Below are 72,089 nucleotides of genomic sequence, written 5' to 3' on the forward strand. Positions count from 1 at the left end.
TTTCTCTTAGAAAAGTAATAGCACACCATTCCCGGCCGAGCCGCACGTTTTGATGTATATATTGCGGCGGTGGCGTAAATTGTGCGGCAGTTATTAGCGCACCAAATTTGCAAGGAACTTAATTAAGTATGGCGGATTACAATAAGTGTTTTGCCATTGCGTTGCATGGCAGGCACACTTAAAAATGTATTTATCTGTGATATTATACATCTTCTATTTATAAATCTGTAATTTAGCCAAATCTATGTGTGTCAATTATCTAATGTAATGGTGGGCTCTACTGTACACTCCCTCTGCCAACCTGGGGAGAGCTTATGCTTCCTTCTATGCATGAGAAGTCCAAGCCGCTTCTAATCACCTGACAAGGGGGGAGCTTCCACGGGCCGACGTACATAGCACGTGGAAGGACCACGTTATCCCAACCAGTTCCTTTCCCCCCGGCTGGCCAGGGGGAGGCAGTATAGAGACCAGGATTACTACACTAGGGGACACGGGGAGAACATGCAAACTCCACTCAGAAAGGGACTTTCGCCAACCCCACACACTGATGACGTGGAGGAGAGAACACGCTTCCCCCTGCGGGAATCGAACCCAGGACCTTCTAGCTGTGAGGCGACTCTGAACCCCTAATTGCAAGACTCTGAACCCCTAATTGCCTCCGGTGAGTAGGTTGGTGCCTTGCATGGCTTCCTCCGCCACCGGTGTATGAATGTGTGTGTGAATGGGTGAATGTAATGCACAATCTATGTAAAGCGCTTTGGATTAAAAGCGCTATATAAAATGCACCATTTAGGCGACAGCGCTACCAACTGCACCACCTTGCCCTCCTGTGTCTATGTTTATGCCCGTAGCCAAATCTATTTGTCTGCAACTCTGCATGTGTCTGTGTTTATGCCCGTAGCCAATCACGGACCATGGGCCATGGGTCCGAAGCTAGCCTGGGCGGGCTTCCAATTTCGGGCTTTTGATCCGGTCGGGAGCGGATGGCGTCCTATGTAATTCTGTACACTTTGGCAGGAAACACCAAACCGGAAACAGTTTTAACCCCTACTTGCGCATGCGCTAACTGGGTTGAAACGGTTTCCAGTTTTGTGTTTCCTGCCAAAGTGTAGTCTGTTTTGAATACAAAATGACGTAGATGCCATCCGGTCTAGACGGGATTGGTGAGCTTCAGATGACATTTCAGCCAACCAGACGATGGGCCAAATGATAGCCTCATTCAATACAATAGATTGAGCCGTGGTTCTCAAAGTGTGGTCCGGGGACCCCGAGAGGTCCCAGATAAATGAGTCACACTGCCCCCCACCTGTCTGTCTGTCTGTCTGTCTGTCTGTCTGTCTGCCTGCCTGCCTGCCTCCCTGCGTGCGTGCGTGCGTGCGTGTGTGTGTGTAGCCTCCAGCTAGCAGGTGAACATGAGGACATCACAGATTGCCGTTGACCCTGTTCCACCTACACACCTGCTCACACACACACACACACACACACACACACACACACAGTCATTTAGAGAGTTATAGTGTATAATGAACCACAATAGTCTCTCACTGGATTGGATTGCTTTGATGCTTTCCAGTACGCGTCCGTTTGCTTTATATTTGAATGGCAAAAACTGGACTGGATCCATAGATCCCAGTCTATTTGCTTTATATTTGCATAGTAAAAAAAATGGTCTGGAACTAGTTCAACAGGATGAGGAAAATGCCAAATATTGAAGAGGTGTGTTTGTTGCACAGGCTTACCATGTAGAATACTGCCCCCTGGTGCATTCCTCTGGTGGTGCAAGGGAAAATCCATTGTTGTGCTGAAATCAATGCCTCTGCTGCTGTAATCAGGCTCTTTGCAGTCAGCAGCCATGATGTAAAGAAATGTGGGCCTCTTCCTTACTTCCCTCACAGTTGAAGGTAGTAGGCTATATAGTTTAATCTCCATTAGCAACTAAATCATCTTATTGCAAAGGAATGAGAGTCAACAAAGCACGCCAGATCAGCTGGTCAGCCATGTGGCCAATGGGAGAGCTGCTGACATTGACAGTTCCGGCGTGGCGTCGACGTCGGTTGTAGTTCCTCCCCATGGCATGGCGGGAGTTGTAGTCCTAGTGTCGCCTTGGCGCCGTTCACAGCTACGCTGCAGCCTCGCCCTGAAAACTACAACATTCCTGTGCGTCGCTTTGTTGCGTCTTGTTGACGGAAGGCAGTGGTGTAAAGTAACTAAGTACATTTACTGAAGTACTGTAACAGTTTTGAGGTATTTGTACTTTATATGGAGTAGGCTATTTCCAATACTTTTACTTTTACTTCAATAGTAGACCCTACATCTCAGAGGCAAATATTGTACTTTAACTACACTCCAATAATTTTGTAAACTTTAGTTTAGTTACTTTGTAGATTTTTATTAGTCCTATTATCCCAAAACACACATTAACCACTTCAACCCATACACATACCCGTCCCATACATTTATTTTCGGCCATTTGAAAATAGCTGATCTACAAGCTCACAATGCGTCGCACGCCCACTTGAAAACTTGTGAAAATGGGACAACATTCTGCACAATACTTTTAAGTACATTTTGATACCAATACGTTTGTACTTGAGTAAAAACATGAGCGAGTAGGCTACTTTTTTTCCACCCACTGGCTGGAAGGAAGGAACGAGTTCCGTCCTGCTGGTTGTAGTTCCTCCCCGCGTGGCATGACGGGAGTTGTAGTCCCAGCGTCGCCTCGGCTCCGTTCACAGCGACGCTGAAGCCTCGCCCTGAAAACTACAAAACGTCTGTGCGTCGCTTTGTTGCGTCCTTGTTGGAAGGAACGATCCGTCCTGCCCTGCCTGAGCAATAACACACAGCCTCTCCTCTCCTCTGCTCTCCTCTCCGCGCGGTTCTATCCTGCTTTATTTACATATTTATACTTTATTATATTTATTTATTTATATTTATTATATTTACCTGGAGGTTTTAGAAGCAGGAGATCTGCTGTCAGGAGGTCTGTTTTTTGATTGAAAATGGAATAATGTATTATTAGAAGGTTATTGCATAGGGTGGGGAAAAAAAGTAGTTTCATGGCAGTACAGTTCACCGGTACAAGGTCAACTAAACGGAGATCCTAGTAAGCTTTTCGGCTTATTTACATACATGAACCACTTCATGTATCTCATATAACATTGAAAGACAGACGGATAGAACACAAAAAAACGAGGATGTCATGTAGAAGCTGAACATCTGTCAGGAGGTCTGTAGAAGGTGAACATCTGTTGTCAGGAGGAGGTCTGTAGAAGCTGAACATCTGGAGGTCTGTAGAAGCTGAACATCTGGAGGTCTGTAGAAGCTGAACATCTGGAGGTCTGTAGAAGCTGAACATCTGGAGGTCTGTAGAAGCTGAACATCTGTTGTCAGGAGGAGGTCTGTAGAATCTGGACATCTTGCCTGTCAGGATGCAGACAGAGTCAGGGATAGTTCCTGACTTCAACACAGGAGACGAAGAGTTCGAAGAGGAGCCGAAAACCTACTATGAGCTGAAGAGTCAACCTATAAGGTACCGTTTATTATAACTGTGTATTATATCCAGTATAACATACTATGAGCTGAAAAGTCAAAAGGTACTGTTTGTTATAGCTGTTATTATATTCTTACTATAACTGTTTATTACATATAAAACCTACTATGAGCTGAAGAGTCAACCTATAAGGTAGTGTTTATTATAACTGTTTATTACATACAGTATAAAACCTACTATGAGCTGAAGAGCCAACCTATAAGGTAATGTTTATTATAATGGTTTATATAACTGTTTATTATACATAAACTATACTGTTTATTGTAACTGTTATTATATTAGGCCTACTATTAACTGTTTATTATATACAGTATAAAACATACTATGAGCTGAAGACTCAACCTATATGATATTGTTTAGTATAATACATTATAATGTGTAATAAACCGTTATATTAATATGGAGACCCAAATGCAAAAAATCTAATTATTGTCTTAATGATTGAACCCAAGTCTCCATGCATGGGGTGAGTAATCAATAGAAAACTAATCCTTTTGGGGGTGGACTACTCCTTTATAACTGTATGTATAGCCTGTGTGTGTGTGTGTGTGTGTGTGTGTGTGTGTGTGTGTGTGTGTGTGTGTGTGTGTGTGTGTGTGTGTGTGTGTGTGCGTGCGTGCGTGCGTGCGTGCGTGCGTGCGTGCGTGCGTGCGTGCGTGCGTGCGTGCGTGCGTGCGAGTGTGTAATAAACAGTTATATTAATATTATTAACAGTTTATTATATAGGCTAAAAGTCCTGTGCCCGGGGGTTGTGTGATGAGGGGATTGAATGTATGAGTCTCAGAAGTAATGTTGGAGAACCCAGACCGGTGCCTGTTGGGCAGAATAGTCACCATCCATGTTCAGTTACCCGTTGTATCCGTCTGTCTGGCTGGCTGGCTGGCACTCTTTTATGACATTCGGTAAAGTAATAGTCAACCTCCTAGAAGGTTCTGTTTATAATCCATTTTAACTAGAAGTTCGAGCCGCTTAGCCCCTTTTCGACTGCAGCTTTAGCACCACACCACACCACACTGCACCACATAAAAATATCTACATTTTCCATTACCCCTATCGGTAAGAAACAAATTGACCCTTTTAACTGTGATTATAATACAATATAAATTTGTATTACAACTATCCTAAATTATAATACACTGTAATGGATTATAACTGTGATTATAATACACTATAAAGTATTAATGTATTACAAAAATAATTATAATTCACTATAATATATTATAATAGTGGTTATAACACAATATAATCTATTATCATGTATTACAACTATATCCTGGTGGTCTAAATTGAAAGTCAGTGAGTGATCAGTCATTATGAAGTGTTTGGCCCTGTTTGGCCTAGCTCAGACCTACTCTAGATTGGATACTTTTTAGTACCACGTTTAGTACCACTTTCACACCACTCTACCCAGGTCCTTGTAGTGGAAAACCTGGCACAAGTGGGCGGTGTGGTGTGGAGTGGTGTGGTGTTGGGCCTGTGGAAAAGGGGCCCTCACATCTAGCTCTACAGTAGTAGTAGATCAGCTAGTAGCTGTGTGCATGTAGTGGGTCAGGAAGGTGTTGGTATGAGCAATGAGTATGAATGCATGTGGACAATTGGGTATAAATGCATCTGGTTTTAATATAGGACAGTGTTTGTTGCAACATACCGGTATCCACAACTTTCCAACATCCCATCGTGCATTGCGCAGAAGGTGTGTGGCAGCTTCCGGTGCCGCAGCCGAGTGTGATCTACAAGCTCACAACGGTTGCATCTGCGATGCGACGTGAGCTTGTATGTCTGCTGTTCTCCAGAAGTGTCCCACAGATAATGCTACAGTAAATTCTCGTGGAAACAGGTGGATATACAAATAAGAAAGGAAATAGTACTAAAATGATATCCAGAATGGCAGTATTGTCAGTAGTATGCATGCAGTATAAACATTAACAGTGAAGCAGTAATTAGGAGCATTTGTGTGTAGTTTCAGGGGGGAAATGGCAAAGATCTGTTGGAGTTTAGAATGAAGGTCATTTGCCAGTATGCATCCAGATACTGTAGGAGAAAATGTAAAGTGTGAACATAAAACAATAATGATAGTCGGTGAAGTGTTTCTATGGCAGTAGTAGTAACAGCAGCAGTGTAACATTTTGAATGTAAAAAAGTCTGTTTGAATTATTCAGCCTCACAAAAACCCTAGATTTGGAGCTGGAAACTGCCAATGATCTGGTCTGTTGTTCAGTTATTCATACCCCAAGAGAGAGAATCACGTTTGTCATATTAGTACTATTCATTATTTAGTTTGTTGATAAAATTCATTAGCCCCTGCTCTAAAAAAGCCAGCTCCCCCATAGCCCCCCCCCCCCCCCCCAGTCACAATTCTCTGGAGCCGCCACTGCCTACTGCAATCTCACACTGCAACTAGAAAAATATTGTTCCTTCGAAACAATTGTGGGCTCGCTTCAAGCCAGAAAACAACGGCTATAAAAGTACAAAATGTCAAGATCGCAGGCAGTGCTCTCTTTGACGTTACTGACGTCAAAGATTGGTCCATTTTGTTCCAAAAATGTGTTGTGCAAAAGTTGACCCGCTGGTGGCGCTATAACAGGCCAATGTAAGAAGGGTGGTATCTGTTCCTTGACCTATTGGGAATGTGCTTGCAAGATTTCACGCACATTGCAGGCTGTGTTCATGATTTGAGGTGTTTTTGGCTTTGGCCACTTTATCGCTGCTTGCAGCTATATTCATTATTATTATTTTTTTGTGTGTGTGCACTTCATAGGCATATTAGATAAAGGTCCTTAGATTGTGTGTAGAATGTTTCATGCAAATTGCAAAAAAAAAAATCCTAACGGGTTTAAGCGTTTCACAAACTGCTCAAAATGATATAGCGCCCCCCTTTGGCCAATTGGGGTAAGATTGGTTTTAGTGATATTTGGACTAACACTCTACATCTTTGCCAAATGCCATGAACATGTTACTTTGCATGTATGATTTAGAGGCAGAAGAATAATTTGCATAAAACATGCAATATTCATTGAATTTATTTAAAAAAGCATGTTTCAATTTTAAAGAAATCCGATCTGACAGATCTTTAGATATCGGTCCAAAGTTCACGTAAAAAAAGTTTTGTGCACGTGGAGCGAAAATTCCAGAATAAAAGCGGGTTAACGCGTTTTACAAACTGCTCAATATGGCGGAAAATCGAAGGTTGGAGCTTACTTAACAACAACACAGATGTCTTCCGCTCGAGTCAAAGCACGCGTGTAACAAGTTGCATGTCTTCAAACGAAACGAGTCATGACTTATGCCCGTTTGAAGTTTGAATTTTCAAACGCTTCGTATAGCGCCCCCCTTTGGCCGATTGGAATAAAATTGGTTTCAGTGATACTTTGACTAACCCTCCACATCTTTGCCAAATGCCATGAACGTGTAACTTTGCATGTATGATTTAGAGGCCGAAGAATAATTTGCATAAAACCGCAATATTGATTGAATTATTAAAAAATTATATTTCACTTTAAAAAAAATCTGGTTGATCAATCTGACCGTATTGGTCCAAAGTTCATGTGAAAAAAGTTTTGTGCACTTGACGCGAAAATCCCAGGAGGAGATAGATTTTTACTGTTTTTCATATAATTCCGAATTGTGGGAGACCTAAAGGTCAGAGGTCAAAAGTTAGAGGGTAAAAGTTGTTCGGCATGAGGAGACGCATATGTGTCAGGGTTTTCCTGCAGCACTTTACTATACTATACTATACTATACTATATCAACTTCTCCTCAATACTTTGTCCGCTTTCAACTCCTACATACTTAGTGAGAAAATGAAAATATCGCCAGCGGTGATGCCAGCGGTGAGCGCAGCTCATGGCGCGCTCTGCTGGCGCACAGGTATAGGCCATACATGGCCTACTTGTGAACAAGGCGCAAGTTGGCACCTCAACAGAGTGCAGTTCTAGTTATTACTATAACCATGTTTATTATATAAAACCATTCCAGTTATAGATGTAATTATATAGATGTAATTAATGGTTTGATATGAATATTTATTATAGCTGTACGATCTCTTTCTCTTTCTCTCTCTCTCTCTCTCTCTCTCTCTTTAGCTTTATTATAGTAAACGCACTGGATCTGATGACACATTTAATATGCGCTTTACCAGTTTGTGGATTATTATTATGACACATTATATTATAACAGTAGCAACAGTAGAAATGTGATTTAGACCGATTCTGGGTTTGTTGTTTGTATCCAATAGTATAGTTGTATCCTATAGTTTATATAGTTAGACTGATGCCTGCTTTTTGAAAGAGAGAGAGAGAGAGAGAGAGAGAGAGAGTGTGTGTGTGTGTGTGTGTGTGTGTGTGTGTGTGTGTGTGTGTGCGTGTGCGTGTGCGCGTGCGCGTGCACGTGTGTGTGTGTGTGTGTGTGCTTGCGCGCGCGTGTGTGTATTGATTGATTGAGTATTTTATTATGCAAACATGAGAACAGTATAGAGAAAGTATAGTCAATACAATAACAACAATTAGTACATTACAAGTACAGTTTACATTACTTTTGATGCATTACTGCATCAAAAGTAATGAACAAACAATATACAAACTGGTAAAACATAAGCCAAATTGTAAAATAATATAAGAAAGAGGAAAACTTTTGAAAATAGCCACACACACCGTATATCTAGGTGTGCCCTTGGCCCTGGCTGAAAGAAGTTTGAGAAACACTGATCTAAACAACATGCTGTCTAATCTAAATGACATTTTAATCTTTGCATAAAACTGCATGGTCGTCAGACTTGTCATAATAGCTCTAGTCTAGTGCTACGGTCTGAGATGGAGTCTGAAGAGGTGATTCTTCAGATTAACCCTCAAAGACCTGGAGTCGCGTTCGATTTTAACCACTTTAACCATTTATGCATTAACTATTGAAAAATAGCAGATATACAAGCTCACAGCGCGGCACGAGTGCCGTGCTGCGAGCTTGTATATCTGCTATTTTTTTTAAATCGTGAAAATGTGTGCAAGTCTTTGAATATCCTTGACCTGATCTTTGATCCGACTTCTAAATCCTTCCTCTGAATCAGCGGTTCTCAAACATTTTCATGTCAAGGACCCCCAAAATTACATTTATTTGGCCTTGGACCCCCCATCTCAAAATATGTTGTTCCAGGGACCCCCCAGAAGCAGAGATTTGAGTTACAAAAGTTTGCTTTGAAAAATAGATGTAAAAAAAAGGATGTAAAATAAAATGTACACACATTTTCACTCTAGGCCTACTAAGGCAGAAACATTGGGAGTGAATGTGCAGTTGTGACTGCAACGGGGAGTTATAAATATAGAGGCCAGACAGGATGGATATAGAGGAGGCGAGACAGCTTGTCACTTATGGATGCAGTGTGAATGAGACGGATGAATATAGCACATGTGTTTTCACACAGCGTTGCCAGTTCTGCTTATCATAAGCGGCGTCGGGGCTTATTTTGCTTCTGTAAAGTCGCTTGTAAATATTGGTACATTAGTTTGTGGCGTAGTTCATTATTTGGGTCTGGTTTCTAAAGTGTAGTTCATTATTGTCTCCACCAGCCGAAGGCATGGGGGAGAGTATGCTTTCCCCTTCGTCCGTCCGTGTGTCCGTCCGTGCGTGCGTGCGTCCGTCCGTGTGTCCTCGCAGTTTGTGAGCACCTAATCTCAGTCGCCGTTGGCCCGGTCGCTGCCAAAGTGAGCACACACATTCCCTGGATGCCAATCTAGAACCTCTGCCCTAAATTTTTCAAATGGGCCTTTTCTAGCGCCACCTAGTGGCCGATGTTTGCAAAACACATTTCTGTGCACTACTCTTACAGATTTCTCGATAGTCATGTGATCGACACGGATCTGTCCGATTTTGCATATTCCATCCTGATTGGCTAAGATTGGCTTCCAAAGTTTGTAGGATTGAGCAGTTTTGAACAAAATGCCTCAAATCCCAAACGCAAATTGCAATTATCATGAAATCGCGCACACACGTTCCCACTAGGTCGAGGAAGAAATGCCACTTCAAATTTTTGAAATCAGCCTCATGGTGGCGCTATAACAGGCCGATTTGTGGTTTTACCTATAACTCCACCGATCAGTTTCAAACTTTGTAAGTGCACTCCCTAGAGGCCAAGGAAAAACCCTTTCCCTGCATTTTTCACACCAGCCTTTTATAGCGCCACCAGGAGGCCGACTTATGTAAGACACAATTTTTCCTATTATTCCTTGAGATTTTATCCAAAAATCATGCAAATCGGTACACAGTATCTCTATAGTCATGTGATCAAGTCCGAACCGTCTGATATTTCATATTCCATCCTAATTGGCTAATATTTGCTTCCAAAGTTTGCAGGATTGCTCAGTTTTTGAACAAAATGCTTCAAATCATCAACGCAGCTTGCGATTACCGTGAAATTTGCCACACATGTTCCCACTATGTCAAGGAACAAATGCTACCCTTTTCACGTTGGCCTGTTATAGCGCCACCAGCAGGTAGACTTTAGCAAAACACATTTTTGGAACACAATGCCTCAAATCATGCATGCAGTGTCCAATTGCCATGAAAGGTCTAAGGTGAAGAACATATGCCAGCCTTTTTACATTGGCCTATTATACAGTAGCACCACCGCCTGGCCTGGTGGAGACCTGTGCTCGTAAGAGCACTACTTCTAGTTTGGGTCTGGTTTCTAAAGTGTAGTTCATTATTTGGTCGTTTCCTAAATGTTGTGTAAAACAGTGGTTATCAATGTTTGTATCAGGGACTCTGATTTTGTACTTTAACCCATTTGATCTGGAACGGATTATTACTTTAACTTTATTTTATGCTTTATTTAAGCAATATTACACGAGAGGGTGTGCATTAACACGGTTATCCGGCACGACAGCCTTACCGCAGGAACGAGTCGACAGGCGAGTTCCGTAGGTAGGGCTGAAGTGCCGGATAACCGTGTTAATGCAGACCCTCGAGTGTAATATTGCGATTATACAACTGTTGCCCTTAAAAAAAACACGTCAACTTTCATTGTAATTAAGATATTCAATTGGAATTTGTAAATTTTTAATGGCACATTTAGCTACTATGTCCCTGAACGTCACATGAAAACCGCTAGCCTAGCCGCCTAGCATAGTGTGGGGAGAGAGGTCCGCTTGCTGTCTTTCGTGACCAACGAAGCTGATTTCTTTACTTGATGAGAGACAGTGCATCTGTGCTCGTTATATGCACGGTTGGAGAGCCTGGTTTCCATTGAGAGCCCGACTACCTGTTGTATAATGGTTCTCAAACGTTTTTTTTTTTTTTTTTTTTTTTGGCTGCAGTAACCCCTTAAGGCTCATTCCCACCGGCAGCGATAACGATGACGATAGCCATAAAATATCACAGCGATAATTATGCCTTCACATTTATGTCCGATAAAGTTATCGGACATAAATGTGAAGAGGCGTCAATTAACAGCAGCCGCTCGCTCAGTGCGCATCGCGAGCTGTTTGTCAGAGACCCAGTTCCATATCACTGTGATCTTAACCACATCGTTGTTGATCCTAACGATGTAGTTGTCGGCTATCGTTGTCTTTATCGGTGTTGGGTGGATGCTGCCGATCCACTTCAATTGAAAACCCACTTTTTTAAATCGTTATCGTCATCGTTATCGCTGCCGGTGGAAATGAGCCTTTACACTGATTTCTTAAGCCGAGTACCACTTCCCCTGACTACAGCATTTAAAAAATGTACATCAAAAGTTCAGTTACCATGACAATATGTTCATAATAAAACAGCAAAATGTTGTATAATCAAGGTATTGATGTAATTTGGTTTAACAATTTACAAATGAGCAGGTTCACACTAAGTCTGCCAATGATTTATCATCGACCATAACACTAAATACATATTCCTATTTTCTTTCTTTTCCCCCCCACATACCCCCTACGGTACCCCCGTGTACCCCCATTTGAGAAACACTGCTTTAACTATTAAAAAAATGCAGATCGCGAGCTTGTAGATCTGTTGTTTTTTCAATAGCTGAATTATAAAATAATTCCAGGTCTTGAGAGATCCTCCAGACTCTCCTACAGCTCATTGAGGGGCATATTTTATAGACGATCAATTCATAGTCAATAGAGAGATTATTATTGATTTCTAACCTCAAAACCTCTCTCACACACACGCACGCACGCACGCACGCACGCACGCACGCACGCACGCACACACACACACACACACACACACACACACACACACACACACACACACACACACACACACACACACACACACACACAGGCCCTCTTGTCCATGGGACATTCCAGACTTCTAGGCTTCAACGTCGCCCCCTTGTGTCTCAGTGTCAGCAGTGCATGAGCAGCAGCACCACTGCCTGTCCCAAGCCGGGAGAGTGTTTTCTGCTGGTGATTCAGTCCGAGTGTATCAAAGGGTGTGTTCGTAAATGCGCACCGTTTGTGGTTAGGGTTAGGGGTTATGGTTAGGTTTAGGCATAGTTTTACTGAGGTTAAGGTTAGGGTTAGGGTTAGGCATAGTTTTACTGAGGTTAGGGTTAGGATTAGGGTTAGGTTTAGGCACTCACTACACTGAGCACACACCCGGTGCGCATTTCCGAACGCACCCTTTGATACACTCGGACTGAAACCAGCAGAAAACACCATCCCGTCCCAAGCCAGGGTGGGTGGGACAGGCAAACACACTCACACAAATACTTGTGCCTTGCTGCTTGTAGATCGGCTATTTTCTGCAAAAAGGTGTGGTGTAGAGGGGAAAAGAGCAGACTAAGTACAGAGTGAAGTGAAGTTTATTAAGTTCAAGTGGTTAAATATCTGAAAACACAAATTGACATGACTACAAAATACACTGATGATTGTGCTGTCAAATCCCCAGCAGTCCGCCGTCAGACCAGCATGGCTCCTCCCCCGCCGCCAACAAGCCCCGCCCCTCCTCGTCGATGACATCATCATCGCGCGTCCTGCTGCGCCAGCAGCTGCAGCGGGAGCAGCTGGAGGAGCAGGAGAGGCGGGAGAGGCAGCGAGGCCACGCCCACGGACACGCCCCCTTCGCCCAGACGCCCGCCATCAACGCCACACTGCCCCCTGCTGGCCAGGTTCCCTTGGAGGTCCTAAAGGTCATTACACTGACACACTTTCAGATTAACATTTTGGTTGGACGGATCGATTGATTGATTGATTGATTGATTGATTCTATAGACTGTAAAAAAATATGGACTGTGGAAAGCCATTGGTTTCTATGCTGTGCAAATGAAGCTTTTTTTGGCCGTTGTATGGGTGACGCCATCATTGTAGAAATCAACGTTCATTGGTAGGAATGGTACCATATCGAATGCTATTGGCTGACAACGGTCACGTGCAACCGCAGGGATGCATGGGACATTGTCTTTAGCTTGCCGAAAATAAAGCACACGAAGAAGAATCATCACAAGTCTATGATCACAAGCCCCTCCTACAGCATACCTTGCTTTAACATCAAATATAACATAAATTGGACCATATTTTCACAAAACGCTTATCATGGTGATTGAAATGAGGCTTTAAACTAGCGACAGGAACCATAAAGTATTCATAACAATGTTTATTAAGGTAAGAAAATCTAATGTAAAAGTTCAGGGGAAATGAATGGAATCCTATGGAGAACATGTTGCTTCTGATGCCAGCGCAACTAGCGGCCAATCATAGGAACTTTCAGTTCCGTGTTTGCTTCATTTTGAATTGGGACAACTACACCCCTGATGGGGGACGCTAAATATTGCGTGCAGGTGAGCATAATTGCATGTAAACTTACAAGCAAAGGCTCTTCAAAGCACACGTGAGGAGGAAAAGGGCAGAGCAGATCTGTACACTTTGAGACACTCAGCCAAACTGATCAGAGTTTAAGGTGTGCTGGACATCAATTGAGCTGATCAGGTTTAATTAACACTGATTGCAGTGTGTGTGTGTGTGTGTGTGTGTGTGTGTGTGTGTGTGTGTGTGTGTGTGTGTGTGTGTGTGTTAGGCCTGTCCTCTAAAAATCGACGAATCGACGCGTCGTTTTAAGCCCCGCGAATCGACGCCAATTGTTTGAGTCGAGGCGAAAATATATATATTTTTTATATCACCAGTTAGCCTACTACTGGACTGGTGTCATGTACTTCCAATGAGAAGTAGCAATTGGCGAACAGTTATTTATTGTCTCGCACCAGCGTAGGGGTGAAAGTGAGACAGAACGGCCAGAACGGTTCAGAACCGCCGCTTCGTTAAAACATTCGGAGCCGGGATTAAGAGGAGGAAGCACGCTGTCAAAATCCCATATTAAATAACCTCCTGCCACAGCACAAACGCACGTCCACGAAGTAAACAATCTTCTTAAGTCAAATTAACATACACAAGTGTAGGCTACAAGTTACATTTTCTAATTAAAGTGCTTCTGAATTGTTCCAGTGTTGTAATCCATGATGAATGATTGTGTTTCGCTGTGTTTGCGTCCATGACATGTCCACACTACTGGCTCTAGCGGGAGCTGTGCCTCCACCTTTTTATGATCCGTTTCTGAAATGAATCCGTTCTCGACACTGACTCATTACTCTGTCAGTGCTCTGTGTCCCGCGACTGCGGACTGGATCCCATCGTTCATTTAAAAGAGCTGTTCAAGAGAGCGGAATGGTTCGCGAATGTCTCATCTACTGCACGCTGCCGAGAGACGGGGCAGAGTTGAAACAGCGGAGATGTTTTATTTGTTTTAACGGTGTGTTATAACTCTATGGTTGTACACTGCTATGCAGATAACATTTGTGCTCGCGCACCGATATCACCGAAAACACTGTGTATTCAATTCATCTCTTAATGTATTATTGTATTATGTTGACGTGGTTTAAAGCAACACTTTTTTTTAATTTTTTTATACAAAGTAGACTATAAAACGATTCGTCGACGCGTCGGATTAACCCCCGCGACTCGAATCGACTTCATAAATCCTGAGTCGAGGACAGCCCTAGTGTGTGTGTGTGTGTGTGTGCGCGCGTGCGTGTGCTTGTGCATGTGCGTGCATGCGTGTGCCATTACAGGCAAGAGTAACAGCATTACAGGCAAGAGTTAAGCCCTTTGCACACATGACAGTTGCGTTTTTTTCGTTTGCAGCATGAATAAAACGCATTGGATTTGGTGTGCAAGGCTGTGCGGAATCGGCACTGCGGATCCCAAAATGAGTCATAAAAGGAGTGATGAGTGTTTTACCGCATGCGACAAGACGCACAAATCGAACTGGGTTCGATCGAGAAAAAAACGCACGGCGGCAGCCACTCGTCGCACGGCTAATTCGGAGCCGGTGTGCATGAGGTCATAGAGAATCATTGTTTTCTTTTCAAAAAAATATATTGTCCGTTTTATCCGTGCGGTTAAACGCGCCTGTGTGCAAAGGGCTTTACAGCGTGACACAATTGCTGCAAGTTTTCACACTTAACTGCTCCCTGCGGTCGCAATAGTGTGTGCCAGCGGCTACGTCATTGTAGTCCTTAGCGGCCATTTCTTGTGACAAAACACAGGTGTTTCAATTGTTTGATTGCATAGAACTAATGCTATAGTCTAATCAGAACACCTGTGTAAGGCTGTGTTGTCACAAGAAATGGCCGCTCTTAGAACTACATTTGGCACACCCTATAAGTAAACTTTTTGATACCTTTTCCACCACTTGCAGAATACTGAGAGCATGCAGTAGCTTGGGCAGAATTATTTTCTTTTTTTCTCAATACATTTTAAATAGTATCCAAAAAAAGCCTCAAATTTAAAATGTGTTTAAAGGTAGCAGCTCTGTGTATATGTGCAGCAGGTCTAGATGTCACTCAATTGGTTTGTAGGTGGTTGTATTGGCTAGCCTTATTCCTTTTTCTTTTTTAAGATTAGTTTTTGGGCTTTTCTGCCTTTTATTTGATAGGACAGTAGACTGACAGGAAATGGGGGGAGAGATGGAGAGTGACATGTGGCAAAGGTTGTCCGGATCGGGATTCGAACCGGCGACGCCACCAGGCATCAATGCCTATATGGCAATGCCTATGTGGTATGTATGCGCCTGGACCCGTAAGCCAGCGGTCGTCCCAGCTAGCCTTCTTTTATCGCAACAGTTCATAGTACATACATGCTTATTAGAAATAGCAGATCTACAATCTCTCTCTCTCTCTGTGTGTGTGTGTGTGTGTGTGTGTGTGTGTGTGGGTGTGTGTGTGTGTGTGTGTGTGTGTGTGTGTGTGTGTGTGTGTGTGTGTGTGTGTGTGTGTGTGTGTGTGTGTGTGTGTGTGTGTGCGCACAGAGATGGGCAGTATTTGAAATACATGTATTTGAAATACGTATTTGAAATACTTTTTAGTATTTTGTAATTTGTATTTGGCTGGGATGAAAAATAATGGATGTAATTTGTATCAAAATACTTTCAGGTCTAGTATTTTCTGTAGTTGAAATACAAAATACTTTTTAATGTCATTTTATTCTCAAATGGACACATTTTAAACATTCACAAAGTTTTAAACTGTAGGGGGAAAGACACATTTTCTTTCAATCTAATTTGCTAGTGGTTTGTGTGTGTGTGTGTGTGTGTGTGTGATACAGCCATAGCACTTGACTTTGATATGCTTCAAAAGTAAAGTGCATTATGATTACAATTTCGAATTACTTGCGCGCAAGTACTGCGTTCATCTGCGTATGTATGTATGTAGGTTGGTAGGTAGGTAGCTGTGTGTGTTTAAGCACGTAGCACAATAAGGGACCAGCATTTCTGGCAATGTCATCATTAACAGCCAATGAGGGACCAGCATTCCTGGTGATGTCAGTGGTGATGTTGAGCGCACCTCATGGCACGCTCTGCTGGCACACAAGCAGGCCATACTACATACATGGCCTACTTGTGCACAAGGCGCAAGTTGGCACCTCGACAGAGTGCAGTTTTAGTTATTATTAGGCTGGCAGAGCGGTATCGTGTGGAAGGCACTTCTGGCCTGAGCTCTCACACACTGGCACAGTGGTAAACATTAAGGCTGCCTGCTCAAGACAAACACCAATTTAAGTGCCTTCCACACGATACGCGGTCACCGCTATGGCTGCCGCTTGGGTCAGCGGTTACCGCACTGCGGTGAGACACAAACACACTCGCTGTCTCGCTCAGTGATTAAACGCCACGCGGTATTTCACAAAGATGAACACACTCCATCTCTCGCCGCCCGCGTACGCATGCAAAAAAGAGCATGCTCGCGTGGATTTCACGGGGTCGCGCCCGCTCGCCTCACCACCCCCCAACACTTCTCCGAACGGCCAAAATAGCCGCCCGCCTCCCATTGAAAATTAATTACTAGTAGGCGGTGACCGAGTATCGTCTGGAAGGCACTTTATTCTTCGAAATTCTGACAGGCAATTAATTTAATACTTGGCAGTCAATCTATAAAATTACTAATCATTGCATACATTTTTATAAAAAGTATTTATGTATTTTCAAAATACAAAATACGTATTTGAATCTTAAATACATTTCTCTGGCCTGTATTTATATTTTGTATTTTGATACATTTTTTGACCCAGTATTTGTATTTTGTATCAAAATACTTTTCAATGTATTTTCGCCCATCTCTGTGTGCGCACATGCAATGAACATTTTCTTTTTTCTGAGCAGTGTTCATTTGGACAGTTTATTTGAGGTGATTATTTTAAGTTGTTTGTTTATTGTTTCTACATCAGATGTCAGACGAGGCCAGATCCTCATCTGACATCTGAAAAGTTCATCTGCAGTTTGTTCAATTCCCCTCAATCAGTTTATTCTCCAGGACCAAGAAAAGAAAATGAATGAAGCTCCACAAACTATATCATTTTCTTTTAGTGTATTTAGGATTCCTTTCCTAGTTTAGCGCATGATGCTGAGTTACAAATACCGCCACACAAAGCTACAAATTCATGATAGCCAGTAGTAGACGTTGTTAATCCGTCAAAAGTGACAGGGCCGAGCTCTGAGACAAAGTCTGCATTTATCTGGGCTTTCTGGCACCGAGAAGGAGTTTGCTAAACATAAGAGGCAAGAAAAAGCTGCAGACAATGGACAGTAACTATCCATTACATTTACTCAAGTTAGTCAAGTACTGTACTTAAAGGACAACTTTGTTTTGTTACAACAAGGGTTCATGTTTTAGATTGTAATAGAGAAAAGAGAAGATGAGTGTTTAAAAAAAAGAAAAAAATACTGCTTTTTATTGATTTAGCGATTTTAACAATTTTGATTTCATGGTGGTTGCATGGGGGCATGTGTACAAATGGCTAAATATGTCTTTTTGGACACAATAAGCTGTCGATTTATTACTATTTACAGTAACACTACTAGCCCCCATAAGTCACATCTGCCCATGAAAGATTGCAGTGCATCTTGGGAATGGGCTTGTGTATTGTGATACAAAAATACATATTTAGACACTTGTACGCATACCCCCAACCACTGAAATAATATCATTGAAATCGCTGAAACAATAGAAAGCAGTAAATGAAAACATTTTAATACTCCTCTTTTCTTTTCTCTAATTACAATCTAAAATATGAACCCTTCTTGGATTTTTTTCTCATTTAAGTACTGTTATACAATTGATCATGTACAATAATAGTCGTTTAACAGACACTTTTTATCCAGATTGACTTACAGTAAGCAAGGTAATGCAGAGAGACAGTGTAGTGTCTCAGTAAACTATAGGATCATAGAATGCAGAGAGACAGTGTAGTGTCTCAACTATAGGATCATAGAATGCAGAGAGACAGTGCAGTGTCTCAGTAAACTATAGGATCATAGAATGCAGAGAGACAGCGTAGCGTCTCAGTAAACTATAGGATCATAGAATGCAGAGAGACAGCGTTGTCTCAGTAAACTATAGGATCATAGAATGCAGAGAGACAGCGTTGTCTCAGTAAACTATAGGATCATAGAATGCAGAGAGACAGTGTAGGGTCTCAGTAAACTATAGGATCATAGAATGCAGAGAGACAGCGTTGTGTCTCAGTAAACTATATTTAAGAATGGTGGAATGGTGGAGTCTTCAGAATAGGTCTAAAAATGTCATCTGCAGTTCTAACTGCAATGGGGAGTTTGTTCCACAGTTTGGGAGTCAGAGGGGAGAAGAGTCTGGGATGCGTGGAGCGTTGTCCAGGGTGTTTTAGGGAAGGGAGAAGTGTCTGGGACGTGTGGAGCGTCGCCCAGTGTGTTTTAGGGAAGGGAGAAGAGTCTGGGACGTGTGGAGCGTTGTCCAGGGTGTTTTAGAGAAGGGAGACGAGTCTGGGACGCGTGGAGCGATGTCCAGGGCGTTTTAGGGAAGGGAGAAGAGTCTGGGACGCGTGGAGCGTTGTGAAGGGAGAAGAGTCTGGGACGCGTGGAGCGTTGTGAGGGGAGAAGAGTCTGGGACGCGTGGAGCGTTGTGAAGGGAGAAGAGTCTGGGACGCGTGGAGCGTTGTGAGGGGAGAAGAGTCTGGGACGCGTGGAGCGTTGTGAAGGGAGAAGAGTCTGGGACGCGTGGAGCGTTGTGAGGGGAGAAGAGTCTGGGACGCGTGGAGCGTTGTGAAGGGAGAAGAGTCTGGGACGCGTGGAGCGTTGTCCAGGGTGTTTTAGAGAAGGGAGACGAGTCTAGGGTCCAGGGTGCTTTAGGGAAGGTTCAGACAGCGTCCCTGTGAAGGTATGGAGGTGTCAAGTCTTTGGTTGATTTGAAGGCCAACATCAGTGTTTTGAACTCTGTGCGGGCAGCTGAGAGGCAAGCGGGAGCCAGTGGAGGGAGCGGTGAAGTGGGGAGACACGTGAAACGTTTAGCTGTTTTTTTTTGACCAAGCGTGCTGCAGCATTCTGGATCGTTTTACTCAAGTAAATAGAGTACCGGTACTTCTTTGCACCACTTGTTGAGCGTGTCATGAGTTTAAGGCAGGAACCGGTCCAGAAGCCCTGCAGGCCTAAAGACGGGATGAGAATCGTCCAAACGGCCCAGAGCCACCGTGTAAGGATGTTAGGAGCCCAGCGCTAACCCGGCCCAGCGGAGAAAGAAGCTGATTGTTGGACGCGCGCTCTGACGTGAGCGACATGCCTTAAAGACATAGCTTTAGATTTGACATAAAACAAACGCGGTTCTGCTGAAAAGAGCCGTTGTGTTGGAGGCTGACATGCAGCACTAATCGATGATCCTCAGCAGGACTTTATAAACGTAGAGCTGCTCGGCAGGCAGGCACTCATTCATTCAGTTGCTTATCTTATCACCCGCAAGGATTAACACTCAATTAAACATTTTACATCCAGCTCTTCAATTGAAAGACAACAAAAATTAAGTTTAAAATATGCTTGAAATGCTGGGTTATCATCCTTTTCAGGTACGTGTCTGTATACATTTTGACCGCTTATTTTATTCATCATTCATTCATGTGCATGTGCATGTGCATGTGCATGTGCATGTGCATGTGTCTTCTACACAGCTAGAGAATGTTGAAGAATTGTTATTTTGGTCAGTGTTTGCCTGTTATCTCTGCTATATATGCTACCAACATCAATACAGCATGGAATTGTGGACAACATCTTGACCAAAAAAATATTTTAATATGTTTTGGTTCTGAGAGGCAAAATCACATCAAACGGTGGGTATTCTAATAAATAATGGACCTTAATATGAACAGGGTTGAAAACCACTGGCCTAAATGTAGACTTGATTGATGTAGATCTGCTATTTTCAGAGCTCAACACACTCACACAACTAAAGCATAACATGACTTGTATTAGTTCTACCGGATCTCTAGTTTTTGTCATCATAGCTAGGTTTTTATTTTGTTTTCGTCAGTGAAAAAATGGCCCTCACTCCAGAGGCCATATACAGTCAAACATAGCAAAAATACCCCATCTACAAGTTCAAAACACGTCGCATTGCGACAAGTTTTGAGCTTGTAGATCTGCTGTTTTTGAATTAGAATCCTGAATTATTTGTAGCTATTTTTTAATTGGAATCATGACAAGTTTGTATTTAATTTCAAATGCATTTACCAGTGTATGGTCCTATGTTATGAATTTAAATACAAATACATTGGACATAAAACATACTAGTACTAGTCATTAAGCTACTAATATAGACATGTTTGCATGTTTGGAATTGTAACAGCTGGAATCAATAATATATCAGTGTTCTGATATCAACCTGCGGGCCGCATTAAGTGAAGGTGAGGGCTGCATGTGGTCCCCAGGCCGCCAGTTGCCCATGTATGTCGTAGGTAGTTGATCGACTAACATGCTGTGTTGCTTATGCGTGCAGGTGCAACTTATTAAGCCAGGGGTCTTCAACGTTTTCAGGCCAAGGACCCCTTAGTTGAGAGAGAGATGAAGCAGGGACCCCCACAACCTGTTCACAGATTCCATAATTTCATTGTTTGACAGCACAATCATCAGTGTATTTTGGATTCATGTCAATGTGTGTTTTCAGATATTCACTTGAAATGTCAATACTTGACCTTTCACTCTGTACTTAGTCTGCACTTTTTTCCCAATACACCAAAGCTCTTTGCCAAAAATAGCAGCTGCGAGGCGTTGTGAGCTTGTAGATCTGCTATTTTTGTCTAGATTTCTCAGAATATGTTCAAGTGGTTAATATAAAAATATACATATATCACTCAAAGATTTGGAGGACCCCCTGTAATAACTCCTCTGAGGACCCCCTAAGGGTCCCGGACTCCCTGTTGAAGACCCTTGTATTAGGCTGATCGCATGGCTAGACTCATACTAACACTTTCTGACTTTCCAAATTAATTCAGAAAAGATTGGATTGTGTTTATTTATAGTAGCCTATACATGTTTTTTATTTACATTATTCACTCAAACGGAAAATCTTGCTTCAGACATTGCCAAGTCTCACCACAGCCAGTAATGTCCGTGTACGGACATGTTGACGACCCCAGATTTTAACGAGTACTTTAAGAGTCATTCGGAAAATCTGGCTCAGACGTCGGATATAGGCTGCGAGCGATTATGCAATGCATTTTCAGGAGTCGGGGCGGCCGCCGCTGTAATCTTTTCGTGGACTGTGAGGTCTCCAACTTCTACTGCAGTGTGTCCTATGGAGTAAAGCCCTTTGCACACAGGACAGTTGCGTTTGTTTCGTTTGCTGCATGAATAAAACGCATTGGATTTGGTGTGCAATGCTGTGCGGAATCGGCGCTGCGGATCCCAAAAGGAGTCATAAAAGGAGTGATGAGTTTTTTACCGCATGCGACAAGACGCACAAATCGAACTGGGTTCGATCGAGAAAGAAACGCACGGCCGCAGCGCGTTTATCCGCACGGATAAAACGGACAATTTCATTTTTTTAAAAGAAAACAATGATTCTCTACGACCTCATGCACACCGGATCCGAATTAGCCGTGCGACGAGTGTGTTTTTTCTCGATCGAACCCAGTTCGATTTGTGCGTCTTGTCGCATGCGGTAAAAAAAATCATCACTCCTTTTATGACTCCTTTTGGGATCCGCAGCGCTGATTCCGCACAGCATTGCACACCAAATCCAATGCGTTTTATTCATGCAGCAAACGAAACAAACGCAACTGTCCTGTGTGCAAAGGGCTTTACTGTATGTGTTTAGGATAAAAACCTGACGCTCCAGACCTGGCTGTGCCCGGCGCACGCTGTGGAATCAAAACATTGACGTTTCTATAGCCTGTTTAAGACTTTCTACGTGGATTTTATTTGTGTAGGATGCTTTCACTCATGAACAATGGTGGTGTCTGTGGATTTTCTTTTTCTTTTACCGCGATGCGGTAAATTATTTTAACATGGACTCCAATGGAGGCGCATCCCCGGGACCCCAGGACCATGACATGAATGAGTCCCTGGGTGACTTGAATGAGTTTTTGATGCGGGATGCGCACGTAATGACATCACTGATGTTCACATTATGACTGCCTTGCATGGCAGCCTGTGGCTCATGGGGAATCCATGATTGCTTTATTTTGGTGTAACCAACTCCAACTCTTCTGTAATTTATTACATGAATATACAATATGTATTCCATTCACGACAATTTGACTGGTGTCATTCATGTACAGTAGGTTGCTCCTTGTCAAGGGTTGTACCGTTACAGAATAAATTGTAATCCCACTGTCAAAGACGGCTGTTTCTACTGTTACCAAAATGCTGCTGGGGCTTGTGTGTGCGTGCATGTGTGTGTGTATGTGTGTGCATGTCCATGCACGTGCGCATGTGCATATGTGTGCGGACTGTCGGACGCGGACATGAAAGGGAGCGAGGCGTGCGGGGGAAACTTTGGAATTTCATGAATTTTCCAAATTTAGCAGATATACAAGCTCATAGCATTTGTAACAAAAATCTTTGCTCCTGGGGGGTCCCTGGAACAACATATCTTGGGATGGGGGTCCGCGGTCAAACATAATTCTGGGGGTCCTTGACATTCAGAAGTTTGAGCATAGCTGATACAGAAACATATTTTTTGTCTATATTCATTAATTAATGGTGTTAATGATGTTAATTGCAGGTGGAGACCCAGCTGGTGAACCCCACCCGCTACCACATCCAGCAGTCTATCCATTAATTAATGGTGTTAATGATGTTAATTACAGGTGGAGACCCAGCTGGTGAACCCCACCCGTTACCACATCCAGCAGTCTATTCATTAATTAATGATGTTAATTGCAGGTGGAGACCCAGCTACAGAACCCCACCCGTTACCACATCCAGCAGTCCCAGCAGCAGCAGGTGAAGCGCTACCTGGGCAAGCTGCCGGTTCCCCGCCCGCCCAGCGCCCTCCAGCAAGGCAGCGGCATGCCGCCCGGCCAGGCCAACAGCGCCCCCAACAGTCCTATGGCCTTACTGACCCTCAACCCCTCCCACTGTGAGAAAGAGGTATTATTAGTATCATTTCTATTATTATTATCGGCGACCATAGGTCACAGTTAACACATCTGGTGCCAACCCCGAGTTTCCCGAGTTTGTATTGATACCAACGCTGTGCCAACCCCGAGTTTCCCGAGTTTGGGCCGTTTTTGATTTATTTTTTTTTTATTTTTTTCTAATTTTTTTTTTTCAAAAAATTTTTTTGGACCTCCAGAAATGTATTAGGCATGATCGCGATCGCGAAATTGCATGTTTAACCCCATACCAACTCATTCTTTCAAACATGGCAGCCATGTTTGTTTACATCTGAAGAAAACATAATGGCCCATAAATCATGAATGCCTGAACGGATTTCCAAGCGGATTGTTTTGTTTGAAAGCTGTAAACAGCATCTACACACGTGGTGCATCATCTAGGCATGGGCGTGCACTTTTTACACAATTGCACAATTACATGGAAGTCTATGGTAACCATGGCAACGCGAGACATTGAAGAGAAAAAATCATTGCAACATAAGTGTTAACTATGAGAACCGGCACATCTTGTCCGTAACACATCAATGTCTATAGCTGCTGACCTGTTTGTTGACATTGTGACAGCACATCACATTGTTGTGACATCACCTCATCAAAGATCAAACCCTGGATATCCATACACGGAGATGACTGGATCATCACCTAGATCTCCATATGTATATGGAGTTAACTTCTACATCTGATTCCCAGATGATGCCCTGTTAGGGCAACCACACTAATAGAATCACTTTTATGCTCCATCAATATTAAGCCCATATCTGGGAATTCCCATACAATAGTATCCCTTTTAGCCATCACTATTAAGCCCATATATGGGAATGCCCATATGGACATATTGTGTCAGTTTAATGAGTGCGGTTGCCATGACACGAGTCACACTTCCAAATTAATTACGTTCTTGTCCCTTCTATGCCCATATATGGAGATCCCTGCCCTCTACATCTGATTCCCAAATGATGCCCTGTTAGGGCAACCACACTAATAGAATCCCTTTTATGCCCATCAATATTAAGCCCATATCTGGGAATGCCCATACAATTGAATCCCTCTTATGCCATCAATATTAAGCCCATATATGGACATATTGTGTCAGTTTGACCTGTCCAACTTAAACAACTAACCACAACTCAAATCACACTTGCAAATTAATTCCGTCCTGCGTGACCTCACCCTAAAGTTGCTTTTCGCCATTAGGCAGTCTTCTGGTTATTAGTAGTAGTAGTAGTAGTAGTAGTAGTAGTAGTAGTATTAGTAGTAGTAGTAGTAGTAGTAGTAGTAGTAGTAGTAGTAGTAGTAGTAGTAGTAGTAGCAGCAGCAGCAGCAGTAGTAGTAGTAGTAGTTGTAGTAGTAGTAGTAGTAGTATCTTCTTACTAGCACTTAATTTCAACTGCCAGAAAGAGGTGACATGTTTTTTCTATCACTGAAACATTTTCTTCTTTTTATGTTTCATTGAAACCCAACATTTAGATTTTTTTTTTACCATGTTGACTCATTGAAAACTCGTCTCTGCTTTGGGTGACTGATATTGTCCTTCTAGTGAATGTTCGACTATTATGTACAATATAATGATTGTCAAGCCCCTTTTCCACTGCAAGGCTGAACCAGAAGTTTCCAACCCTGTTTTTGTTTCCATAGCGCAAGGCCTGGTTTCAGACAAGGTTCTGGGAACCTGTATTAGGTCCTGGTCTTCATGTAGTACTAAACTTGAGTTCTGGGAACCTCTGGGCGGGGCCAACAGCACTGCTGCTCTTTTTTGGGACCTTCCCAGTTAGGTCTGGAAATATGGTCCCGGAACTTTGTGGTTCGAGTTCTGGTTCGGCCCTGTAGTGGAAAGGGGGCTTCAGATGCATATTTACGCATCATATTTACTATCATTTTGTGTTGCATTGTTTTAGATGGATGACGTCATTGATGACATCATTAGTCTGGAGTCCAGTTACAATGATGACATCCTGGGGTTGATGGATCCAGGACTTCAGATGACAGCAAACACAGTAAGAAGCATTCACTTATTATAAGACTTACTTATTCACTTATTATAAGACTTATTCGCTTATTGCTGATGGATCCAGGACTTCAGATGACAGCAAACACAGTAAGACACATTCACTTATTATAAGACTTACTTATTCACTTATTATAAGACTTACTTATTCACTTATTATAAGACTTATTATTCGCTTATTGCTGATGTATCCAGGACTTCAGATTGCAGCAAAATACTACACATACATATACCTATCCTGGATGGCTTGGTTCTAGGCTTAACCCATTTAGACCTGGAATTATTTTATACTTTAGCTATTGAAAAATAACAATATACAAGATATACACGAGCGCGATGCGAGCTTGCAGATCTGCTATTTTTGAAAAGTTGAATCTATCGTTTTTTTAAAGCAAACATTTGTAACTCAAATTTTGCTTCTGGGGGGTCCCTGGAAGTACATATTTGTCCGTGGACAAATACATATCATTTTGGGGGTCCTTGACATGAAAAGGTTTGAGAACCAGTGACATAGAAACATAAGTATTTCATACTAGCGTATACAACTATCTAGACACTAAATGTGACCTTTGACCTTCAGATGGCCGTGCCTGCCAACCTGATGGAGATGTATGGTAACCATGGCAACCAGCCTGTCAACATCAGCAACTCCTGTCCCGAAAACCACCTAACAAACATGAAGAGAGAGTGTATGTACACAATGTACACAATGTACACAACCACCTAACACACATCAAGAGAGAGTGTATGTACACAATGTACACAACGTACACAACCACCTAACAAACATCAAGAGAGAGTGTATGTACACAATGTACACAACCTCACAACACAACACAACACAACACAACACAACACACATCAAGAGAGAATTACGTAAGCTTTGTTTCAGCGCTATTTGGAATTACCCTCTGCAATAGTTGGGTGGAAATGTGACCCTGCATTTATGTTGCAAAACAATTATTTTCATAAAACAGAAATATTCACGACCGATCCAGTCTGATTGGACATTATATTGTCCAAGATATGTGACCTTACAACCCAGATAACTTTCACTTTAGCTGGCATAAAAGTTCTCGCACCTATAACAATAGTGTGTTGCCATATGAGCGAATTAGAGCGTATCTGTCGTTGGTTGGACCATGCAAAAACCTTGATCCATGCTTTTGTTTTCTCTCTGCTTGGTCACTGCATTGCACTTCTCTCTGGTCTGCTAAAGAAAACAACTAACAGACTACAACTTGTTCAAAATGCACAGCCAGAGTTTTAACTTAAACTAAAATGAGAGAACATAATTCTCCAGTTTTAGCGTTGCTACACTGGCTCCCGGTTGTTTTTAGAATTGATTTTACATTTATTTTACTTGTTTAGGCACCTTCATACCTCTATGACTGCCTGCCTAGATATGTTCCAAACCGCCCCCTCAAGTCTTCTAGTGCAGACCTGTTCGATGTGCCTAAAATGACAAAAATATGGTGAAGCAGCATTCTGCTTTTACGGGCCAACGGCTTGGAACAAACTCCCGCGCAAGCCACCTAAGCCAGGCAGCCTCTGTGGATAGCTTTAAAGCACAGCTCAATACCTATTTCTTCACTCTTGCTTTCTGAAAATGTTTCTAGACGTTGGTTAGATGGATTTTAGACAGATGTCTAATAGATGCCTTAATGGTCCACGTCACACTGATAAAAACCAGTATGCGCGCGCAGGACAGCACCAAATGAACCCCACCACCCATGATAAGTGGACATTGCACTCACTCTTTAAAAATGCATTCCATCAAACTTTCAGATGCAGTTTTTCTCCCAGTGTGGAGGAATAATGTTTAGGATTTTTATTGTGATTTCTCACTCTTGAAATATATAATCCTTAGTTTCCGTTGATTGTAAACAATAATAGCGATTCAAAACAATTGCCCTTCAAACCCCACCTCCATTATCATCATGATCACTGCACCAGAGCGTCCTACTGCTCGCCCAGCTGCAGTCCATTATGAAGCATAACTTTTGTTCCGTCCCACGACGGTGTCGCGCGCAGACCTCCAAGCTCAGAACGGTTGCATTGGTGACGCCATGTGAGCTTGTATATCAGCTACTCTTGACGCGGTATACCGTTGCGCAATGAAGTATAATATGTCTCGATAAGGGCGCACCCATGGGAGCACCTCACTAGCACACAGACAAGAGGAGGTTGAATAACCAGCGCTCCCCAAAACAATAGGTTTGGGGATCTGTTGGGAATTGATTACATCATACAGTCACCAGTGCATTCAGTCTCAATGTTTGTAAACAAATATTTGGTCTCGGGGTTGACACTAAGGTCTCAGAGACACTTGCCTGTTGGGCAAGTACAGGTCATGTTCTACTTGCCCAAAGGTCATGCCCACTTGCCCGAAAATTAAATCATCCATTATACAATTATTTTAATTACCACTCAATTTAAAGCTTATTTCTTTACTTTATGGGACAGTGCAATAACAAATGTCATACCTCAATAATTCTAAGTGTAGCAACAGTAAAAACATCACATTGAAGGTAAACAGTGCTCTTATTTGACATTCCACAGACCAGAAGACAGAGCGCGCTGGCCACGTTCAGGTGTTTAGACAGATATCTGGTGTTGTGTTAATAGATGGTTGCGTCCCCTCTCAAATGAGCACTTGCCCTGTCGGGCAACCTGAAAGCAAACTCCACCTGCCCGAAAGTTTTATTTACCTGCCAGGGGCAGGTGGGCAAGCCTTAGTGTCAATGCCTGGGTCTATAGCAGACTATTGCTCAGTGGGCGGTGTATCGTATTTGTGTATATGGGGCCTGTTACTAATAATGATTATCATTCACAGTTTCTCATCAGTCTCACATGATGGACAAACCAGGATCCTTCGATGGCTACCAGCATCCTGAGGGCTTCCCTGTTGGTACGTCCCCCTTCACTCAGCGCTCATTAACACTCTTAATTAGTGCTAACTGATTGATTGATTGAATATTTTATTAGACAAAAATGGAGAACAGCACAAGTATAGTCAATACAATACAAAATGTAGTACAGTACGAGTACAGTTAAACACCCTGCCGTAAAAGGAGCATCCCAAATAAGTCATTTTACGGTCTTGTTTACGTTGGAAGTCATTGGTATTCAATTCATGGACATAATGACATATAATTAGTCATTATTACACACATCATTATAATACAAAATGTCTGCTTTCAGAAGCTGAGGTCAGAGCAATGGCAAAGGAAAGGCAGAAAAAGGATAACCATAATCTCAGTGAGTTTTAAGCATTTTAACTTTTTGTTTTACTATTTATAGGGCTGCACAGATCCAAAGCCCATTCATTTGTCCTATGGAGATTTACAAAAATATTGATATAAATTATTTTGACCCTTTAAATAAGACCTGGAACCACTTTAACCATTATTTTATGCTTTAACTATTAAAAGAAATAGCAGATCGATAAGCTCACAGCGCGGCACTGCAAGCTTGTAGATCTGCTATTTTTGAAAAATCCTGGACATTTTGGGGGCAAGTCTCTGAATATTTTGACCCGATTCAATAGATGTCTTCTAAATCCAGGGACCCCCAAATGCAAAATGTTAGTACAAATTTGATTTGCTTTAAATAATGATATGTTCAAAGATTTTATATATTTTTGCACGACTTTTCAAAAATAGCAGATCTGTAAGCTCGCAGTGAGCGAGCTTACAGATCGTAGATCTGATATTTTTCAATAGCTAAAGTATAAAATAATTCCAGGTTAAGCCTGGAACAAAGCCATCCAGGATTCATTCTGTGAAATATATAACAATATTTTCAGGAATTTCTATGGTTTCTTTTTTATCTGTGGAGCCAGAAAATGGCCACCACTGCTATTCCCTGTAGATGATGTCAGACTTCACTGCTCTATTTGTACATCTACAAACATTATGGACCTTTTTATGTATTTACTTTGACTTACTAACACTTATTGTGTGATGTTCTTTGGAAGTTGACAGTATTTAGCACATTAATATATATAGGTATTATGCCAGATATCTATTCATATCATTTTTACTTTTACAGAAAGAAGCAGCAACAGAACATTTTAGGCACATCAACAATTAATGTTCTCCTGAAAGTTATGTGTATTTAGCATAATTACTTTTTTTCCCTTTCTGCCGTGTTATTTTTGATGTGCAGTTGAAAGAAGAAGACGGTTTAATATCAACGATCGCATCAAGGAGTTGGGAACATTAATTCCAAAGTCAAACGACCCGTAAGTTGTGCATGGTGGATGTTTCACTTTCAATGTTTAGTGTCATTTTAACATCCAGAAAAAAAGTATAATATCTCTCTCTCTCTCTCTCTCTCTCTCTCTCTCTCTCTCTCTCTCTGTGTGTCTCTATGTCTCTCTCTCAGAGACATGCGTTGGAATAAAGGAACGATCCTCAAGGCGTCGGTGGACTACATCAGGAAGCTTCAGAGAGAGCAGCTGAGGGCCAAAGAGCTGGACACGCGACAGAAGAGACTGGAACATGCTAACCGTCACCTGATCCTGAGAATACAGGTCATTAACACGCTAACAACATGCTAACAACACGCTAACGACACGCTAACCATCACCTGATCCTGAGAATACAGGTCATTAACACACTAACAACATGCTAACAACATGCTAACAACACGTGGCTAACTGTCATCTGATGCTGAGAATACAGCGCATTGACACGCTAACAACCAATAGGAGTTAGAGATGCTGTGTTTTCTCGTCCAATAGGAGTTAGAGATATAGATGCTGTGTTTTCTCATCCAATAGGAGTTAGAGATGCTGTGTTTTCTCGTCCAATAGGAGTTAGAGATGCAGGCCCGTGCCCACGGTCTGGCCGTGTCCTCGTCGGTGGCTCTAAGCTCCGCCCCCTCTGAGGGACATCCAATCAAGAAGGAGGAGGACGTGTTCCCGCCCCTGCCCTGCGCGACCGCCGACCCCGCGGCGCCCCGCCGGGCGCCGTCCAAACTCGCCGACATCCTGATGGAAGACAACAACCAATCGCCGGTGAGGGGCGGGGCCGACCCGCTGCTGTCGGCGGCGTCGCCCGGGGATGAGTCACAGGACGACAGCAAGAGCAGCGGCATGGAGGACGAGTGTTAGCGTTAGCATAGAGGCCGAGTGTTGCCGTTAGCATGGAGTGGAGGACGAGCGTTAGCATTAGCGTTAGCATGGAGGACGAGCGTTAGCGTTAGCATGGAGGACGAGTGTTAGTTAGCCCCTCCCAGCCAGGTGTTAGTCCCTCCCACCTGCCATCAGTTCCATCCTGTGTTGAATGTTTGTGTCGGTTGCTATGGTAACACGTTGTAAAATACTGAGTGTTCATATAAAGGTTTAGACGACATCCCTCCAGTAGATGGTGCTCTTTTTCCCTCACCAGCTCTATAAGGCAGCAAACACAACGCCATGGCTGCCTAAAAGCGCCCCAGTGGTTGCCACGTTGGCTCCCGCTAGGATCAGCGGCGGCCGCGCCGCGGTGAGACACAAACACACTCGCTCAGTGAGTAAACGCTGCGCGTTATTTCACAAAGATGAACACAATCCTGCTCTCGCCAATCGCGAGCGCATGCATGAACGAGTGCGCGCGCAGAGATTTCTCGGGACCGTGCTCGCTCGCCTCACCGCCTCTAAACTTCTCCACGTGGCCAAAATAGCCACCCGCCTCCCATTGAAAATGAATTACTAGGACGCAGTGACCAGTGTTGTTTTTGACAGCAAATTTTTATTTAGTTTTAGTCATAATTTTGTCACCTGAAAAGTTTTAGTTTTAGTCGACTAAATATCATATGATTTTAGGCGACTAAATCTACAGTTGATTTAGTCAACTAAAATGTATTTTGGCAGGCCTTGATGACATTGTAACGGCTGATTTTACAAAATAGCCGATCTACAAGCTCACAACGCGTCGCGCTGCGACCGGCTATTTTCAGCACGCAACACCTGAGAGCAACCAAACATAAAATTACTCTTCTCCACTAGTCCCTCCCTAACGTTTTAGTCTAGTTTTTATTGTGTTGACGAAATTGTCAATATATTTAGTCTTAGTATTAGTCATCACAGCTTTTTTTTTTTTTTTTTAATTTTTTTTCGTTTTTTTTTCGTTTTCGTCAGTGAAAAAAACGCAAAACATCGACAAACATTTTTCATCATAGTTTTAGTTGACGAAGTCAACACTGGCAGTGACCGTGTACCGTCTAGAACCCCCTTTATACTGTCAGGATGTATTTATGGTAAAAAGAAGTACCTTAGGAAAACACCTGGCCAATTCACACAGTTGCGTGAAAAATCTTCTCCGTATCGTCTGAGAATGAGGGGGGGTGGGGGAGGTCCAATGCATTGTCAATGGAAGGTTGTTTGGTGTTTTGTCGTTGCCGTGTCTCTTGCTCAACCACAGGCTGTCTTTTGGCCAAGAGACACGGCAACGACAAAACACCAAACAACCTTCCATTGACAATGCATTGGATCTGCCCCTCCCCCCTCAATCCCAGACTACACGGACACGATAGCTGTCGTAACTGTGTGTAGGGCGCCTTACAGACCTAAACAAAAACATACATTCATGGTCACACAATTATTATTATTATTATTTAAACGATTGTTTCACAATCATGGAGATTTTCTTTTTTCCCCCCCTTTGTTTTAGGGGGGAAGCTAAGCTATGCCTTTATTCCAACACCTGTTTAAAAGCTAGTACAACTACGGGTCCATTTGGTTTCACAGAGTTAAATGAACACCCAGGATTTGATGTGTGTTTGTTTGTTGTTGTTTGTGTGTTTACACGAGTTTAACCACTTAAAACCCAGCGGTCTGACAACCCATTCAGAACGGGTACACATTTTGTGTATCATTATGTTATGCTTTAACTATTGAAAAATAACAGATATACAAGCTCGAGCTTGTAGATCTGCTATTTTTTAAAACTCGTGAAAATTTGAATTTTGACCCGATTCTATAAGTGTCTTTTGAATACTTCTAAGATTTTTTTGAAAAACCCTATGTTTCTAAGTCAGCAATCTGGCCAGCCATCGTCAAAGAAAAGGTCCTTTTCACTTAACTGTAGCTCAGTTAGTCTGTTCTTGAGAGACTATACTATGTCAGTGGTTCTCATACTTTTTCATGTGAAGGACCCCCAAACTGATATTTATTTGGCCACGGACCCCCATCTCAAAATATTTAGTTCCAGGGACCACCCCCAGAAGCAAAATTTGAGTTACAAAGGTTCACTTTGAAAATGCATAAAGATTTGCACACATTTTCACGACTTTTTTCAAAAATAGCAGATCTACAAGCTCGCAGCGCGGCACTCGGTGCCGCGCTGTGAGCTTGTATATCTGCTATTTTTCACTGGTTAAAGCATTCAATAATTCTAGTCCTAAATGGGTTAAGCTTTCTATTGAAAATAGACCACCGACACCGCGGCCGTTTTGGCGCTGCGACGTGTTAGCTTTCCTCACAATAACAGAACACCCTGGTTTAGAGCCCTGAGCAACTCCGGTCAACCATAATAGGGTTTAAGTGGTTAACCCTTTCCTCTCCACTCATTCAGTGTCTTTCCAAAAGCCCTGAACCTTAATTATAAAAGTATGTCGGTAATTAATTACAACAGGACGGTAGTTACAATTTTATCAAAATGTCTTATTTTTATTTTTATGACAATGAGCTTAAAAGTAGATGTTTTTTTATGTTTTATTTAAAACAATAAGATGCATTTGTATCACAGGATACAGGCACAGATAATGCTTTATTTCTTTTTTTATTCAAAATAACCTAGGGAAGTTATAGAAATCATGGTCAGAAGTATATCGATATTTATGAGGTGTAATAATCAAATCAATAATAGCAATAATAAAATATATAATAGTAATATAATATTAATATGTGTGTTTAGTGCTTTACACGCCTTGTGTCTTAGATTGAAACTTGAACGTGCCCTTGCCTTAATAACCTGTACTGTACTGTACTGTACTGTACTGTACTGTATAGCAGCTTAATAACAGTGTACTGTACTACTCTTTGCAGTGTAGCCAGATGTGAAAAGTTAAATTATCATAAACAGCCAAAAAACTAAAACGAAACAAAAAATAAAATAAAAAGATAACAGGTGTAAATATGTAATTTCATTAAAAAAATAGCGTATATTTATTGTAGGAAACAACCTTGTTTAAGACGTGACCAAAAAAAACGCATTGCATTATTCTGTGAAGAATCAGACAACTTCCTGGACCTTACACAAATAAAAGCCTAACTTCCTGGACCTTTGACAAATAAAAGCCTAACTTCCTGGACCTTACAAAAAAGCCTGAAACTGGACTGCAAAGAAAGAGTGCAGATATATAGGTTTTCAGATTTAATGACTTATTTAGAAAAGGCAAAGCAGATCTCGCATCAGCAGGCGGGGATCTAGTAAATTCACACACTTTTCTTCTAATATGGTGAAATGATGGTACGTTCTTTTCATTATCGATCGTACAGAGGGTCTAATTATGGTATAAATACGATAATCACGGTACATCTGGCAACACTGACTCTATGCATTAAAGGAATACTATTAATACTGTTTCACTCCTGAGACCATAATCCAATAATTTACTTAATAAGACACCGATCTTAACGATTAGCGACTTTAAGCAATGGACGACTACGGCAGACGGCAACAGTAACCGGAAATGGTCAGCGCTCGATGTATAAACCGTCGCAGCCGTTTCTACAACGCCAGAAGCTCCCTTTCCATGCTGTGGCTACGTTGTCTGCTGCATAGACGCGTTGCCATGGGAATCAAAGAGTTCAGTAAAAGGGGTGGGACCCCGTCGCCGAAATAATCTCCATTAATTCAAGGCTTAGACTGTGTATTAACAGAATGCGTATATAGTTTACCGGTATATATAATATATATTATATTGACAGAATACATATAGTTGTGTTTGACGTGCACAGATTTTCACTTCTATCAGAGTCTTCCGCTTGAAACATTGTTCCACTGTTGATCACTTGCAATGTAATAGATCTATTTATAGATAGTACACATTCCCCTTACTTGAAATATAAACACCATGCTTATTATAGAAAAAAAGAAGAAAAACATATATAAAATATATATATTCTTTAAAAATATGTTACTAAACGAAATAATAAATCTAAGCTAAACTCAAATAAAGTGTCTACCTCCAGAAGTAGCATGAAGTAAGTGAATGTCTATGTTAATAGAAATAGAAACAGGATTTACTCTATGAAAGAACTTATTTCGTGCTTTAACTATTAAAAAAGATAGCAGATATACAAGCTCACAGCGCGGCACCGAGTGCCCAATACTTTTATACAAAGTGTGGTGTGGAGATGCATAGTAATCAATACAACATCAATGTTACCAGGACATTTCATACAGGATCTAACCATTCAATCATCATCAATACAATACAATTAATAAATATGAAACCTAAAAAAGTATCTGAACATTGATAGTCATTTAAATAAAATAATAATATTGCAAACATCACACACGCACACATGCGCGCACACACACACCTGAAACTTTAGAGATGTAAATATCCAACAGAGTTTATTTGGGTCAGTTTGTTTGTTAAAGTCCCAGGCCGTGCTGCAATGCATGCTGGGTACACTACAAATCCTTACTATTTAACCATTTCATCACTGAATAGAATTTGTCCTAACTCAAATAAAGCGTTGCAAAGCCATGACTTGTGAGCATGAAAATGTGTGAAAATTATAAAAAAAAATAAGAAAACGTTTAAAATGTGCCCTAGTATGGTTAAGCAACATGAGTGCAATTGTAGTGCAATGTATTGATGCAAGAGCTAACCTGAAAGCTCAGAATGAAGAAAGGTACATTTAGTTTTCAAAATGTTCCATTTCTTATGTTCTAGTGTTTTGTTTTGTTTACGCCATCGTTATGCTATAAATGTTCAGTCATTTCATTCAGGATGTCGTTGTTGCCATGGGAACACAAGGAGACTGTTGTAGGACTTTGTTACGTTGTTGTCAGAAACACTGGATAATAATAATAATGGTTTTATATATTATATCTAATTCTAAGACTGTTATATTTAATCTACTAACTGTTTTTAGTATATAATATTTGGGTTTTCATACTGTACAAACTACTGTATGATGGATCCTGGTTTATTTAAGATGTACTGCTGATTTATCATTTTCATTACAGATCCAATTTAAAAGAATATTGTGTAAAAGTACTTTTTCTTGAAACTTTCATATATCTTCTAGTTACATTGCATTATTCCAAAACCTTATTTGTTACAAAAATAATTCTTATGTTATACAGCTCCAAATATTACAATATTACACGAGACCACTCAAAACAAGAATTGATAATAGATATGCATATAAGGTTGTATGTCAACCTTCTGAAGTCAGAGTAGCTTGAATTCCAGTGGGAAGTTTCCACTGTCAGTTATAATTTAGGGTGCTATGGCATCTGCAATGCTTTTTTACACAATATATTTTTTTTAGATGGATCTGTATTATAATTATTGTTGTTGTTGTTGAACCTTGGATCGTTCACGGGCCACTTTTTCCCAGAAGAGAAAACTGTCCAAGAGCCAAACTTACAGAACAACGTATTCTGGCTCCCAACAAGTCAGACAAACGGCGGTTGACGTGGGCGTTCTCGCACTGGGGTGGAGACACGAAACACAATCGCTCCACCAAGAAAACGCCTGGCGGTAAACACTGTGCGATATTTCACAAAGATGAGCGCAATCCAGCTCTTGCCGCCCGCGCACACGAGAATTTCACGGGAACGCGCCCGCTCGCCTCGACGTCCCAAATAATTGGCCCGCCTCTCGTTGAAAATGAATTACTAGGACGCGTCAACCGCCTCCCGTCTGAAAGGCGCTTTATAAACAGCGCACAGCGTGTGTAAAGATGACTTATAATCTGCTAGTACAGTAGCAATGTCATGTAGTGCCTTAAACTCAGTTTCTGCTGAGTCATGTGTGTGACTTGGCAAACACACACACACGGCTTTTTTTTTTCAACGGTTAGGCTTAGCCTAGACATTTTTTAATGCGATGTTTTCTTTTTAAACGCCATTGTAATGAAAAAAAACATCACAAGGATGCAACTGGGACGTATCATCAGTGATGTAGCCTGGGGTCGACGGGTGTTTCGGGTCTCGCAACATCATACACCCTCGCCCAGGTGACCCAGCCGGGGTTGATCAAGTCCCGACTTACGTCCCAGTAGCTATCCACGATCAGTCCTATTAGGGAAAGACAGGGTCACTCAATGTGCTGCACCGGAACTACTCTGCCGGGATTGGGGGTACTATTCTGGCGCGTGGAAGAACTAGGCTCTATGGGTTGACTCCTCCTACGTCTCACCAGGTCCTCTCCTGCTCTCACCAGGTTCAGAACCTGTGCGTTGCACCAGACCCCAATCCAAACATTCCATTCAGCTGCTGCAGTTGAATGGCCCTCCTAAAGGCCTCACCGTGGATTTGTTGGGCTTCTTCCTCACGGAAGACACAGGCTGGGGCGCTAACCCAACCTGCTCCCGGGTGCCGTCTACATTCCGGCCGTCAACCGACTCTCCGGTGGTCACCAAACTATTCCTGGTTGTCACATAGTCTATTCCTATGAGCCACTATAAATAGAACTAATAATGAAAAAAAACATCACAAGGATGCAACTGGGACGTATCTATATTGAAATGATTTCCAACATCTAATCTAGGCCCAGACGTCTAAAAAAAATACTTTTAGAGCAGCTATAGCCTGGTTATACGTCTAATAGCTTGAAACACTCTCAGTGGGAATTATTTATACCGTTGTTCCCCATTGAGCTTGGGCAGCTTCCTGGGGCAAGCTGCCCAGATCACACATGTCACACGTGTCTTCTTAATTTTTCACTCTCAAAAAGCACCTGCAATGTAGTGCATTTGAAACTACCAGTACATTGCAGTGGCACATCATGGGGTGACCACTGCTTGCCTCCTGTGAATTGTTTTCTTTTTTATTTTTGTTTATTTTCTGTTTATTTTGTTGCTGAGTGAGGTCAGCAGACAAAGTGACGTGAAAAAACCTGGGTGAAATGTGCCAATCTCAACAGGAAACATCGGTAGTTACCTAGTTTATTTAAACACGCTCAGTGGGAGTCTTTAGTTACGTAGTTTATCCAGTTGTTCTCAAAGTTGGTTCTCGGGGGTCCTCTGGGGGTCCCAAATGGGAATACCAGAAAAGTCGCCCTCTTTCAAAGTCGCCCCAGACTCGTTTCCCAACGGCTCTGTGGCCTTAAGCTAGATGCAGATTAGACTAAAATCAAATCTGTGCTTCTGGGGGTCCCTGGAACAAAAACGTTTGCAATAGGGGTCCATCCGTGGAACAAAATATTTTGAGTTGGGGGTCCACGGCCAAAAACACATTTTGGGGGTCCTTAACCACTGATAGGCACATTCTACAAATGTCTTCTAAATCATAACAATTTTCTGAAAAGAACTTATGTTGCCATCAGTGTTTCTCAAACTTTGTCATGTGAAGGACCCCCAGAATGATATGTATTTGGCTACGGACCCCCATCACAAAATATTTTGTTCCAGGGACCCCCAGAAGAAAATATTTGATTTTAGTCTATTCTGCATCTAGCTTAAGGCCACAGACCCGTTGGGAAACGAGTTTGGGGGCGACTTTGAAAGAGGGCGACTTATCTGGCTACCCCAAATGGACCCTTACGGGTGTGTAACTCTGAGTGTGATGGATGGATGGGGGTGGGAACGGGGGACATCAGCACCCTTGTTTTTTGTACTGTTTGTTTGTTATAGGTCAAACTACACACCTGCCAGGTCCTTAAGAAACACACTATACACCTGCCAGGTCCTTAACACACTATCTATACCCCTGAAAGGTCCTTAAAGGAAGCACATTTTACTGAATGTTTTACTGAACTGGTGTTTTTATTTATGTCTGAATGTAATTCAACCATGTTGACTGCCAAATATATATATTGCCAAAATTAAATTAAAGTCTGAAATTATGCAAATACGTTTTTTTTATGTTGTCTTTTTCTTTTCTGTTTTAAACTACTGCATATAGTATATCTTTTTTTCCAATAGTTTTTCCAATGTCCAATACTTTTACTTATACTCCACTTCATCTCAGATCCAAATATTTATTTGAAAACGAGAAACCACATGGACCCATATGGATCTGGTTCAATTTTACACTCTCAAGAATTACATTATTGTTAAACACAAGCATATTTACAATAAGTCTACAGAATCAGAGAATGTAGAAGAATTGTTAGCTTTGGTCAACGTTTACCTGTAACATCAATACAGCATGGAATTGTGGACAAAATCTTATACATCTTAACACACACTCTATTTTTGTCCATGCCTTACCCCAATTTACAATTTAAGCATTTAGCAGACGCTCTTAATCCAGAGCGACCCCTTATTCCTATACTTCTTCGCCCTATTATACTATTTCTTTTTTTAACTAAATAGTATAATATCACCTCTAACAGTAGCCACGTGTTAACTTGCATAGAGAATATAGGTTGCTGCCTTCAGGAAGGATATACGGTGTTCCAGCATACGGTCAGACTAAAAAGGTTGTTTGTCCATCAGTCGATTTTAAGGCTTAATCAGGAGTTTGCCCATACGTAGGCTAGGCAGTGGACACTGCTCTTGTCTGTATGTCTTTATGTATGTAATCCTGTTTTGTTCCTTGTGTTATGTCCGTGAGTGTGTATATATGTTTTGCATACATGGCTGCTGTGTCGCAAGACTCGTTTCAGTGTGAGCATGTAGAGCTGCTATTTTCACAACAGAACCAACCATGTTATACAAAATGTCATGCCTCAACTCTTTGTGCTCGTCAGAGTGGAGGGGTCCCCTGTTAACATATGATAATTTTGGGGGTCCAGCCTGAAAAGGTTAAGAACCACTGATCTTAACAACAAAAGCACAAGTCAAAGGTTTGGTGAGCTCTCCAGCAGTGAACTTCAACTCACAACTGAGGCTTTATAGAGAACTAGACAGTGGCCCCGCCCAATCAGCAGCCACGATGATCAGAACCAGCCAATCAGAGGCAGCTAGGCCATTATTCAGGCCAATTCCCCACAGCTGTCAGACGTTTGGCCATTATAGTCACTGCAAACTCAGGAGAGAAATGTATGTAAGTATTCAGTATAGGGCATAGCAGTGGGCATGGTTTACAATACAAAAAAGAAAACTCCTGTTCATTTTCCACATATACTTTTACAAACATATTTATAACAATTATTTTAAGCATAGAATCAAGCCATCCAAGATCCTGGTGGATCATGAAACCTTTAATTCTGTGAAAAAAAATAATAATAATAAGAAAATCGCTAAACAAAGGGTATTTATTAAATATACAGCAGGCTATTCATTCTGCTCAAACAGAGTCAGTGTTAGCAATGATACTAATGAAGGCTCTGTTCCATTCTGCTGCTCAAACAGAATCAGGGTGCTGATTGATATTGTGTATGTTGTATCATTGGAAACACTCTGCTACACCGGTGGGTCTCAAATGGACTCGTGCGGGTCTGTAACTCTGAGAGTGTACACATGGAACCACATGGAACTTCATGGCTTATAGATCTGCTATTTCTGTCAAAAAAAAGAAAGAAAAGTGGAATAATTCGAGTTAGACTAAATCCATTAAAGACGGCAGCAAAGATCAATATAAATTCTTAAACACACACATTTGTATTGACCGACCGTTCATCTGAAGAACTATAATACGTACAATATTATTATAATATATAATATGGATCCATGTTGGAGACTGGAGGTTTGGTGGTGTTACATTAGTTAACATTGATTCAGCCTCTCAGACGCTTTAAAACCTTCTCATCTTTCACCTTCCTAATGGATTCACTGAGTTTATCTGATCTGCAAGACCACTGAGTTTATCTGATCTGCAAGACCACTGAGTTTATCTAATCTACAAGCTGGGGTGTCGCACCAAATTCTGGGCCCTGGGTACAAGGATTCACTGTGGGCCCCCCATGAATGTTCTTCATAGCAGATAGGTGCCGTGCTGCGAGCTTGTAGATCTGATATTTTTGAAAAATCACTAAGTCTTTCAATATTTCTAATCCAAACCTATGTTTCTATGTCAGTCCCGTTTTGCTCAAACTTTTTTATGTGAAGGCCCCCCAAAATGACATGTATTTGGCCACGGACCCCCATCTCAAAATATTTAGTTCCAGGGACCCCGCAGAAGCAAAATTTGAGTTACCAAAAATACATATATTCAAAGATTTGCACACATTCTCATGACTTTTAAAAAATTCACTGAGTTTATTCTTTATCTCCAAGAACACTATTTGATTTTGATTTTATTTCTCTTTTAACCATCGGCTAATCTTCCAAGAGTCCAGCAAACACAATATGTTACGTTATAGCATACAATAATGATAAAAACAAAAATTACAGCATAAACATCAAAATACAACTCTACTCACACACACGCACGCACGCACGCACGTACGTACGTACGTACACACGCACGCACGCACGCACGCACGTACGTACGTACGCATGCACGTACGCATGCACGCGCACACAGTTTACAGTTTACAGTTTAGGCATTTAGCAGACGCTTTTAATCCAAAGCGACTTACAATAAGCAGATAACATCACAATAATAAACAAGATAATATGTCAGTACATCATCAACAATATAACAAATGCAAATGGATATCTATCTAGAAAAAACACAATATAATCAAAGTTCTGAAAAAACCTAAAAAACAAAAACAAATGCTAACTAGCTTCATGTATTCATTGATTCTTTTTCTGTAGTGCTAAGGGTTTAGGTGGAGTCTGAAAAGGTGAGTCTTCAGTCCACGGCGAAAGCTAGCGAGTGAGTCCGTTGTTCTAAGTGCGACAGGGAGTTTATTCCACAACTTGGGGGCCAGGAGGGCAAACTGTCTCGGACGAGTGGATTTTTGCCCTGGAGTTTTGAGCGAGGGTTCTGTCAGCATCCCTGTGTTGGCTGATCTAAGTGACCGGGTGGGGGTGTAGGGGTTGATCAGCTTCTGGAGGTATGGAGGAGCCATACCTTTGGCTGCTTTGAAGGTCAGCATCAGTGTTTTGTATTCAGTGCGGGCCGCAACCGGGAGCCAGTGGAGGCTGCGGAGAAGGGGAGAGACATGTGAGAACTTAGGCTGGTTGAAGACCAGTCGTGCCGCGGCATTTTGGATCAGTTGGAGAGGTTTAAGTGCACATGCCGGGAGACCAGTGAGGAGAGAGTTACAATAGTCAAGCTTTGATATGACAGATGTCTGAATGAGGAGCTGGGCTGCCTCCTGGGTGAGGAAGGGTCTGATTTTACGGATGTTATAGAGTGTGAACCTACATGACCGGGTGACTGATGCAATGTGTGCCTTGAATGATAGCTGGCTGTCCAGGACCACACCAAGGTTTCTAGCAGTAGGAACTGAAGTCACAAATGCATTATCTATGGAAATAGTGAGATCTTGCATGGGGCAAGACTTAGCTGGGAAGAAGAGTAGCTCCGTCTTGTCCGGGTTCAGCTTAAGGTGGTGGGCTGACATCCACTGTGAGATGTCGGCCAGACATGCAGCAATGCGTTCTTCCACCTGGGTGGCAGAAGGGGGGAAGGACAAAAACAACACACACACACACACACACACACACACACACACACACACACACACACACACACCTATACTATCGCACCCTAGGATGCCCATGATGGACTCTGCATGGCAGGGGCGTCCTCCTCCCTGAGCCAGGCCTAGACCTGACCGCATACCAATTTATTAGAAAAACTGAAAGAAATAAAACAAGATAATACTAAATCACTCAATAAAAAGTCATCCTAGTTATCACCGCAAGAAGTTCCATAATTTAACTGTTCTTAAAGTAAAAGTTATATAATAATGCCAATCTATTCTTTATAGGCTACTAGCTGGTTTGTTCGACAGATGAATTCAGGAAATTAATGCAAGAGACTGCTGTCTAACACATTTGAATACTGTGGGCCATCCAATTATGCTGTGCAGTTCATTTGTACCCGTTTCCTATCCACATCTTAAAATAATTCTTGCCGCCTTGTTCACTGAGTTTATCAGATCTCCAAGACCACTGTGATTCACTGAGTTTATCTGACATAAATGGTAAACAATCGGTAAATGGTGCATTCATACTAAGGCTGGGCAATATCAGGAAAACCTTCGATATTCGATAACGTTGAATACCTCAATATCGTAGTAAAAACAGTGATATAGTTTGTAATGTTTTTCTGCTTTAGGTCCACTGCCTGCCTAACCCAGATAATGAATAGCATATCCATGCATGCACACTGCACAGTACACATAGAAGGGTTAGGTAGGTTTTACAAGTAACCACACCTTGGTTACAGATGGACAGCTTTTTTGCATGTGCTATGTGCATGCATAGTGTGTCTGTTAATTAATTTGACACATACACCAATATCTCATTTCAATCCGTCTTCGTCGATATGTATACCTTGCATGTTGATACCTACGATATCGATACATTTTCGATATATTGCCCAGCCTTAATTCATGCAGTGTAACGCTTTTTATCCAAAGCTGTTTACAATGATTATGCATTCATTACATTACATTCACCCATTCACACACGCGGTGGAGATAACCATGCAAGGCACCAACCTGCTCATCAGTAGCAGTTAGGTGTTCAGAGTCTTGCTCAAGGACACTTCCACACTAACGCTGGGGGAGCCCAGGGATATACAATAGTCTCGCGTATAGCCAGACAACTATTCCACAATCTCCGAATGCTATATAGAGTCTGTAACTACACCTCTGAACGGCGAGTAATGGAAGCTGGCATTTCCGTTCATGAAAATATATTTACATATACAAAAATGTAATTTCTGCTAAGCAGCAAGCTAAATATGCCTAGATGATTTTTATTTATATTAGGATAAATGTGTGCGATGTTAGGAGGAGGCTTCACTTCCGCTTTAACCGGGTACTCATCGTTCTTCTTACGTTACCCCAGACTGTATGACGGGAGCATTTGCAAATCGCGGGAGTCAACAGTCTGGCCACGCGAGACTACCCTAGATATAAAGACAAATGCAAGGAGTTTTAATAGAAAAAAACTCACAAACAGTACCAGGAATTGGGATGGGGATAATCGTTATTATCGTGATAAAAAAACGATAATCGTATCGTGGAGATTTAATTTATTGTGAAACTCAGTTTCACTCCAAACCCCACCCCCCCTCCCTTGTGACACCCCTGGATATAAATATCAATACATTATTAATGTTCTGCACTTTATACAAGATACAAGTCATACAAACAGTACATCAACATCTGTGCACGCACGTGCGCGCACACACACACACACACACACACACACACACACACACACACACACACACACACACACACACACACACACACACACACACACACACACACACACACACACACACACACACACACACACACACACACACACAGGGTTTTGACAGTATAATGACAGACTGCAGAGCCTCCAGGACCAAATCACAGTGAGTCCAGAGGAGATAAAAGGTTGGCTGATTGATCTCCAGACTCATTAGAGAGAGAGAGAGAGAGAGAGAGAGAGAGAGAGAGAGAGAGAGAGAGAGAGAGAGAGAGAGGTTCATTCACAGCACAGAGAGAGAGAGAGAGAGGTTTGGGGTGAAGATGCACTTTAGCTGCGGAAATGAATGGAAAAACATGACATCACTCTCTGCCATTACATTCCATTCCATTCCATCATCCGTTAAGTTAAAAGAAACCTTGTATCCCAAAACATTTACTTTTCACGAAATGGACAACAGAACCTGATGAGTTCAAATGGATCAATGTAGTTATTATTTATAATTAATATCATGAGTTCCAGTGGATTCATTCTAGTTAATATTAGTCACAAGTGAAACCATCACCGATCTACAAGCTCAAAACACGTTAAACACGTAGATATGTTGCTTATATGAGATACTTAAATGGTTTCCTGTGGAAATAAGCTTAGTCTTTTCATGGATCTCCTTTTAGTAGACCTTGTACCAGTGAACTGTACCGTCATGAAACTGTACCTTTTCCTATGCAAACTTCTAATTAAGTCTTCAATCAATCAATCAAACAAACACTCTTGTAGGATTTATGATTCTGTCCTGATCACTCATATGTTGACATGGGGCCCGTTTCACCAAACCTGGAAATATGGTGGAAATATCGAAAATAGCAGACCTCCAAGCTCACAACGCTCAACACTATTTCCAGGTGCGTGATACTGATACCACACTGAAAAAAAGGCATAATCAAGTCAATACTGGAGATGTGGCGTAACGGCATGGATTTCTACACAGAGAGGGCAATTCTTTCAACATACTGTAAGATCCTGCTTTCAAGTTCAGGAGAGTTTGGACAAGACACATTCTCTTGAATGCTGCCTTCAGGTATGGCATGGAAAGGAGGGCATTTGCATTTCTTTCACCATAGTAAAAACTGCAGAAAAGTAAATCGAATCGTCCATTTTAAAATTTTAATTACTGTTCAATTTAACACTTATTTAGTTTTACTTTCTGGGGCTGTGCGATAAAAATGGAGAGACATGTCATACCTAAATTTGTATCCAAATACCTACATAGCTATGATTGAATTTAACTATGGGTTCACACCTATTTTATATTTTTAAGTATAGCAACAGTGATAACAGCACATTTTAGGTAAACAGTGCTCTTATTTGACATTCCACAGCCCAGAAGAAAGAACGCTTTGGCCACGTTCAGGTGTTTAGACAGATATCTGGTGTTCTGTTTATTGACAGTTCCATCCCTGCTCAAACAAGCACTTGCCCAGTCGGGCAACCTGAAAGTAAACTCCACCTGCCCGAAAGTTGTATTTACCTGCCGTGGGCAGGTGGACAAGCCTTAGTGTCAATGCCTGAGGTGGTCGTCGGTAACAGATCTCAAAGACCTCCATGGCAGGTGGTCATCGATAACAGATCTCAGACACCTCCATGGCCAGCTCCAGCAGATCGGCGGCGTCCTCGCAGGACCCACACAGGTTCCCACAGCTCAGGTCCGTGGAGCAGCAGCCACCCCCTGCGGCCCCCCGGGGCGGGGGGGTCTCCGCCTCGGCGTCCAGGCTGTCCTTGATGTGCTGGTAGGAGGGGAAGCAGCGGCCCAGCGCCCGCTCACAGGTGTGAGGCAGCATCAGCACCAGGCTGGAGAAGTTACAGTGGAGGCACGCCAGGATGAGGGTGGCACAGTCATCTGGAGGACCACACAGTTTACAGTTTAGCCCATTTAGGCCTAGAATTATTGACTGCTTTAACCAGTGAAAAATAGCAGATATACAAGCTCACAGCGCGGCACCGAGTGCCGCGCTGCGAGCTTGTAGATCTGCTATTTTTGAAAAAAGTCGTGAAAATGTGTGCAAATCTTTGAATATATGTATTTTTCAAAGCGAACGTTTGTAACTCAAATTTTGCTTCCGGGTGGTCCCTGGAACTAAATATTTTGAGATGGGGGTCCGTGGCCAAATAAATATCATTTTGGGGGTCCTTCACATGAAAAGGTTTGAGAACCACTGACATAGTAGTCTCTTCAAGAACAGACTAACTGAGCTCCAGTTAAGTGAAAAGGACCTTTTCTTTGACGATGGCTGGACAGATTGCTGACATAGAAACATGGGTTTTTCAAAAAATCTTAGAAGGATTCAAAAGACACTTATAGAATCGGGTAAAAATTCTAATTTTCACAATTTTTCAAAAATAGCAGATCTACAAGCTCGCAGCATGGCACTCGGTGCTGCGCTGTGAGCTTGTATATCTTCTATTTTTCAGTGGAGACACGCCAGGATGATGGTGGCACAGTCATCTGGAAGACCACAGATACCACAGATACTGTCATCTAGTGCAGTGGTTCACAAACAGTGGGACGGGACCCATTTGTGTGTCGCAGACAGATTCTTATGGGTCCCTTTGTTTTTTTCCCCCTACATTTTCTTTTGTGATTTTTCTTTTTGATGAATTATAACCAATATTCAATGATTTTCTCAGTAATTTCAATAAGAAATCCAAGAATAATCCAAGAAATTCCATAGATTAGACAACAAATGTTTAAAGGAGTAGTTCACCCCCAAAATGACTTTTTTTTCTATTGATTAGTCACGCCATGGAGAGTAGAGTTCAATAATATTTTTTGGTTTTTGTCACATTCCTAAGACAAAAATTTGATTTGAGTAAATTTACCCCCATTGATTCTGGATGGTGACCCGTTTCGAAACGGGTCACCATCCGGAATCAATGGGGGTACATTTATTGTTATCACATTTTAGAAAATATTATTGAACTCTACTCTCCATGGCGTGACTAATCAATAGAAAAAAAGTCATTTTGGGGGTGAACTACTCCTTTAAGAAGTAGTGCAAATAGCCTATTTACAAGCTCACAACGCTGCGTGAAGCGACGCGTTGTAAGGCTGTATATCTTCTGTTTTCACTAGTTTGCGTTCAGAGCAAACCTCTAATCTCTCTATTTACGTCACAAGCTAAAAAGTTTGGGAACCACTGATCTAGTGAGTCCCCAAATTATTTGGAGGGGTCCCCAGATGATTATCTTGAAGTGCAAACATTGTTTTCTCTCTCAACTGTAAACAAACCAACATAGAGTTTAAGTGAATAGACTCAATAGAGGGTATCTGCCCATTTCTAAAATGACAATTTAAGGACCTTTAATACCTCTAAAATGACACATTGAACAATGGACAAATTGTCAAATATTAGAGGCAGAACTTGTGAAACTAGCCGATCTACATGCTCACAACGCCTCGCATCATGTTGTCATCAAAATAGATAAAAATTGCTAAAAGAATAAAGTTGTCCTGCCATGGCAGTGAAGTGTCGGATTCTGTTTGACGAATCAAGTCGTCCATGGCAATGAATGAACATTCATGGCATGGACGACTTGATTTGTTTATCATTATCTAATTGTGTAGACTTCTAGTAAAATAAGTAAAATAAGTAATGCATACATATGCATTACTTATTTTACTAGAAGTCTACACAATTAGATAATGTAGAAGAATTGTTTTTATACACACACACACACACACACACACACACACACACACACACACACACACACACACACACACACACACACACACACACACACACACATATCATATCATATCATATCATATCATATCATATCATATCTTCATTATGAAATTATATCACAGAGACAGAATACCTCCGAAATCAGGTTGATGTGAAGAATGGTCTTCAGAGAAACCACCGACTGTGATGCTGCTGTTGTTTTCACTGGATCCTCCCAGGGGGTCCCTGGGGTCCGGGGGGTCCCCTAGGGGGTCCCCAGGGGGGTCCAGGGAACCCGGACGGTGGGGTTGGGCTTCGGGGATAGATGCTCCAGAAGATCCCATCACCACCACATCTGCTGCTGGAAGCACAGGCTCTCCTCTGGTTCCTGAAAGAGAATCATACATCAACCTGATGATTACATCACTATGTTTCTATGTCAGCGGTGCTCAAACCTTTTCATGTGAAGGACCCCCAAAATAATATGTATTTGGCCACGGCCCCCCATCTCAAAATGTTTAGTTCCAGGGACCCCCCAGAAGCAAAACTTTGAGTTACAAATGTTTGCTTAATTTACACATTTTCACGAAATTTCAAAAATAGCAGATCTACATGCTGTGAGCTTGTAGATCTGCTATTTTTTAATCTATCTATAAATGCGAGAAGTCTCTGCGTGTGTGTGTGTGTGTTTGTAATCCGCGTATCTCGAGAACCGTTCGTCCCACCGGCTTCAGATTCGGCACGCGCGTTCCCCGCCGCGGCACGGAGTGCAGTGCCGGGTCTCGACCCGACCCGACGCGCGGTTTTCCCAAACCGGCGCGAAACGTTCGGAATCTCCTTATGCGGGGTTGATTGTTGACATCAGGCTGTTTCTGAGGAAATCGGCGAAAGCTCTGACTCATTGTGACATCACTTCATAAAAGGCTCTGACATCACGTACGCCACATGAGTGAACAAAAAATCTCTGTGAGTGTGTATGTATGTAGGTAATCCACGTATCTCGAGAACCGTTCGTCCCACGGGCACGCGCGTTCTCCATATGGGCATAAAATGAATGCCCCCATATGAGAACCGTTCGTCCCACGGGCACGCGCGTTCCGTCCCACGGGCACGCGCGTTCTCCATATATGGGCATAAAATGAATGCCCCCATATATGGGCATAAAATGGATAAAGGGACACAGACAGACAGATTCAGAGATCTCCGAGAACCGTTCGTCCCACGGGCACGCGCGTTCCGTCCCACGGGCACGCGCGTTCTCCATATATGGGCATAAAATGAATGCCCCCATATATGGCCACGGCACGGAGTGCAGTGCCGGGTCTCGACCCGACCCGACGCGCGGTTTTCCCAAACCGGCGCGAAACGTTCGGAATCTCCTTATGCGGGGTTGATTGTTGACATCAGGCTGTTTCTGAGGAAATCGGCGAAAGCTCTGACTCATTGTGACATCACTTCATAAAAGGCTCTGACATCACGTACGCCACATGAGTCAACAAAAAATCTCTGTGAGTGTGTATGTATGTAGGTAATCCACGTATCTCGAGAACCGTTCGTCCCACGGGCACGCGCGTTCTCCATATGGGCATAAAATGAATGCCCCCATATGAGAACCGTTCGTCCCACGGGCACGAGCGTTCCGTCCCACGGGCACGCGCGTTCTTCATATATGGGCATAAAATGAATGCCCCCATATATGGGCATAAAATGGATAAAGGGACACAGACAGACAGATTCAGAGATCTCCGAGAACCGTTCGTCCCACGGGCACGCGCGTTCCGTCCCACGGGCACGCGCGTTCTCCATATATGGGCATAAAATGAATGCCCCCATATATGGGCATAAAATGGATAAAGGGACACAGACAGACAGATTCAGAGATCTCCATATATGGGCGTGAAATGGACGCAAATAGACAGATATCTCCATATATGGGCATATATGGGCAGACGTACGCCACATGAGTCAACAAAAAATCTCTGTGAGTGTGTATGTATGTAGGTAATCCGCGTATCTCGAGAACCGTTCGTCCCACGGGCACACGCGTTCTCCATATATGGGCATAAAATGAATGCCCCCATATGAGAACCGTTCGTCCCACGGGCACGCGCGTTCTCCATATATGGGCATAAAATGAATGCCCCCATATATGGGCATAAAATGGATAAAGGGACACAGACAGACAGATTCAGAGATCTCATACGGCATTCAGGGACACAGACAGACACACAGACAGACGGATACAGAGATCTCCATAAATGGGCATAAAATGGACGCAAATGGCATATATGGGCATAAAATTTACGCAGAATCACAAAGATCTCCATATACGGGCATAAAGGGACACAGACAGACAGATTCAGAGATCTCCATATATGGGCGTGAAATGGACGCAAATAGACAGATATCTCCATATATGGGCATATATGGGCATAAAATGGACCCAGAACTATATCTGCAGTGATCTCCATATATGGACATAAAATGGACGCTGACAGACAGACAGATAACAGATATCTCCATATATGGGCATAAATGGACACAGGCAAACAGATGGTCAAAACGGGTCCTATGACAACAGGTATAATGGGGTTTGCATTAAAGGGCGGGGCATTCATTCCCTATTTACGTTGTTCCGAGTTGGCCAGGTCGCCGACTAGACGCTGGGCCGCCCGAAGGGCGGCCCAGCTTCTAGTAGTTAAAATGGGTTAAACTTACCATTCAGCCCCGAAAGCTCTGTCGGTTCCATCTGTTTACCATCAGCTACAGTGGAGAGAGAGAGAGAGAGAGAGAGAGAGAGAGAGAGAGAGAGAGAGAGAGAGATTATGGGATGCAATCATAACCAGCAACAAATGCAGTCAATGCAATACATTCATAAAGTGAGACATTCATACACTGAATCATTCATACATTGAAAGTGATGAAAGCTCATTCAATCTGTGTAATAAGCCACAGCAGCGTGATCTAAACATAGTTATTGTTCAAGATATAAACTCAAACATTGTCTGTCATTGTAACAACAATGCTATACATATTTGATTAATTCAACGTGAGATAATAGATAATAGTCTGCTGTATAGTGAACAAAGACACATTATTTTCACAACACATCACAAACAGTAAGGTTTAGTTTTAGATCAAGGGCACCGACCTGCAACGACGAACGATTCCTCAGAGATGCTGTGCAACAATTATACGACAACAAACAGAGATCCTGTTTCCAGTGAAAGCAGCGATGCTGAGGCTGTGAGAGCTGAGAGAGGCAGCATCACATACTGTATACCAGGGGTCTTCAACAGGGGGTCCGGGACCCCTAGGGGGTCCTCAGAGTTACTACAGGGGGTCCTCCAAATCTTTGTGTGATAGAAACGTTTTTTTTTCTCCTTTTTTATATCAACCACTTGAACCCTAGCGTCCATATTCTGAGAACTTTAGCCAAAAATAGCAGATCTACAACCTCAACGCCTCGCAGCAGTAGATCGGCTATTTTCGGCAAAGAGGTTTGGTGAGGGGAGAGGGGAAAAGGGGAAAAAAGAGCAGACTAAGTACAGAGTGAAATGTCAAGTTTATTAAATATTGACGGTTCAAGTGGTTAAATATCTGATAACACAAATTGACATGAATCCAAAATAGACTGATGATTGTGCTTTCAAACGATGAAACTATATGGAATCTGGGGGTCCCTGCTTCATCTCTCTCTCAACTAAGGGGTCCTTAGCCTGAAAACGTTGAAGACCCCTGCTGTATACTGTAGCTCACTGTTTCCCAAACACTGGGTTGGGACCCATTTGTGGGTCACCGACACATTTTTATGGGCACCTTGATCTTTGGAATCCTACATTTTGTTTTGAATTATTATTATTATTAAAAATATTTTCAAAAAACATTCCCCAAAAAGTTTTTTTTTTGATGAATTAAAAAACTAAATTCAACGATTTATTTCAGTAATTTCATGAAGAAATCAGAGACAAATCTAAGAAGTTCCATGAATTAGAAAAAAAATGTTTAAGAAGAAGTGAATCTGCTGTTTTTTTGTCTTTTGGGTCACGGGCTAAAAAGTTTGGGAACCACTGCTGTCTACCGTAGCTCACTGTTTCCCAAACACTGGGTCGGGACCCATTTGTGGGTCATCGCGGACCAATTTCTTTGGGTCACGACTCAAGTTCAATCCAATTTTCTTTTCCTACAAAAAAATACAAAATATATTTTTCAAAAGATTGAAAACTGGTGTGTGAATGTAATGAATGTGTGTGTGAATGGGTGAATGTAATGCACAATCTATGTCAGGGGTCTTCAACGTTTTCAGGCCAAGGACCCCTTAGCTGAGAGAGATGAAGCAGGGGCCCCCACAACCTTTTCAGAGATTCCATATAGTTTCATTGTTTGACAGCACAATCATCAGTGTATTTTGGATTCACATCAATTTGTGTTTTCAGATATTTAACCACTTGATTTCAACACTTCATAAACTTGACTTTTCACTCTGTAATTAGTCATCTCTTTTTTCTCTCTACACCAAAGCTCTTTGCCAAAGATAGCTGATATACAAGCTCACAGCGCCTCGCGCTGCAAGACGTTGTGAGCTTGTAGATCTGCTATTTTTGGCTAAAGTTCTCAGAATAAGGACACTAGGGTTCAAGTGGTTAATATAAAAAAGAAGAAAAAGTTTCTACCACACAAAGATTTGGAGGACCCCCTATAGTAACTCTGAGGACCCCCTAGGGGTCCTGGACCTCCTGTTGAAGACCCTTGATCTATGTAAATCGTCTTGAATAAAGGTGCTATATAAATGCACCATTTACCATTTAACTATGACACTACAGTGCTTTACATACATGTTCATGTCAAGGACCCATGGTTTATATATTATATGAACTTGGGCCACGGACACACATCTCATGGTTTGTATTTTATATGAACTTGGGCCACGGACCCCCATCTCATGGTTTGTATATTATATGAACTTGGCCATGGACCCCCATCTCATGGTTTGTATTTTATATGAACTTGGGCCACGGACCCCCATCTCATGGTTTGTATTTTATATGAACTTGGGCCACGGACCCCCATCTCATGGTTTGTATTTTATATGAACTTGGGCCACGGACCCCCATCTCATGGTTTGTATATTATATGAACTTGGCCATGGGACCCCCATCTCATGGTTTGTATTTTATATGAACTTGGCCACGGACCCCCATCTCATGGTTTGTATTTTATATGAACTTGGGCCACGGACCCCCTTCTCATGGTTTGTATATTATATGAACTTGGGCCACGGACCCCCATCTCATGGTTTGTATATTATATGAACTTGGGCCACGGACCCCCATCTCATGGTTTGTATATTATATGAACTTGGGCCACGGACCCCCATCTCATGGTTTGTATATTATATGAACTTGGCCATGGACCCCCATCTGAAAAACACTCAGTGTTTTGGTGATGGTGTTTCTGGGGCATTGGTCCAATAATAATGTCAGGTACTTTTCTCTGTTCAGATCAAATGGAAACTGTTTATAATGTCCTTCCTTATCCTTCCATTAAGCACTGATGATGACATAACAGTCTAGAGCAGTGGTTCTCAACCTGCGGGTCGGGACCCCCAGAGGGGTCCCCACATTATTTTGGGTGCCATGGCATTGGTCAGAACTCTCATTGTTCCTACATCCCATTAGTCAGACTCTGGTGCTGTTAACCTGGTGAAAAATACTATGCCTAAACCTAAACCTAACCTCAGTAAAACTATGCCTAAACCTAAACCTAAAACCTAACCATAAGTAAATTCGGACTAATGAGATGTAGGACTTATCTTTGGGGTAAACACACATAACATTAAACACGCACGCACGCACGCACGCACGCACGCACGCACGCACGCACGCACGCACGCACGCACGCACGCACGCACGCACGCACGCACGCACGCACGCACGCACGCACGCACGCACGCACGCACGCACGCACGCACGCACGCACGCACGCACGCACGCACACACACACACACACACACACACACACACACACACACACACACACACACACACACACACACACACACACACACACACACACACACACACACACACACACACACACACACACACACACACACACACACACACACACACACACACACACACACACACACACACACACACACACACACACACACACACACACACACACACAGGGTAGGCTTACACACAGGGTAGGCTTGGCGGAGATCTGTGCTCCGAGGAGCTACATTTTTCTAGCTGTAAATGTAAAAGCACAAGAAATATAGTTTATGATTAGAAAAAAAGTATAGAAACAATTTATGATAGTTTAATAATTATAATATAAAAACATAGCTTAACCCTTGGATGCATGACCAACCAATACCTACACTCTTCCATGAGTGGGGTCAAAAATGACCCCAATTAAAATCAATGTGTTTTGCAATAAACGACTTGCTCTCACACGTAACTCTGCCATACTTTTGCCTAGCAACGTGATTTCAACTTTAAAACACTCACACGACTTGGACCTTTTTTCTGCCAATAGGGACAAGCTGTAATTGTTGAAGCCCCGCCCCCTCTGTCTACTAAACGCATGCAGCAGCTGTCACACTTTGCTGTCACACTTTGCTCTCACACGTAACTCTGGCATACTTTTGCGTAGCAAAGTGATTTCAACTTTAAAACGCTCACACGACTTTTTCCGGCCAATAGGGACGAGCTGTAATTGTTGAAGCCCCGCCCCCCTGTCTTCCTATTGGCTGGGCTTTAAACAGCCATAACTCCAGTTCGCAGCATGGTACCATCTTAAAACTTGGTGTCTGGACTTAGACCACCATAGGGATGAGCTGCAATTGTTGAAGCCCCGCCCCCTCTTTCCTCCTATTGGCTGGGCTTTAAACAGCCATAACTCCATTTTGCAGCATGGTACCGTCTCAAAACTTGGTGTCTGGATTTAGACAGCCAATATGGACGAGCTGTTGAAGCCACGCCCCCTCTTACAAGTCTGTTGATTCCACCCGCCCTGACGGTCGCTTCTCGCCCTTAGGGCGTCTTACTGGTAATAGTAGTAGTAATAGTAGTAGTAATAGTAGTAGTAATACTAGTAGCAGTAGTAATATTTGTAATATTAGTTGCGACCGTAGGTCGCAAGTTTAGTATGTGAACGGTCACAGCTTGTATGTATGTATCTCTGTCACGCCTGCCTGACACTGTAGTTCTATGGGTTTGTCGCTCTGACATCATGCTCTGATGTCACTGTAATGTCAGGGGAACCACTCTAACAGAATGTGTTTGCCGCTCTGGCTTCACTGTGATGTCACACTAATCGTTTTTATGCCCATACATGGAGATCCCTGTCTGTAGAACCAGCTACACAGATACGGGATGTCTTGGCCTTCTGTCTTGGCCATATATGTATTCTGTTAGTGTGGTATGTGGCTGATGTGGTCTCCATATATGGGTATTCCCATATGAAGTCCTGTTAGATATGGGCTTAATATTAATGACATCAGGGAACTCCATGTATGGGCATAAAAGGGATTATGTTAGTGTGACATCATAGTGAAGCCAGAGCGTGAAGCCAGAGCGGCAAACCCATTCTGTTAGTGGTTCCCCTGACATCATAGTGACATCAGAGCATGATGTCAGAGCGACAAACCCATAGACCCACAGTGTCAGGCGTGACAGAGATACATACATACACATACGGACAAGCTGTGACGTTCACATACTAAACTTGCGATCTACGGTCACAAACTATTATTACTACTATTACTACTACTATTACACTATTACTACTTTTATTACTACTACTACTATTACCAGTAAGACGCCCTAAGGGCGAGAAGCGACCGTCAGGGCGGGTGGAAACAACAGACTTGTAAGAGGGGGCGGGGCTTCAACAATTACAGCTCGTCCATATTGGCCGTCTAAGTCCAGACACCAAGTTCCGAGACTCTACAATGCTGCAAACTGGAGTTATGCCTGTTTAAAGCCCAGCCAATAGGAGGGAAGAGGGGGCGTGGCTTCAACAATTGCAACTCATCCCTATGGTGGTCTAAGTCCAGACACCAAATTTCGAGACGGTGCCATTCTGCGAACTGGAGTTATGGCTGTTTAAAGCCCAACCAATAGGAATACAGGGGGGGGGGGGGGCGGGGCTTCAACAATTACAGCTCGTCCCTATTGGCCGGAAAAAGTGCCAAGTCGTGTGAGCGTATTAAAGTTGAAATCACGTTGCCATGCAAAAGTATGCCAGAGTTATGTGTGAGAGCAAAGTGTGACAGCAAAGTGTGACAGCTGCTGCACGCGTTTAGTAGACAGAGGGGGCGGGGCTTCAACAATTACAGCTCGTCCCTATTGGCGGATAAAAGGCCCAAGTCGTGTGAGCGTTTTAAAGTTGAAATCACGTTGCTAGGCAAAAGTATGGCAGAGTTATGTGTGAGAGCAAAGTAGTTTATTGCAAAAATGCATTGATTTTAATTGGGGTCATTTTTGACCCCACTCATGGAAGAGTGGGGTAGTGATACAAAAACTGCAATTTCTTCAAATTAATGAAAGGAATGATAAAAATGCAAATGGCCTCATGTCACAAACATGTTTTATGAGGAATACCTGGAATATGAAAATATTTAAACTTTTAATTTTAAAGATATTGAAGAATAACAACCCCTGGGGTCGTTTTTGACCCCACTCATGCATCCTAGGGTTAAGATACTTTAATGAATATAAGGTAAAACACTATAGAATCATAGTGAATATTTATAATGTAAAAGCACTTATAGAAGAAACGGTTTCATCATGACACAACATCCCAGAGGATTTATAAAATGCTCTTACAGGCATTTTAGTGAAAACTTTTCTTTACAAAGTGGTTCCTCCAGGGGAAAACATGATATGAAATAAAACAAAAAGATGGAAGTAAACAAATCGATAGAAGCAAACAAATTACAACGTTTAGGCCTCCTTTAAAAGTCAACCAACAAACATGTTTAAAAAAATCTGCAGAAGCAGCATGATAAATAAAGTCTAAGAAGTGCTGTGCATTGTGAGCTTTGTACACATCGGACATTTTTCTCTATTTCTGAGAATTAGTATAAAATTATTAAATCATGTCAAATGACAGACATCATGTGTCATGTCTCCCCCTAGCGGTGGATACATGTCACTGCAGCCATGGAAGAGACTTCACTTGTAGATCTTTCATCTGACAACATTTTTACATTTTGTAGTGCACAATACATCATATTGAAAAACTAAGCATGTGCACGCACGCACGCACGCACGCACGCACGCACGCACGCACGCGCGCGCACGCACACACACACACACACACACACACACACACACACACACACACACACACACACACACACACACACACACACACACACACACACACAGACACAGACACAGACACAGACACAGACGCACACGCACACGCACACGCACACACACACACACACACACACACACACACACACACACACACACACACACACACACACACACACACACACACACACAATGGGTCATCATTACAATCACACAGTTGTCGCCAATGATACTATAATGAAGGCTCTGTTCCATTCTGTTCAAACAGAGGTTAGGGTTAGGTTAGGTAGCGATGTTCCGACATGCATTAAGGGGATTGCACACGGTACGCGGTCACCGCCTCCTAGCAATTCATTTTCAATGGGAGGCGGGCGGCTTTTTCAGCCGCGCAGCGAAGTTTTGGGGCGGCGAGGAGAGCGGGCGCAGTCCCGTGAAAATCCCCGCGAGCGTGCTCGTTTGTGCATGCGTACGCGGGCGGCGAGAGATGGATTGTGAAAGATGAACACAATCCATCTCTCACCGCCCGCGTACGCATGCACAAACGAGCACGCTCGCGGGGATTTTCACGGGACTGCGCCCGCTCGCCTCTAAACTTCGCTGCGCGGACGAAATAGCCGCCCGCCTCTCATTGAAAATGAATTACTAGCAGGCGGTGACCGCGTACCGTCTGGAATCCCCTTGACTCTCCCCGTTACTAACCCTAATCTCTAACCTCGCCCTGAAACAAGGCGGTCGCTCACAACCGTCAGGTTTCCGGGTTGACATGGTTTCGGGCAGAGCGACTTAATTAGCCCCTTACAGCTACACAAATTCAGATTTCACAAACAAAGTGTTTAATAAAGTCTTGCACGTGTCAAAATACGGTAAACCCTATTATAATTACCTGTATCCTCCGTATTCTTTAACAAGAAGCCTTTCTATCCTATTGTTTTCTGTTTTCCCATGTATTTCAGGACCGATTTTTGCAAGGCCACATCCACATCTCAGTGTCCATATAGATCATGGGGTTGGTACGCATGGGGAACGCCAGGAAATACAAGGAAACCCTAACCCTAGGTCATGCCTAATGCCAGGCGAGGTCTAATGCCAGACTAGGTCTAATTCCAGTCTAGGTCGGGATCATGGCTATGTTCCGTCGACCCTATGTTCCCTCAGCCCCACTGAGGTTAGGGTCAGGGTTTGGATTAGGTTTAGGCATAGTGGTTAACATTCACCAGCGTCGGCAGGTTAACTACTCACCGTCGTCGTCTACTCACCAGCGTCGGCAGGTTAGCTACTCACCGTCGTCGTCTACTCACCAGCGTCGGCAGGTTAGCTACTCACCGTCGTCGTCTACTCACCAGCGTCGGCAGGTTAGCTACTCACCAGCGTCGGCAGGTTAGCTACTCACCAGCGTCGGCAGGTTAGCTACTCACCGTCGTCGTCTACTCACCAGCGTCGGCAGGTTAACTACTCACCAGCGTCGGCAGGTTAACTACTCACCAGCGTCGGCAGGTTAACTACTCACCAGCGTCAGCAGGTTAACTACTCACCAGCGTCGGCAGGTTAACTACTCACCAGCGTCGGCAGGTTAACTACTCACCAGCGTCAGCAGGTTAGCATTTCACCAGGTTAACATTCACTTTGTTGTTCGTCGCTGAGGGAACATAGGGCTGAGGGACTGGCTAGGTCTAATATTCAGGCTAGCCTGCCGGCTCCCAGTGGAGAAGGGGAGGAACATGTTCAGATTGTGTCTGGTTGAAGACCAAGCATGTCGCAGCATTCTGGATCTTCTGGAGGCTTCAGTGCACATTCCTACCCGTACCCTCATCGAACACATGATCATTAAATATATCGTTGTTGTTGTCAGGTAGAAACCTTGTAGGCCTATGTCTAAAACTGTTCGTTTCGTATTTATCATTAAAAAAAATGAACTAAACTAGTGAAAACAGCCGATCTTCCGTTGTGTGCTTGTAGATCTGCTGTTTTCACTCGTTTCGTGCGACAGCCTTGTACAGACCTGCCAACCCTGGGAAATTTTTTTGAGTACTCATGCGCGGGCACGAAGTGCCCGCGCGGCGCCCGCAGCGCCCGCGCAGCGGGCGCGGCGCCGAATTTTTGTTGTTTTCCCGCACAAAACAGCGTATATTTTGGGGGGTTCCATGCACCTTTTTGGGTGGGACCTTTACAGTTATGTTAACAAAATTTCACACCAGAAATGTAGCACATTGCATGTCTTGACTTACACTAATAGGAGGAGGCAAGATGTTAGAACAACCTTTTAAATAAAAATGCCATTTGGTCTGGAGAAAAAGTAGGCTAGTATTACCAGGCAATACAGTAATGTTGCTTTGGCAATATTGTTGACAAATCTTTAATAAAATATACTAACTGCACTTGCTCAGAGTTAGTTAACAATAGACTAGCAAAACAGTCTCACCAGTGACTTAATGAATGAACATACATCAACATAATCATGTTATTCAAATAGCAAAATAGCTTTACATTGTCAGGTAGGCTATTTACCTTTAAATATTTACCTGTGTCTTTGTTAAACATTGTTAATTGAGCAGCCTAAATAAAACCACCTTTCTGTGCATGATTTGCATGAAGTTGAAAGTATTCAACTCATGTAGGTTTCTAGTGCATTCATTAATTGATATATAGGCCTACATTGTGTATAGATCAAATACCGTCTAGTCTGTATATTCATTCATAGAGGATACAGGCTACTCATTGTTAACAAACCATTAATGTCTTCATATATTCACAGGTGATAAATAACTTGTTCACCTTTAATGTTTTTGACAATACACATAGTCCCCCTAATTCCTCCATTCATACTCATTTAGAGATAGTGGAACAGGGAGCCCAGTATTTTATTTTCATTCGTTTGGATCTTTACTCTAAAGCCTAATCATGGTCAATGTATGCTACAGTTCATTGTACCTGGTCACAAGTTTTGACATTTCCCGACTTCGCTCACGTGCAACACCGTCGTATGACGAAGTATAACACAGGCTTCATACACAACAAGCTGTCGCGGGGGCGACCGCAGTTTAATAGTATAATATTATTGATTCACTTGATTAAAACCCTAACCGCGTCGCGGAGAGGAGCGACAACACCATAACAACCATTTCATTCTCACCATCGTGGCTGCTGACATGTGAATTCACCTTAGCTGAGTGTTATCTTAATATATTACCTGTTAGTCAGACTACTCGTTGCACGGCAGCATTGTAGGGGCGACACCGAATCGCACAACACGGCCATTCTCCGTTTATCTTCTTTATAAATTAATCGTATTAATATCGCCGTTGTACAAACCGGGCGGCGATAGCTATGAGATGAGATGAGTAGCTTCTTATTATAACTCTATGATGAGTACTGTAGCGTAAGTGTACATGCTGCACCGCGCTGAAAACCAAAACAAACGCATGGCATCCGGTTCAATTCTTCTTCTGCCGAAAAAAACGAGCATATCTTCTGTTCTAGTGCTCCCCAGCGCCATGCGCCCCATTCACACACCTTTCAAGTGGTGCCTGGGAGGAACTACACGGCAGGTTGCAAAAATCTTTGCCTCGTTTGCTGCTGCAGAATGTGTTGCGCCCATTCCCCGAAATTGCGTAGCAATGAGGGGAAATATCGTACCTGCGTACAGAGCCTTAAAATGCGTGCTTAGTACGGAAAATGCGTACGGGTTGGCAGGTCTGCTTGTATGATGAAGCAGGGCTTTACTTTGCAAAAGAACGTACACATTTGAAACTTGGAGAATACAAGCTTTCTGCCCGACAACGACGATATGCTGAGAGGCCACTCTCATACATGATCATCAAACACGTGATCATTAAATATAGATGATTATCAAAGAGAGAAACACTGGTGTTTTGCGTGAACAATTTATTATTCATAGAGGTATTCTTTTACAATCACGATAATGCTATAATAATAATAATAATATTTACGTAGGTTTACAAGCTCCAATAGAGCAAATATATCCATGTTAATCCAACGTTGGGGTGAGAGAGAGAAAAAAAAAGAAAAGATTACAGATTTTTTTTTTTATATCAATAGATTATTATAATTATATGTTAAATACAAATAAATCAGCTCATGTTGGCAGTGTACAATATCATTTTCATCTTAACTCTACAGAACAGATTTTTTTTTTGTAATAATAAAGTGAGGATTAAAATAAAATAAAAATGATAATATAATATAAAATAAAGAGGCCCCAACATAGTGTAAAGCTACCATAAATGAAACATTTTATTATTATCAAGTGCTTTTAACCATAAATATTGAATATTGAGATTAATATTCCCTTTTGCTTTGGCTTGGTTGTTTCTATCAAATAAATCATCATTATCATGATAATTGTGATTAAACAATCTAGGTATATAAATCTAAATCATGGTGATAATGGATATTATCGACACTGATCTCTTCAAAGAACATAAAGGTTTGGTCTCATTTGTACTGTATGATAAACACATAAATGTGTGTGTTTTGGTAAAAAGATCAATCACTCAGAGACCCTTCACTGTGAAATCCTCAGTGGTTCTTTCACCCAGGGGTCTTCAACGTTTTCGGGCCAAGGACCCCTTAGTTGAGAGAGAGATGAAGCAGGGACCCCCACAACCTTTCCATAGATTCCATATGGTTTAATCGTTTGACAGCACGATCATCAGTGTATTTTGGATTCATGTCAATTTGTGTTTTCAGATATTTGACACAAGCGTCAATACTTAGCAAACTTGACCTTTCACTCTGTACTTAGTGTGCTCTTTTTCCCCTCTACACCAAACCTCTTTGCCGAAAATAGCCGATCTACAAGCTCACAACGCCTCACGCTGCGAGGCGTTGTGAGCTTGTAGATTTGCTATTTTTGGCTAATGTTTTCAGAATATGGATGCTAGGGTTCAAGTGGTTAATATAAAAAGGGAGAAATAAGGTTTCTATCACACAAAGATTTGGAGGACCCCCTGAGGTAACTCTGAGGACCCCCTAGGGGTCCCGGACCCCCTGTTGAAGACCCCTACTTTAACCTGTCAAAGACCCCTAAACGCCCCCCCCCCCCCCCCAACCCTAAATACAGTAGGGTTTTATTTGAATCTTAAATACAGTAGCCATAGAACCCATATATTGCAAAATGTCTTAAAAAAAAAAAAAATACTAAAAGTAATATCAGATCTAAAACGCGATGTCACTACGAGGGGACATTTAATCAATAATAACATGGCCAAACTAGTGATATTAAAAAGGCTTATGAGGTACATTTTAAAGGCATCTCAAATAAAAATACTGATGATCTGATATTTTAAAACAATTAATTTGATACAGTGATGTCTTACAGGTGTGTCTTACAGGTGTTTTACGACGGCTTCCAGGCTCGGCCAATCAGAATGGAGGACCTGGAACCTTAGGGGGGTTGGACATAAAACCAGCCAATCATGATGGAGGACCGGGGAACCTTAGGGGGTTGGACATAAAACCAGCCAATCAGGAAGGAGGACCGGGGAACCAGAGGGGGGTTGGACATAAAACCAGGTTCTAAATGAGATGGTTGTTTTTTGTTTGGGGGGAAAAGGGAAGGGGACCAAGTCCAGAGCCCTGAGGGGCCTCGAGGGGTCAAATCAACACTGAGGACTGTAGTGAGTGGCTCTAGAGACCTCCTGGGTCAGGGGGTCAGAGGTCAGATCCAGGTCAGAGGGAAGGCACTGGGTCCATCATCTCCAGGTGGTTGGAGGAGAACTCTGAGCCCTCGTTGGGGGAGGGGCATGCGGGAGGGGAGGGGCTGTGGTCCTCTGGGCTGCTGGGGGATTCGTAGGGGAAGTGGACCCGGATCTCCTCCTCGTCCTGCTCCTCCTTGATGCTGCTGTGGACCACAAAGGGTTAACACAACTTTATATTGATGTTATATTCTATATTATAACTGTTTATTGAATGGATGCCCGTTAGTTGACAATGGGCAATCAACAACTGCTCAGTTTGTGGCAGGGGCATAGTTCCGCCGATTTAAAATGATTCCAATACTAAAACTTCCTATGGTTGGCCGCTAGTTGCGCTGTTTTCCCCCCCGGCCAGTCGCAAAAAGAATTGTTCTCCATTGGACCCCATTCATTTTCCCCTTTGGTTTTCTAACCTTAATTAACATTTTCATAAATACTTTATGGTTCCTATCGCTAGTTAAAAATGGCCTTTCAATCACCATGATATGCGTTTTGTGAAAATACGGTCCCATTTATGTTAAAATTGATGATAAAGTTGCGGGGGCGTGGCCAACTAAGCTGATATCAGCCGGCTGTGTTCTTCTTTGTGTGCTGTATTTCAGGAGGCTCCGACTACATTCTCCCATGTATCCCTGCGGTTGCACGTGACCGTTGGCAGCCAATCGCATTTCAATCTATGATGGCGACGCCCATGCCAAGGACCCAAAATACTTCCATCTGCGTACAGTATTTACCGTACGACTTTCCGCACCCGAGCCGTGCTACTCATACGACCTCGTGGTCCAAAGGCGAGAGCTCTAGCGACTGAGCTATTCATCAGACGCTCTTGGATGCCATTATTTTGGTAATTATTTGGCTACAGAGTGCCACCATTCACTTGTGCTTTATTTTGAAGAGCCCCGGAAGCCACTATCGTGTCCATGTTGTGGAAATTCACGGTCTTGTAATGGCGGTCAGTATATTTATTTTCACACGGAAATGAAACATTCTAACTGCGGCCGATTGTCGCAGTGAAAAAAAAAAAAAAAAAAAACGGTTCTCGGCATTCGAAGCGTTTTTTGGAAGTAGATTCTGAGCTGTTTCTTTGCATCAGCAATGCCTATAGAGCATCGCAGCGGAAGTGGATTCCTGGGGTCACTTAATATTCCCCATTCATTTTCGCCATAGACTTTTACAAAAATATTTATAACAATTATGTTAAGCCTCGAACCAAGCCATCCAGGATGGAGGTGAATCATGACCATAACCTTTTTTTCTATGAAAAGAACATTTTGAAAATCGCTAAACAAAGGGTAGTTATTAAATGTAGTATATCAAATAATGTAATATTAAAATATGTTTTCACATAGGATCAAAGGTTATATGATCATGATTCACCTCCATCCTGGATGGCTTGGTTCGAGGCTTAACATAATTGTTATAAATATATTTGTAAAAGTCTATGGCGAAAATGAATGGGGAATATTAAAAGTGACCCCAGGAATCCACTTCCGCTGCGACGCTCTATGGAGATTAGACGCTTCATGATGCTGGCGGCCGAGTTGCATCATGGGACATGTAGTGTTTTCGCTCAACAGTGTTTACCTGGTAACCATGGTAACCAGGTAACGGGGTCTTGGCGCCGCACCGAGGTCATTCTTATCACGTTCCTGGACGTGTTTAGCAGCGGAAGTGACGCTTATTATGAACTAATACATGACTGCGTGAATAATGTTATAAACTTATAAGGAGGAAACGTTTATTAAAGTAGTGGCTGTGATGAACTTACAACGGTGGACTCTGGGTGGCGCTGCTGTCACTCTGGTATCCTGCACCACCGAAGCAGAAGGCTCCGTTGATCTGGTCCTGGAGGAGCTGAGGCAGGGAGTGCATGGGGATGCTGCCCCCTAGTGACGAGGAGGGGTTGTACAGGGGGAAGGAGGAACTGCACTCTGCACCAGCGCCACTCTGAAATGATAGCAATATGATGATTTAATACAAATATTAGGATTTAATAAGATAACCAGTAAGACGCGACCTCGCACAGGACAGAATTCTTTTGCAAGTGTGATTCGAGTTGCGGTTGGTTGTTTAACTGTACTACTGCCAGATGTTATTATTTATTTATTGGGTCTGGTGCCAGCAAAAAGCAGCTTACCTTTGCGACATTATAGAAAAAGAACTATTCGTTTTCTTTTCTTTTTTTTCTTATTCATATGTACTTTGGCCATACTGGCAGCAGAGGGCAGCCTCATGCAAGAATTAATTAATGTGAATTGGCCGCGCTCGGCTGCCATCCATTCAGACCACTGAATCGCGTCAGAGCAACAGATGCAGAGAAAATAACAAGGAAGTGATTTGTTACTCCATTGATGCTAACGTGTAGTGGATTTTTGAGAGCAGCGGTACGGGAGATGTTTCTACTGTACACGGCGGCGCGACCCCTCATCAGCTTACGGACATCAATAAGGTAAAAGAACGAGCGCCGTATTGGCAATGCGCAGCGTTCAGAATTGGGGCGAACGGGAACGTCCGTAGCAGTAAAAGACTTGGACAAAATGTGGACAAAATATGGATATGACTGACATCTGCCATCATAAGCCGGTTTTCCACAGGCCCAACTACACACCACTCCACACCACACCGCCCACTTGTGTCAGGTTTTCCACTACAAGGAACTGGGTAGAGTGGTGTGAAAGTGGTACTTAACGGGGTACTTAAACAGCTCCACTCTCGAGTGGACCCGGCCTGGGCTAAGTGAGGCCAAATCAGTGACGTATACACGCTGCTGATACTGATTGGTCAGAGACAGAGTCTCACGGCTGAGCTGTGTCTTTCAACACAACAACTTGAGACAGATTTTAGTATGCAGTCACGGCTGCAAATCAAATATAAAAGCAAAGCCTATTTGTTTTATATATCTGTTTATAAAGAGGACGATTAGGCAGAATTGTGTTCCCCAGCCCTGCAGTTGAGATACCACGAAGCACCAAGAACATTAATCAACAAAAACAGTGGACATAGGCTATATCGTCGCGAGTCGCAATTATCAACGGCAAATGCGTCGGCAATCCGTTATTTTATATAGATCTCAGTGAGATGTCTCCTGTTTGTATTTGTAACTGCATGTGTTGAACGAATCTACAGTAGCCTACATGACATGTACTGTCCTGTTGCTGCACTAGCATAGCCTCTACATTAGCTTACTTCTTTTGGGGAGTTTGGCCAATAAAGTTATAATTTGACCATGAACATCCCAACGTGAGTTGTCGCTATAGTTGTTAAGACTTGATGAAGACCTGTGTGAGTGTGTGGCATCTAAAACATTGTCCACCACATCTCCGTGTTGAATGGGGAAAAGAATCTACAGTAGCCTACATGTACTGTACTGTAGCTTAGCATGTATGCTAGCGCAACTAGCCTCTACTCTTCTTTGTGTGGTTTGGCCAATAAAGTTATTATTTGACTATGTTCACCCCGACGTTAGTCGTCGCTATAGTTGTAAAGACTCGATGAAGACCTGTGTGAGTGTGTGGCATCTAAAACATTGTCCACCACATCTCTAAAAATAATTAGCGCAAGTTAGCATCTCCGTTGTGTTTACAGACTGAGAACGAGTATCCGTATGTTGAAAGGGGCGTCGATATATTTCGGGAGCGGAGGGGAGGAGGGGGAGAGGGGAGGAGGAGAGGAGGGGGGGGTACTGTAGTGGAAAACCTACATAAAAAATGCGGTGCGGTGTCGTGCCGTGTCGTGTAGTGTCGGGCTAAAAAGTGGTATGGAAAACCGGCTATAGATGTCTTATGTTATAGACCACATGAGACACAATATGTCCATATATGGGCATTCCAAGCTATGGGCTTAATATTGATGACATCAGGGATCTCCATGGTCAGCAGCTATAGATATACATTGAGCCACACCCAGGAGTCAGCCCAGCTCCTCATCCAGACATAAAACTCCACTACTGTAACTCTCTAATCACTGGCCTCCCGACATGTGCATTTAACCCTGCGAGACCCGAATTAATTTCTACTGGCCAAAAAATAAATACAAAAATCAGATGGTGTTGTAGGAGTCCTAATCACAGGAAAATTTAATGTTAAAAAATGAATAATGTTTTTGTAAGGTTTTATAGCCATAAATCATAAATCATGCTCTAATTTGCATTTTGGGGATATTTTTCTGAATAATATGTACATGTTCTAGACATTCTAATGATCACAAATATTACAGGCATTTTACTTATGTTTTAGTGAGGAATAGCTTCAGTTAAAAAGTGAGATGTTGTTCGTCCAGACGCTGGAATTTCAACTTCTCTGGGAGGTGTGAATGTCAGCCTCTGTGGGGGGTATTTATATGCAAATGTCGTGGCACTGTAATACTAAACAATAGGATTTAATGGTGATGTTAATGTGAAAAAAGAACAAAAAAAATAATTATAATTTTTTTTTTTAAATGATTTAAAAAATCAAACCTCGGTTCGAAGTGGAGCGGTGAATTTGAGCAGTTCCAGGTAAATATATATATATATATATATATAATTGAATATTGAATATACATATTTTGGGGACCTCTCTGCGGGTCTTGACCCACAGATTGACAACATTAACCTCCCGTGGCAGGGGGAAGAGAATAGAATAGTCCCTGACTTTTTTTTCACCAATTTATATATTGACATGTGTCAATTCTTGATTGCCCGTGGCTCGCTACGGTGGCTGCATGCTTCGTGAGCCTCCACTCTAGCGGCTATCACGGGTGTGTGTGTGTGTGTGTGTGTGTGTGTGTGTGTGTGTGTGTGTGTGTGTGTGTGTGTGGTAAAAGTCCGCGCATGCGCAGATGCCGCCGTGCTGACCAACACAATTTGGACACGGTAAAAGTCCGCGCATGCGCAGATGCCGCCGTGCTGACCAATACAATTTGGACACGGTAAAAGTCCGCGCATGCGCAGATGCCGCCGTGCTGACCAACACAATTTGGACACGGTAAAAGTCTGCGCATGCGCAGATGCCGCCGTGCTGACCAACACAATTTGGACACGGTAAAAGTCTGTGCATGTGCAGATGCCGCCGTGCTGACCAACACAATTTGGACACACAAAGCCACACAAAGGGAGCTGTGCTAGCACACCGCTCCAAAAATGTTGCCAAAAAGCAACGCTGGGCCTTGCAGGGTTAAGCTTCTCCAACTGATCCAAAACGCCGCAGCACGACTGGTCTTCAACCAGCCAAAATTCTCACACGTCTCCCCCCTTCTTCGCTCCCTCCACTGGCTCGCGGTTGCGGCCCGCACAGAATAAAAAAACACTAAATAAAGTAAATCGCTCTGGATTAAGCATCTGCTAAATGCCTAAATTGTAAATATCAAAAAAGAAATCATTTTAATCTTTACTTCATGGTCATCATATTTAGGTCAAGTGCTACAGGCTGGGGTGAGTCTTCAGATTAGGGTGGAATAACTGGGAGTGAGTCTGTTGTTTTACTTTAGAAAACATGGACCCGGTGCCTGGGTTTAGAACATACAAGCACGTACAGTATCTTACCTTCAGAATAAAACATATAACTATGATATCTTACCTTCAGAATAAAACATATAACTATGATGAACACATTTCTCACCTGAGCAGCAAATCCAGCTGAACTATGTCCGAGATTGTTCTGAGAATTCTTCATCATCTGAGATCTGTGTGAATACAATATGAATATTATGAATATGTTTCAACACAATATGATGTGACACGTTTTATTAGTCTGTGTCAACACAATATTCAAGACACACAGGTGCTCCATAGAGTACATAGAAATCATTGACATCACACATAATAAATTAAACAATTAAAATAAATACATAAATAGTGCCTGGACGAACCACTTTAGCCCTATTTTATACCTGGGCTGTTTGAAAATAGACGATCTACAAGCTCACAACACGTCGTGTTGTGAGCTTGTAGATCTGCTATTTTCAAACATTCTGTACTTTTACTTTTGGTACTTTAAGTACATTTTGATACCAATACTTTTGTACTTTTACTCTAGTACATTTTTAATTCCAGACTTCTACAATGCAGTATTGATATATTTGAGTACTTATTCCACCACTTATTTTAAGTTATCTCTATATCCTCAAGAATATTATATGTTAGGTTATCGACTAACTATTGACTATCAACTAAGTGACTTTCATTGTTTTTATTTTCCCAAAGAATTACTCAAAATAAACGAAAAAAGTTATCAAAAAACATATAAGGCAGCATTTTCTATCAGTGCTCCACTTGCATGGAACAAGCTCCAAAAATCATTAAAAATAAAATATCTGCCGGCCTTAGGCCAATTTAGGATGATGGTTTCTAACACCTTTGTTCTAAACTGTATATGTTTTAATTAATTTAGCTTTTAGTTTCTTGAACGTTCTACAGTTTTCAAGTATTATCTTTTGATTATTTCAAATGATGTCTGTAAATGTATATATGTATATATGTTGTTGTTCATTGTTGTATCTCGGTTGTGTTGTAAATGAGTGCTTGCTCTCAATTGTATTTCCGAGTTTAAATAAAGGTAACAAACAAACAAACAAACAATATATATATATTTTTTTTTATGAATCTATCATGGTTAAAATGGAGTTTGAAGTTACAATGGGTGTGTATTGGGAGGAAGGCCTGATAACATTTACATCAAATATCTAAATACTGAATCAAGCAAATTAGAAACTGTTCAGGGTGTTCATAAAAGCCTGATTAGACGATAAAATGTGTCTGAGAACAATGTGAGCTGAATGCCCACGTTGTTGTAGGTTGCCTAGCAACCAGTGCTCCAATAGTTACACAAGCTAGAATAAACATACCAAGGACAGGTCAGTGATGTCACAACAGAATAAACATACCAAGGACAGGACAGTGATGTCACAACTAAGTAGCACAACCCAGTGTCATTCTGCCATCAACTAAAAGACTCGTAAAACTAATGCCTTGATGTCAGTCACTAAATATAAATAAAGCCTTGAAGTGAGTCAGGGTCTATTTGGACTTCACAATGATTGAACATCTCGGTGAATGTTGGTATCATTCTGCTAGGAGTCAGAGCCTAATATCTTAGAGGCCGATACAATATTCTGTCTGATGTCATGAACTACAAAATGACATCATTCAGTCCCACTGCGCACGGCTTCAAAAGATAATCAATAAAAGGAGAGATCTTTTCTGTAAGGGAACCAATTCCTCAGACAATGCGGCCCTTTGGGTTACACAGACACAAACACATATGGGAATACATGGATTATCAACTTTCATGAATCCAAATTCAGTTCATAACCTACCCATTGACAGTGGTATAGTATATAGTTTATATAATGTATATAAAACCTACCCATTGACAGTGGTATAGTATATAGTTTATATAATTTATATAAAACCTACCCATTGACAGTGGTATAGTATATCGTTTATATAATGTATATAAAACCTACCCATTGACAGTGGTATAGGGTAGTATATAGTTTATATGTATTTATTTAACCTACCCATTGACAGTGGGCTTCTGAGGTCTTCTTCTATGGAACTCGATCTCGTCTACGGTCCACACGGCTCCTTTCACGTTCTCCAAGCGAACAAAGCATTTATGGAGGCTGAGGTTGTGTCTGACTGCATTCTGTATGAAATATATATATATATATATATATACAGTACATATGAATGTCTGATTGTGTTCTGCACCATTCAAAACAAACGTTAATATGAAATAGTTATTATAATTATAAGAGTTATCATGAAACAAAACACATGTTCAACACTACAGGGATAATGGAAAAAAAAAAAGCTCAAGCCAAAGTCAAGAAACAAGTCAAGTGAAAGTTCATTAACTAACTACTTATTAAAGTTCATTAACTACTTATTAAAGTTCATTAACTACTTATTAAAGTTGGTTAACTACTTAGCTAAGTAGTTGTAAATACCTTCCACGTGGCCGCGTTGCGTCTGAAATATGCAAACGTTCTGGTGAACCAGTTGTAGATCTCATTCAGGGTCAGCTGCCGGCGAGGAGACTCAAAGATGGCCTGGAACACAAGAACATAAACTTCCGTCATATGAAAACAACTAGAATAATTCATTAATTCAGAAACAAATACAAATATTACCGTGCTCCTCCTAATGTACACATACAAATAAAACAAGTGTTTACCTGTCTTATTAGCGATGCGTAGGTAAATGGCGGCCGCACTTCTGTACTCAAGTAGAACTCCTTGTTGTCTGTGATATCTGTTGAAACAACAACACTATTAAACCCCAATTAGAACGGGTACACATTATTGTGTATCATTATTTTATGCTTTAACTATTGAAAAATAGCAGATATACAAGCTCACAGCGCGGCACCAAGTGCTGCGCTGCGAGCTTGTAGATCTGCTATTTCTGAAAAATCGTGAAAATTAGAATTTTGACCCGATTCTATAAGTGTCTTTTGAATCCTTTTAAGATTTTTTGAAAAACCCTATGTTTCTATGTCAGAAATCTGGCCAGCCATCATCAAAGAAAAGGTCCTTTTCACTTCAACTGGAGCTCAGTTAGTCAGTTCTTGAGAGACTACTATGTCAGTGGTTCTCAAACCTTTTCATGTGAAGGACCCCCAAAATGATATTTATTTGGCCACGGACCCGCATCTCAAAATATCTAGTTCCAGGGAACCCCAGAAGCAAAATTTGAGTTACAAACGTTCGCTTTGAAAATACATTATATTCAAAGATTTGCACACATTTTCACGACTTTTTCAAAAATAGCAGATCTACAAGCTCGCAGCGCGGCACTCGGTGCCGCGCTGTGAGCTTGTATATCTGCTATTTTTCACTGGTTAAAGCATTCAATAATTCTAGGCCTGAATGGGTTAATAATAATATAACAGTAATGATACTCTGTTGAAAGCCAATAGGAGTCAGGATTAGGGAATCAGCTGACCTTGGCTCATGGAGCGGCTGTACCGCCTCCTGACGGGGCTGGGGGTCATGACCCCCGAGCCCTCGCTGTACGGGGTCATGGGCGTAGAGGGCGCTGTGGCGCTCTGGGACACCGCCATAGGGGGCGGAGCCAAGGGCAGCGTGGCCGCGGAGAAGGACATGCTGGGAACCATGGTTACCTGGAGTAAACAATAACAATTAATATGATAGAATGACATACAGTACTGCCAACCATGGTTAACTGGAATAACCATGTGTGTGTGTGTGTGTGTGTGTTAGGGCATTAACACAACCTCTGCCAAAAAATACCCCTTTGTAGGGCTTCTCTGCCATGCCCGAGGAACCCGAAGATTTAATAAGCTTTAATTAAAAAAACATATATATATATATATATATATATATATATATCGAAGCTGAACTAAAATAGGCCGGAACTAATGCTCCGGGATCGGTTTCTACACGGACACATTATGGAGCGGATCGATTAACATTGAGGCCGCAAACCGGAAGCGGATGGTCCGTCCTCTATTCCGGCCCGTTAGCTTTCTGTGTAAA

The 72,089-nt window shown here is 42.3% G+C and overlaps 2 protein-coding genes across 4 annotated transcripts in view; one reads left to right on the plus strand and one right to left on the minus strand.

The window, feature by feature from the left end:
• Positions 1-3,428: 3,428 nt before the first annotated feature.
• LOC308291827 (microphthalmia-associated transcription factor-like) lies at positions 3,429-30,566 on the plus strand (the record flags this gene model as incomplete). The annotated part of the gene is made up of 10 exons (XM_080733959.1): positions 3,429-3,529; positions 12,425-12,665; positions 23,210-23,416; positions 25,338-25,436; positions 26,028-26,136; positions 28,284-28,358; positions 28,652-28,708; positions 29,618-29,693; positions 29,837-29,984; positions 30,267-30,566. The coding sequence occupies 10 exons, from the start codon at positions 3,429-3,431 to the stop codon at positions 30,564-30,566; spliced, it is 1,413 nt and encodes a 470-aa protein (XP_080590085.1).
• A 30,202-nt stretch (positions 30,567-60,768) lies between these two features.
• Positions 60,769-72,089, minus strand: part of LOC308292021 (forkhead box protein P1-B-like) — a 53,790-nt gene continuing 42,469 nt past the window's right edge. For all 3 annotated transcript variants that reach the window (XM_080734220.1, XM_080734219.1, XM_080734221.1), the window contains 7 exons: positions 71,536-71,713; positions 70,766-70,842; positions 70,539-70,640; positions 70,107-70,234; positions 68,207-68,270; positions 64,378-64,556; positions 60,769-62,755 (listed from right to left, as the gene is read on the minus strand). In XM_080734220.1, coding sequence (XP_080590346.1) covers positions 62,584-62,755; positions 64,378-64,556; positions 68,207-68,270; positions 70,107-70,234; positions 70,539-70,640; positions 70,766-70,842; positions 71,536-71,713 — 900 coding nt within the window. In that variant the 3' untranslated portion in view covers positions 60,769-62,583. The remainder of the gene's footprint in view (positions 62,756-64,377; positions 64,557-68,206; positions 68,271-70,106; positions 70,235-70,538; positions 70,641-70,765; positions 70,843-71,535; positions 71,714-72,089) is intronic.

This window comes from Nannobrachium achirus (assembly GCF_963921795.1).
Source record: "Nannobrachium achirus genome assembly, chromosome: 9".
In the NCBI taxonomy this organism is placed as follows: Eukaryota; Metazoa; Chordata; class Actinopteri; order Myctophiformes; family Myctophidae; genus Nannobrachium; species Nannobrachium achirus.